The sequence below is a fragment of the Delphinapterus leucas genome, chromosome X (genome assembly GCF_059928025.1).
Source record: "Delphinapterus leucas isolate spDelLeu-1000000601 "Yukka" chromosome X, BTC_Dleu_Yukka2, whole genome shotgun sequence".
In the NCBI taxonomy this organism is placed as follows: Eukaryota; Metazoa; Chordata; class Mammalia; order Artiodactyla; family Monodontidae; genus Delphinapterus; species Delphinapterus leucas.
In genome coordinates, this window is record NC_143150.1 from 90,376,651 (window position 1) to 90,437,598 (window position 60,948).

At 40.9% G+C, this 60,948-nt stretch overlaps 2 protein-coding genes and 1 pseudogene across 4 annotated transcripts; 2 read left to right on the forward strand and 1 right to left on the reverse strand.

Annotated features, from left to right (window-relative positions):
* Positions 1–17,006: 17,006 nt before the first annotated feature.
* LOC149744329 (uncharacterized) lies at positions 17,007–18,338 on the forward strand (annotated as a pseudogene).
* Positions 18,339–19,745: 1,407 nt separating this feature from the next.
* On the reverse strand, positions 19,746–22,296 carry LOC111169533 (sperm acrosome-associated protein 5-like). The gene is given in 5 exon segments (XM_022563837.2): positions 19,746–19,784; positions 19,786–19,864; positions 19,969–20,047; positions 21,295–21,453; positions 22,113–22,296. Coding segments are annotated over 5 exon segments (534 nt in total). The 5' UTR covers positions 22,291–22,296.
* A 4,971-nt stretch (positions 22,297–27,267) lies between these two features.
* Positions 27,268–60,404, forward strand: ZNF182 (zinc finger protein 182). 3 transcript variants are annotated; one of them, XM_030764231.2, is made up of 6 exons: positions 27,268–27,440; positions 27,657–27,842; positions 28,732–28,790; positions 52,916–53,042; positions 53,354–53,449; positions 57,482–60,404. In XM_030764231.2, exons 3-6 carry the CDS (start codon positions 28,776–28,778, stop codon positions 59,110–59,112), a joined length of 1,869 nt encoding a protein of 622 aa, XP_030620091.2. In that variant the 5' UTR covers positions 27,268–27,440; positions 27,657–27,842; positions 28,732–28,775; the 3' UTR covers positions 59,113–60,404. The 3 variants fall into 3 exon arrangements, with proteins under 3 accessions (XP_030620091.2, XP_022419539.2, XP_022419540.2); XM_022563831.3 differs by lacking the exon at positions 27,268–27,440 and having other exon boundaries at positions 27,483–27,842; XM_022563832.3 differs by lacking the exon at positions 27,268–27,440 and having other exon boundaries at positions 27,483–27,842; positions 53,357–53,449.
* The last annotated feature ends 544 nt before the right edge of the window (positions 60,405–60,948 follow it).

Consider the following 60,948-nt stretch of genomic DNA (forward strand, 5'->3'; position numbering starts at 1 on the left):
AATACAGGGATAGGATTGCTCTGTGTGTGGCATAACATATGTCTTCATGTCAGCCAAAGGTGTCCTGCTGAGGCAGAACTAAAGGGATGCAACTCTTCGGGAAACAAAAGCCATGACAGCACAAGGGGCTCTCTTATGTTCTGGCTCAATTCAGGGAGAAAACTGTGATGATCAGGAAGAATCAGTAAGCCCCATGCCTTTCAAATTATTTTCCAATATATTTTTTTCTCATCTGGGACTTCAGCACAGCCTGAGCAGCCCATAGGTCTGCCCTTCTCCTTTTCAAGCTTGGAATTCATGATGCCCCTGACTATATTCAGTTCTTTCCCTTCTGCCCTTTCAAAAAAATCTTTATTGTTTTGTCACTTTTTCCCCTCTCATATATATCTCATGATATAGAAGTGGCACCATAACTTCAAATTCTTTTAGGAATGTACAACCTGAAAGGAGAAAATATCTCATGATCTCACTCATCCCAAATAACTAATTCAATGGAATATTTGATTAATTTCCATCTATATACCTCTCTCTCTCTCCCTTGTTCTTTATGTTTACATACATATATAGTTAACATACGTCTTCCTTTTGCTAAATTTTGCTCATGATATACAAACTGTCTTGCAACTCCCTGTTTTTACTTTATGTAATAATTGATAATGGTAGTAATAGTAATGATAATGATAATACAGATCATGATGAGAATGATAATATTAGTGGCAGTAACAGGGGCTAACATATAAAGAGTCTACATTGCACCAGGCGCTATACTAAGCACTTTATATGCATGACCCCCTTAATCCTCACAACCACCCTAAGAAGTGAATACTATTATTATTCACATCTTACAGATGAGGAAACTGAGTCCCAGAGTGGATAAGCAAGTGGCAGTGGGGTTGCACAGCTGGTCACTGGCATAGCTGGGATAGTCCCTACTCAATGAATACTTGTTGATAGAAGATATTTCACTTTTAGGACATAGCGATTATATTTTTATTGGAGTATAGTTGATTTACAATGTTGTGCTAATTTCTGCTGTACAACACAGTGATTCAGTTATACATATATATACATTCTTTTTCATATCTTTTCCATTCTGGCTTATCAAAGGATATTGAATATATTGTAGTTCCCTGTGCTATACAGTAGGACTTTGTTGTTTATCCATTCTATGTGTAATAGTTTGCATCTGTTAACTCCAAACTCCCAATCCATCCCTTCCTCATCCCCCATCCCTGCTTAGCAAGCACAAATCTGTTCTCTAAGGGACATCTATTTTGTTTGCTCATGTTTGAATTCACTACGTGGATCCAAAAGTCTACTTACTCCAATAAAAAAATAAAAGTCAAACCATGCCTGTAGCTACCCTTTTACTTTGACATACAAATATTAGCAGTTAATATTTACTGAAAGCTTGTTATGTGCCAGGCAGTAAGAAGAGTAAATTTTATGATTAAGCTCATTTAATTCCCCAAATAATCCAATTTGTTAGGTATTACGATTACTTTTATTTATAGGTGAAGTTATCAAAGGTTAGATAAATTAATTAATCATGACATCTAATAAATGGGAATGCCAATATCTGAATTCAGTTCTCTCTGAGAGCAGAGCCTGAGTTCTTAAATACGAAACTATTTACCTTGCATCTTTACCTGGCAGGGAAGGAAAACAATACTTATTGATATCTCATGCTAGACATTGTGACAAATTCTTACACTTAAGATATTATATTTAAACCTTGCAACACCCTGTGTGCCAGGTATCACTGTTGCAATTTTAAAAACTCTTACTGTCAAAGTAATTTGTGTTTAAACAAAAATTTGGAAGACTCAGGAGCTGAAAAGAGATTTTTAACAGCTGCATATTTTCCTCTTGTATGCGTATGACATGACTTATTAATCAGCCCCATTTTCAAGGACTTCTGTGTAATTTCTGTCACACCATGGCAGTGACCTTTCTTGTCATCTATCTTTGTATACTGTGGTGAGCATTTCTAAAATTTCTGGTTCAAAAGCTGGGTACATTTTGAGTTTTCATATACATTGCCAAATCGCCTTTTGAAAAGTTAGTGCAAGTTTATACTTTCACTAATAATGAATAAAAATACCCTTCCTAATCCTTTTATCATGTTTTTAATCCTTGCCATTGGACAGTTGAAAATATCTCATTTCTTTTGTTTGTGTTTATTTAATTATCAGTTAATGTTGAGTATCTTTTCATATTTTTTCCTTTTTATATTTATTTTGTGAGTTGTTCTTTTATATACATTGTCCTTTCTCCTGTGGGTTTTTTTTTTTTTTTTGCGGTACGCGGGCCTCTCACTGTTGTGGCCTCTCCCATTGCGGAGCACAGGCTCTGGACGCGCAGGCTCAGCGGCCATGGCTCACGGGCCCAGCCGCTCTGTGGCATGTGGGATCTTCCCGGACCGGGGCACGAACCCGTGTCCCCTGCATCAGCAGGTGGACTGTCAACCACTGCGCCACCAGGGAAGCCCTCCTGTGGGTTTTTTAATCTTTGTCTTACTATTTTAAAAACGTTTTATGGAAATATAACTTAGGTAAAAGTCTTTTGGGATAGACATTTTATTGAAGCATAGCATACAGAGAAAAGTATATAGTGTATATAGTTTCATGAATTTCTACAAATTGGAAACACCTGTGTAACCAGTGCCTGACTCAAGAAACAGTAAATGACAAGCCACCCAGAAGCCTCCTTCATGCCCCTTTCAATTGCTATCCCCTGACACATGGGTAACCACTATCTGATTTTCACCATCATAGATCAGTTTTGCTTGTTCTTGAATGTCATATAAATGGAATCATACGTTATTATTCTTTGGGTTTGGCTTTTTTTCACTTATCATGATGTTTTTGAGACTCATTCTTGTTATTTTATCAGTAGTTTGTTTTCTTTCCATTACTGTGATACTATTACATAAATATATTACAATTGTTTATCCATTCTACTGCTGCTGGATGTTTCCATTTTGGCTATTACAAATAATACTTCTGTGAATATTCTTGTTTATATCTTGGTGAACATATGTGCTCATTTCTGTTGGATATTTACCTAGGATTGGGATTGCTGGGTCCTAGGTTAGGGGTATGCTCAGCAATAGTAGATTGAGTTACAATGTTTTCCAAAGAGGCTGTACCATTCTACTCTCACCATATACGAGAGTTCCAGTTGTTTCACATCCTCACCAACATTTGGGTTTTTGGTCTTAATTTTAGCCATTCTGTTGGTATATAGTGGTATCTCATTGTGGTTTAAATTTGTAATTTCCCTGATAACTAATGATTTTGAGCACCTTTAAATATGTTAATTGGCCATTTATATATCATCTTTTGTGAAGTGTCTGTTCAAATCTTTTTCTATTGGATTGTTTATATTTATCTTACTGGGGGCTTCCCTGGTGGCACAGTGGTTAAGAATCTGCCTGCTAATGCAGGGGACACGTGTTTGAGCCCTGGTCCAGGAAAATTCCACATGCTGTGGAGAAACTAAGCCCGTGTGCCACAGCTACTGAGCCTTGCCTCTAGAGCCCTCGAGCCACAACTACTGAGCCCGCGTGCCACAACTACTGAAGCCCGCATGCCAAGAGCCCATGCTCCGCAACAAGAGAAGCCACCGCAATGAGAAGCCTGTGCACCGCAAAGAAGAGTAGCCCCCACTCGCTGCAACTAGAGAAAGCCTGCATGGAGCAACGAAGACCCAATGCAGCCAAAACTAAATAAAGAAAATAAATAAATTTATTAAAAAATATTTATCTTACTGATTTGTAGGAGTTCTTTATAGTTTCTATAGTATAAAAGTCCTTTGTTAGATACAGGTATTGCAAATATCTCAGAGAAGGCATCTTTGAAATGATTAAACAGTAGCTTTTCTCTTAAGAATATTCCCTTCTTAAAAAATATTATTTTAATTTTGGGACTTCCTTGGTGATCCAGTGGGTAAAACTCCACGCTCCCAAAGCAGAGGGCCCGGGTTCAATCCCTGGTCGGGGAACTAGATCCTATACGCCTTAATTAAGAGCTCTCATGCCACAATTAAGAAGTCCTCATGCTGCAACTAAGAAGTCAGCATGCCGCAACTAAGAAGTCCACATGCTGCAATGAAGATCCGGCATGCTGCAACTAAGACCTGGTGCAGAGAAGGGGAAGATGGCAGAAGAGTAAGACACAGAGATCACCTTCCTCCCCACAGATACATCAGAAATACATATACACGTGGAACAACTCCTGCAGAACACCTACTGAACACTGGCAGAAGACCTCAGACCTCCCAAAAGGCAAGAAACTCCCCACGTACCTGGGTAGGGCAAAAGAAAAAAGAATAAACAGAGACCAAAGATTAGGGACGGGACCTGCACCAGTGGGAGGGAGCTGTGAAGGAAGAAAGGTTTCCACACACTAGAAGCCCCTTCGCGGGTGGAGACTGCGGGTGGCGGAGGGGGGAGCTTTGGAGCCGTGGAGGAGAGCACAAAAACAGGGGTGCAGAGGGCAAAGCGGAGAGATTCCCACAGAGAGGATCGGTGCAGACTGGCACTCGCCAGCCCGAGAGGCTTGTCTGCTCACCTGCCGGGGCAGGCGGGGCTGGGAGCTGAGACTCGGGCTTCGGTGGGAGTACAGGGAGAGGACTGGGGTTGGTGGTGTGAACACAGCCTGCGGGGGGTTAGTGCACCACGGCTAGCCAGGAGGGAGTCCCGGGAAAAGTCTGCATCTGCCAAAGAGGCAAGAGACTTTTTCTCGCCTCTGTTTCCTGGTGCGCGAGGAGAGCGGATTAAGAGTGCTGCTTAAAGGAGCTCCAAAGACGGGCGCAAGCCGCGGCTAAAAGCGCGGACCCCAGAGACGGGCGGGAGATGCTAAGGCTGCTGCTGCCGCCGCCAAGAAGCCTGTGTGTGAGCACAGGTCGCTCTCCACACCCCCCTTCCGGGGAGCCTGCGCAGCCCGCCACTGCCAGGGTCCCGGGATCCAGGGACAACTTCCCTGGGAGAATGCACGGCGCGCCTCAGGCTGGCGCAATGTCACGCCAGCCTCTGCCGCCACGGGCGCGCCCCGAACCCCGTGCCCCTCCCTCCCGCTGGCCTGAGTGAGCCAGAGTCCCCGAATCAGCGGCTACTTTAACACCGTCCTGTCTGAGCGAAGAACAGACGCCCTCCAGCGACCTACACGCAGAGGCGGGGCCAGATCCAAAGCTGAGCCCCGGGAGCTGTGCGAACAAAGAAGAGAAAGGGAAATCTCTCCCAGCAGCCTCAGGAGCAGCGGATTAAATCTCCGCGATCAACTTGATGTACACTGCATCTGTGGAATACCTGAATAGACAACAAATCATCCCAAATTGAGGAGGTGGATTTTGAGAGCAAGATTTATTATTTTTCCCTTCTCCTCTTTTTCTGAGTGTGTATGCTTCTGTGTGAGATTTTGTCTGTATAGCTTTGCTTTCACCATTTGCCCTAGGCTTCTATCCATCCGCTTTTTTTTGTTGTTGTTGTTTTGTTTTACACTTAAAAATTTTTTTTCTTAATAATTATTTTTATTTTAATAACTTTATTTTATTTTATCTTACTTTATTATATTTTATTTTATCCTCTTTCTTTTTTTCTACTTTTTCTCCCTTTTATTCTGAGCCATGTGGATGAAAGGCTCTTGGTACTGCAGCCAGGAGTCAGAGCTGTGCCTCTGAGGTGTGAGAGCCAACTTCAGGACACTAGTCCACAAGAGACCTCCTAGATCCACGTAATATCAAATGGCGAAAATCTCCCAGAGATCTCCAGCGCAACACCAACACCCAGCTTCACTCAACGACCAGCAACTACAGTGCTGGACACCCGATGCCAAACAACTAGCAAGACAGGAACACAACACCACCCATTAGCAGAGAGGCTGCCTAAAATCATAAGTCCACAGACACCCCAAAACACACCATCAGACGTGGACCTGCCCACCAGAAAGACAAGATCCCGCCTCATCCACCAGAACATAGGCACTAGTCCCCTCCACCAGGAAGCATACACAACCCACTGAACCAACTTTAGCCACTGGGGACAGACACCAAAAACAAAGGGAACTACGAACCTGCAGCCTGCAAAAATGAGACCCCAAACACAGTAAGATAAGAAAAATGAGAAGACAGAAAAACACACAGTAGATGAAGGAGTAAGATAAAAACCCACCAGACCTAACAAATGAAGAGGAAATAGGCAGTCTACCTGAAAAAGAATTCAGAATAATGATAGTAAAGATGATCCAAAATCTTGGAAATACAGAGAAAATGCAAGGAACGTTTAACAAGGACGTAGAAGAACTAAAGATGAAACAAGCAATGATGAACAACACAATAAATGAAATTAAAAATACTCTAGAAGGGATCAATAGCAGAATAACTGAGGCAGAAGAACGGATAAGTGACCTGGAAGATAAAACAGTGGAAATAATTACTGCAGAGCAGAATAAAGAAAAAAGAATGAAAAGAACTGAGGACAGTCTCAGAGACCTCTGGGACAACATTAAACACACCAACAATCGAATTATAGGGGTTCCAGAAGAAGAAGAGAAAAAGAAAGGGGTTGAGAAAATATTTGAAGAGATTATAGTTGAAAACTTCCCTAATATGGGAAAGGAAATAGTTAATCAAGTCCAGGAAGCACAGAGAGTCCCATACAGGATAAATCCAAGGAGAAACACACCAAGACACAAATTAATCAAACTGTCAAAAATTAAATACAAAGAAAACATATTAAAAGAAGCAAGGGAAAAACAACAAATAACACACAAGGGAATCCCCATAAGGTTAACAGCTGATCTTTCAGCAGAAACTCTGCAAGCCAGAAGGGACTGGCAGGACATATTTAAAGTGATGAAGGAGAAAAACCTGCAACCAAGATTACTCTACCCAGCAAGGATCTCATTCAGAGTTGATGGAGAAATCAAAACCTTTACAGACAAGCAAATGCTGAGAGAGTTCAGCACCACCAAACCAGCTTTACAACAAATGCTAAAAGATCTTCTCTAGGCAAGAAACACAAGAGAAGGAAAAGACCTACAATAACAAACCCAAAACAATTAAGAAAATGGGAATAGGAACATACATCTCGATAATTACCTTAAATGTAAATGGATTAAATGCTACCACCAAAAGACACAGACTGGCTGAATGGATACAAAAACAAGACCTATATATATACTGTCTACAAGAGACCCACTTCAGACCTAGAGACACATACAGACTGAAAGAGAGGGGACGGATAAAGATATTCCATGCAAATGGAAACGAAAAGGAAGCTGGAGTAGCAATTCTCATATCTGACAAAATAGACTTTAAAATAAAGACTCTTAGAAGAGACAAAGAAGGACACTACATAATGATCAAGGGATCGATACAAGAATAAGATATAACAATTGTAAATATTTATGCACCCAACATAGGAGCACCTCAATACATAAGGCAAATACTAACAGCCATAAAAGGGGACATCGACAGTAACACATTCATAGTAGGGGACTTTAACACCCCACTTTCACCAATGGACAGATCATCCAAAATCAAAATAAATAAGGAAACACAAGCTTTAAATGATACATTAAACAAGATGGACTTAATTGATATTTATAGGACATTCCATCCAAAAACAACAGAATGCACATTTTTCTCAAGTGCTCATGGAACATTCTCCAGGATAGATCATATCTTGGGTCACAAATCAAGCCTTGGTAAACCTAAGAAAATTGAAATCGTATCAAGTATCTTTTCCGACCACAACGTTATGAGACTAGATATCAATTACAGGAAAAGATCTGTAAAAATTACAAACACATGGAGGCTAAACAATACACTACTTATTAACGAAGTGATCACTGAAGAAATCAAAGAGGAAATCAAAAAATACCTAGAAACAAATGCCAATGGAGACACGACGACCCAGAACCTATGGGATGCAGCAAAAGCAGTTCTAAGAGGGAAGTTTATACCAATACAATCCTACCTTAAGAAACAGGAAACGTCTCGAATAAACAACCTAACCTTGCACCTAAGGCAATTAGAGAAAGAAGAACAAAAAACCGCAAAGTTAGCAGAAGGAAAGAAATCATAAAAATCAGATCGGAAATAAATGAGAAAGAAATGAAGGAAATGATAGCAAAGATCAATAAAACTAAAAGCTTGTTCTTTGAGAAAATAAATAAAATTGATAAACCGTTAGCCAGACTCATCAGGAAAAAAAGGGAGAAGACTCAAATCAATAGAATTAGTAATGAAAAAGGAGAAGTAACAACTGACACTGCAGAAATACAAAAGATCATGAGAGATTACTACAAGAAACTCTATGCTAATAAAATGGACAACCTGGAAGAAATGGACAAATTCTTAGAAATGCACAACATGCGAAGACTGAATCAGGAAGAAATAGAAAATATGAACAGACCAATCACAAGCACTGAAATTGAAACTGTGATTAAAAATCTTCCAACAAACAAAAGCCCAGGACCAGATGGCTTCACAGGTGAATTCTATCAAACATTTAGAGAAGAGCTAAGACCTATCCTTCTCAAACTCTTCCAAAATATAGCAGAGGAAGGAACACTCCCAAACTCATTCTACGAGGCCACCATCACCCTGATACCAAAACCAGACAAGGATGTCACAAAGAAAGAAAACTACAGGCCAATATCACTGATGAACCTAGATGCAAAAATCCTCAACAAAATACTAGCAAACAGAATCCAACAGCACATTAAGAGGATCATACACCATGATCAAGTGGGGTTTATTCCTGGAATGCAAGGGTTCTTCAATATACGCAAATCAATCAATGTGATACACCATATTTACAAATTGAAGGAGAAAAACCATATGATCATCTCAACAGATGCAGAGAAAGCTTTCGACAAAATTCAACACCCATTTATAATAAAAACCCTGCAGAAAGTAGGCATAGAGGGAACTTTCCTCAGCATAATAAAGGCCATATATGACAAATCCACAGCCAACATCGTTTTCAATGGTGAAAATCTGAAAGCATTTCCACTAAGATCAGGAACACCACAAGGTTGCACACTCTCACCACTCTTATTCAACATAGTTTTGGAAGTTTTAGCCACGGCAATCAGAGAAGAAAAGGAAATAAAAGGAATCCAAATCGGAAAAGAAGAAGTAAAGCTGTCACTGTTTGCAGATGACATGATACTATACATAGAGAATCCTAAAGATGCTACCAGAAAACGACTAGTCAACGAATTTGAATGAATTTCAGCTAATCAATGAATTTGGTAAAGCAGCAGGATACAAAATTAATGCACAGAAATCTCTGGTATTCCTATACACTAATGACGAAAAATCTGAAAGTGAAATCAAGAAAAGACTCCCATTTATCACTGCAACAAAAAGAAGAAAATATCTAGGAATTAACCTACCTAAGGAGACAAAAGACCTATATGAAGAAAATTATAAGACACTGATGAACGAAATTAAAGATGATACAAATAGATGGACAGATATACCATGTTCTTGGATTGGAAGAATCAACACTGTGAAAATGACTCTACTACCCAAAGCAATCTAGAGATTCAATGCAATCCCTGTCAAACTATCACTGGCATTTTTCACAGAACTAGAACAAAAAATTTCACAATTTGTATGGAAACATAAAAGACCCCGAATAGCCAAAGGAGTCTTGAGAACGAAAAATGGAGCTGGAGTAATGAGGTTCCCTGACTTCAGACTATACTACAAAGCTACAGTAATCAAGACAGTAACAGAAATATAGATCAATGGAACAGGATAGAAAGCCCAGAGATAAACACAGGCACATATGGTCACCTTATCTTTGATAAAGGAGGGAGGAATGTACAGTGGAGAAAGGACAGCCTTTTCAATACGTGGTGCTGGGAAAACTCGACAGGTACATGTAAAAGTATGAGATTAGATCACTCCCTAACACCATACACAAAAATAAGCTCAAAATAGATTAAAGACCTAAATGTAAGGCCAGAAACTATCAAACTCTTAGAGGAAAACATAGGCAGAACACTCTATGACATAAATCACAGCAAGATCCTTTTTGACCCACCTCCTAGAGAAATGGAAATAAAAACAAAAGGGACCTAATGAAACTTCAAAGCTTTTGCACAGCAAAGGAAACCATAAAAAAGACCAAAAGACAACCCTCAGAATGGGAGAAAATATTTGCTAATGAAGCAACTGACAAAGGACTAATCTCCAAAATTTACAAGCAGCTCATGCAGCTCAATAACAAAAAAACAAACAACCCAATCCAAAAATGGGCAGAAGACCTAAATAGACACTTCTCCACAGAAGATATACAGACTGCCAACAAACACATGAAAGAATGCTCAACATCATTAATCATTAGAGAAATGCAAATCAAAACTACAATGAGATGTCATCTCACACCAGTCAGAATGGCCATCATCAAAAAGTCTAGAAACAGTAAATGCTGGAGAGGGTGTGGAGAAAAGGGAACACTCTTGCACTGCTGGTGGGAATGTGAATTGGTACAGCCACTATGGAGAACAGTATGGAGGTTCCTTAAAATACTACAAATAGAACTACCATATGACCCAGCAATTCCACTACTGGGCATATACCCTGAGAAAACCATAATTCAGAAGGAGTCATGTACCAAAATGTTCATTGCAGCTCTATTTACAATAGCCAGGACATGGAAACAACCTAAGTGTCCATCAACAGATGAATGGATAAAGAAGATGTGGCACATATATACAATGGAATATTACTCAGCCATAAAAAGAAACGAATCTGAGCTATTTGTAATGAGGTGGATAGACCTAGAGTCTGTCATACAGAGTGAAGTAAGTCAGAAAGAGAAAGACAAATACTGTATGCTAACACATATATATGGAATTTAAGGAAAAAAATGTCATGAAAAACCTAGGGGCAGGACGGGAATAAAGACACAGACCTACTAGAGAATGGACTTGAGGATATGGGGAGGGGGAAGGGTAAGCTGCGACAAAGCGAGAGAGTGGCATGGACATATATACACTACCAAACGTAAGGTAGATAGCTAGTGGGAAGCAGCCACATAGCACAAGGAGATCAGCTCGGTGCTTTGTGACGACCTGGAGGGGTGGGATAGGGAGGGTGGGCGGGAGGGAGACACAAGAGGTAAGAGATATGGGAACATATGTGTATGTATAACTGATTCACTTTGTTATAAACCAGAAACTAACACACCATTGTAAAGCAATTATACTCCAATAAAGATGTAAAAAATAAATAAATTAATTAAAAAATAGAAAAACTTAAAAAAAAAGATTCACCTCAGGGCTTTTTTAATATGTGGATCCCCTTGGACAGCTATTTATTTGTTTACAGGTTATTAACTATTTGGTTGAAAGATGAGAAGAGGCCAGGGTGGGCCAAAGAGCCATTGCCGCCATGAACTAGAGATCAATTAAACCCAGAAACAGAGCTTTCTGGTGGAGAATCCAACCCCTTTTTTTCTGCCCCATATCTGGGAAGGAACTGTTAGGGAGCCAAGAAAAAGAGACAGCCTAGCAAGGAAGCACATGGTTTTTGTGTACTTCTGAGAAAGCTGCCTTGGGTTCACACATGGCAGGGGAGGAGGGGCAGGGGAGGGGCTCCCACAGACCTCAGTGGGAGGCCTGGCCCTTAGGCTGTACTTGGTGGCTGGGGCTTTGTTTTCACAGGACTGTGATGGGAGGAACTGTGACTTACAGATCTCTGTCAAGGCCTGGCTCTGCTGCTGTAGCTTCAGGACAAAGGCTCTTGTTTTGCTTCCAGTACACTCCCTAAGACAAGTCTTAAGCCAGAGAAGGGTCCCAAGGAAGCCCTGCCCTGGGAGCTCTTTAACCTACTGCAATTTACAGGTCTGATTTTTGGAGAAATCTGTACCTCCATTAACTAGATGGACCTAAAGACCATTGAAAACAAAAATGAGATATAGACCCATTTCACCTCCTCTCATTTCCTCGGAATTCTATGCCAGTTCTGCTCAACAAGGTCTAGGCCTGAGTCACTCCACCTCTTATGCCCCCTGGAAAGCAGGCTGGTTTGAGGTTTAACTGTTCAAATATTGCTTTTTGTTTCATTTAATGAAAAATTTAATTTTTCTGGCAATTACTGATCTGGTGTTAGTCCTTCATTCTACAGGCAATGATTTATGGCCAGAATACATAATGTGCGTTGACCCAAGGTTTTTAATACCCCTTTACCGCATTTAATTCCCTACTAGTCTGAGAATCAGAGCTGACAGGATTCACTTTCCTACAACTATAGCATCTTTTCAGTGGCACACAACCCCTTCTGAGTTTAACTTGTACCTGGACTATTTGGTACTAGCTCCAAATCCAAGGTACCTATTTGGCCAACAGAAGAGAAGGACTCTTTTTATGCTGATCACATGGCACCACTTTCACATTCCGGGAGTGGCCTCTAAAAGCAGTTGAATCTGTTGACCAATTACTGCCTAGGAGAACAGCTAAATAGTAATTATGTCAAACCAAACTCTTGTCAGTTGCACTGTCATATGTAAATAGATAACACTAAACACTTTTAGCCAAAAGATTTCCCCATTCAGTTACACAGCGCTTCATCTGGAGGACGAATTATCTTAGAATCAAATCAGGTTGTAGTCCTTTTCAAAATTAAACATAACTCAGGAGCTAAGGTTCCTTGAGGGCAGAAATAAACGAGGTTTGGGGTAAATTTTTCCCTCAAAATACCCAGGTCAAAGTCTGTCCTTCTTGATTTTTTTAATGGGACAGAATTTGGGGAATTCAACAAAGTATTTCTTTAAATTCTGAAACAGATGAAGAGCTCAGAAATGAGGAACTCCTCTACGTTGTCCATAGATATTACTGAGTTTATTTTCCATGATTTTACTCAAGAGCATTTGCTGTGTAGGCATCCTTTTGACAAATTTCTTTAAGAGCTTAAAATTCTCCTCCCTCAAAAAAAAAAGTGCCTTTCTTTTGTGATAAACCTTGATCCTTGAGAACTTTGTAAATTGTCCTATTTCCTACCTTATCTGGGCAGCTAGAGAGTATAGTGCCTGCCTGGCGAGAGGAAGCCTGGGTGGCTAGGAGAAGGGGTGAGACGGAGGCTTTTTATTGTATGTATGTTTTAACTTTCAAATTTTGAAACTTCTCCATGTATCATCTATCTAAAAAATTAATGAACTTTAAATAAGATGGCATGATGATGGCAAAAAAAAAACTACAATGAGATATCATCTCACACCAGTCAGAATGGCCATCATCAAAAAATCTAGAAACAATAAATGCTGGAGAGGGTGTGGAGAAAAGGGAACACTCTTGCACTGCTTGTGGGAATGTGAACTGATACAGCAACTATGGAGAACAGTATGGAGGTTCCTTACAAAGCTAAAAATAGAACTACCATATGACCCAGCAATCCCACTACCAGGCATATACCCTGAGAAAACCATAATTCAAAAGGAGTCATGTACCACAATGTTCACTGCAGCTCTATTTACAATAGCCAGGACATGGAAGCAACCTAAGTGTCCATCAACAGATGAATGGATAAAGAAGATGTGGCACATATATACAATGGAATATTACTCAGCCATAAAAAGAAACGAAATTGAGTTATTTGTAGGGAGGTGGATGGACCTAGAGTCTGTCATACAGAGTGAAGTAAGTCAGAAAGAGAAATACAAATACCGTATGCTAACACATATATATGGAATCTAAGAAAAAACAATGTCATGAAGAACCTAGGGGTAAGACAGGAATAAAGACACAGACCTACTAGGGAATGGACTTGAGGATATGGGGAGGGGGAAGGGTAAGCTGTGACAAAGTGAGAGAGTGGCATGGACGTATATACACTACCAAACATAAAATAGATAGCTAGTGGGAAGCAGCCGCATAGCACAGGGAGATCAGCTGGGTGCTTTGTGACCATCTAGAGGGGTGGGAGGGAGGGAGACGCAAGAGGGAAGAGATATGGGAGCATATGTATATGTATAACTGATTCACTTTGTTATAAAGCAGAAACTAACACACTATTGTAAAGCAATTATACTCCAATAAAGATGTAAAAATAAAAGAAACATATAGCCCAACTTCAATGCTTGAAGCTATTTAGGATCCTGCCATGAACAAATAAGTTAAAAAATTATAAGACAATAGGAAAAATTTGAACTCTGGAAAAAAAAAGAAAGACCTCATGCAGCATAAATAAATAAATAAATAAATAATTTAAATAATATATTATTTTAATTTTTATCAAACTGATTGAATAGAAGTATGTAATTACAGGGATTGGTGTCATTCGAAGATGTGTCTGTGGACTTCACCCAGGAGGAGTGGAATCATCTGGACCCTACTCAGAGAACCCTGTACAAAGATGTGATGCTGGAGAACTATAGCCATTTGGTCTCTGTGGGTGAGTACAGATTCTCTGAGTAATTCATAGTGTGCCCAACAGAACAACTTTCCATCTCTGAAGTGTAGTAATACTTTGACCTCAAGTTCCAGGAACTAAAGATTCTTATTTTTATTTATTGATGTATAGTTGATTTACAATGTTGTGTTAGTTTCTGGTGTACAGCAAAGTGATTAAGTTATATATACATATATATATATATATTCTTTTTCATCTTCTTTTCCATCGTGTTTATTTTTTTTCATTTTTTTGGCTGTGCCACGTGGCATATGGGATCTTAGTTCTCTGACCAGGGATTGAACCTGCGTCCCCTGCAGTGGAAGCGTGGAGTCTTAAACATTGGACCACCAGGGAAGTCCCTCCATTATGGTTTATTACAGTATATTGACTATAGTTCCCTGTGCTATACAGTAGGTCCTTGTTGTTTATCTATTTTACATATAGTAATTTGTATCTGCTAATCCCAAACTCCTAATTTATCCCTCCCCCACTCCCTTTCCCCTTTGGTAACCATAAGATTCTTTAAAAAATTTTTTTATAGAAATATAGTTGATTTACAATATTGTATTTGTTTCAGGTGTATAGCAAGGTGATTCAGTTATATATATACATATATTTTTTGAGATTCTTTTCCATTATAGGTTATTATAAGATATTGAATATAGTTCCCTGTGTTATACAGTAAATCCTTGTTGCTTATCTATTTTATGTATCGTAGCTTGTATCTATTAATCCCATACACCTAATTTATCCCTCCTCCCCCTCTCTTTCCCCTTTGGTAACCATAAGTTTGTTTTCTATGTCTGTGAGTCTATTTCTGAGGAACTAAAGATTCTTAATTGCTCTTAGACTGAACAAGGTGTTTGTATTTTCACCTCTCATGTGAAACTTATGCTTATTAAAATGTACCTTACTAATTACTTTGAGGCCCTGAAGCCCACACAGATGTGCCCAAGTCCTGTATCATTTCCCATTACAGGGTATCCTGTTACTGAAGTAGATATGATTACCTCTTTGGAGAAGCGAGGACTTTGGATCATAGAGAGAGAAATCTCAAGTTCGAGTTGTACAGGTAAATAAGAAATGAATAGGTGGGAGATGATGAGGGTAAGACTCCAGTGTGTCAGTGAGTGCCAGACATCTCTTAAAGCTCAGAAATATCTTCCTAAAGCATATGAACTTTTTTTTTCTAACTCCAAATTGTTAGTTTTGTGAGTTACTGTCTCATGGTAATCTTGGAATGAGATGGAGAGGAACTTGACTATAATTGGCCTTGTCCTTCTGCTTCTTCCCTTGGTCACCTCAGTTATTTTCAGCCTTCCTGAAAGGCTCTTTCCATCCTGTTTTGAGTCCCCTCCCTCCAAATCCTAGATCTGATACCATTTCAAAAAATCCTTTTTTCCTACTCAGTGGCTACCTAAACCTATTTTCACTTTCTCTCCTCAATTTTAAGGTACTTTTCTTAAACAATCAAAGTCACTTATATTCATTGTTACTCTCCTGTTCCAATATCTATTAGAGCAATTTGAGCTTTTTTCCCCTTAAGCTCAGCATATGGGAGAGACATGTGCTTCGAATTTCTTTCTGACTGGTATCTAGTAAAAAGAAAATAAAAGTCAACCCTACAAAGGTCTGCTTCTGACAAAAGGTGTATTCACACGGTATGGTTTATTATTCTTCTTTCTAGAAGTCTGGCAAGTTGACCAGCTGGAGAGGTACCAGAAAAACCAAAACAGACACCTGAGGAAAGCTATATCCATTAATGAGAAAAATTTGACTAAGGATAGAGGTCACGAATATAATGGATTTGTAAACCCACTTCCTCAGAGCACAGGGGTGGTTTCTTCATTACACACTCCCTATATATATGACTCAGAAAAGTTTTCAAGATAATTAGGGTTTACTCGGTCATGATAGAGGCTTTGCAGCTCAGAATGTTATGAATGTAATGGATGTGGAAAATTATTAATTCATGGCAGGCTTGAGAAAAATAATGGAATGAAATCCCATGACCATAATGTGGGTGGGAAAGGTCATAAGCATAACCCATTCTTTGTTCAGCATAATATAACTCAAGCTGGAGAGAAAATCTGTTAATTTCCTGAGTGTAGAAAAACTTTCAGCAAGAATTCACTCCTTATTGCTCATCAGATCACTCATGTAGGAGAAAAACCCTACAGATGTACAGAATACAGAAAAGCCTTCAACAAGAAGGCACACTTCAGTGTATATCAGAAGTACAACGCACAAAAGAGAGAAACTCTTTGAATGTAATGAATGTGGCAAATCCTTCAGAGAGAAATCAGCACTGCATATACATCAGAGAACGCACACAGGTGATAAACCATATACATGCAACGAATGTGGCAAAGCCTTCCAAGAAAAGACAAAGCTCATTATATATCAGAGAACTCACACAGAAGAGAAATCCTGTGAATGTAATGAATGTGCGAGAACCTTCAATCAAAAGGTACATATCAGGGCTTCCCTGGTGGCGCAGTGGTTGAGAGTCTGTCTGCCGATGCAGGGGACACGGGTTCGTGCCCCGGTCCGGGAAGATCCCACATGCCGTGGAGCGGCTGGGCCCGTGAGCCATGGCGGCTGAGCCTGCCTGTCCGGAGCCTGTGCTCCGCAACAGGAGAGGCCGCAACAGTAAGAGGCCCGCGTACTGCAAAAAAACCCAAAAAAACAAAAAAAAAACAGGTACATATCAGAGAACACACACAGGAGAGAAACCCTATGAATGTAATGAATGTGGCAAATCCTTCAGAGAGAAATCAAAATCGCGTAGACATCAAAGAACTCATACAGGAGAGAAACCTTATGTGTGTTTAGACTGTGGAGGATCCTTCACCCTTAAGCTGAATCTCAGTGCTCATCAAAGAATTCATACAGTAGAAAAAAACTATGGATGTACTGTATGTGGGAAAGTCTTCTCCCTGAAGTACTATCTTATGTTACATTGGAGAGCTCATACAGGAGAAAAATTTGAGAAATCCTATGAATGCAATGAATGTGATAAAGTTTTCTTCCAGTAGTCATATCTCATTATTCATTTGAGAGTTCACACAGGGGAGAAACCCTATGAGTGTAATGTATGTGAGAAAGCTTTCTCCCTGAAATCATATCTCGTTATACATCAAAGAACTCACACACGAGAGAAACCCTATAAATGTGATAAGTGTAGTAGAGCCTTCAGAGAGAAGTCAAAACTCACTCTACATCGAAGAACCCACATAGGCGAGAAACCCTATGGCTTTCCTGAATATAAGAAAAACCTTCCAGAAGTTAAAGTTCATCATGGATTAAAGAACTCAGAGAAAAGAGAAACTTTGCAAAAGGACTGAAAATGGAAAATCCTTCATAAAAAAGTGAAAGGAAAAGAAAAAGGTGAGGTGAAAGGATCATGCCTTAGCTAAGGCGGTCAGGGAAGGTCTTTCTAAAAATAAGGAGCCAGCCATACTGGGGGTAAGAACATTCCAGGCATAAGGAATAGCAAGAGCCAAGATACTGGTGCAAAATACTTGGCCTCTGTAGTTGTTATCATGGGTGTATAGTGAATGACTATTTTACATCAGAGAGGTTGTTCAAGACTGCAGTCCTTTGAAGCCTTGAATATATGAGAGCCAAACCTCATGGTAAATCTGGGCACAGGTATCAAGAGAAACCCAATTTAATTGATTTCGATAAACATAGTCCCATGGCAATGATATTAAGGGAAATATTCCAGATTTAATATCAAACTCTCATAGAAAAAAACCTAATACAGTCTATTATGAAGAACAGCTGCTTTCACATCTTCCATAATGGGGAATAAGTGCTATCTACCGAAAAAAGAGTTTATCAAATGATATAAAATTAGAGATTTAAAGATAACCACTAAAGGAATAACAATGATAAATATACTATAAATGTTGTAAATTATTAGAAAGGATGCATAATCGGAAAAATGTAAAGGAAACACTAGGGCATCAAATCCAGTTTTCAGAAGTAGCAACAGTTGATAATGCCAATATTCTTGCCCCAACCTATTCTACGTTCAAGATTTTGGCTTCTTCTTTGTGTGGACCTTCCCCCTGTCTGAGCTAGATCATGCAGTCTTCCCAGAAATACTATGAGCTACCTGATAGGCTTTTAGGAGATCTGCTTTTTACTTAAATTCACCAGAGTTTATTTATGCTGCTTTTGATAAATAACTATCTCATTCAGAAATTGGTATCCAGAGTGATGGTACCTTTATCGGACCCCAGGGAAATGCGAGATTTGGTTATCTAGGCTGGTTGGGGCTGAAGGCAGGGGAAATCCACGTGGCATTAAGGAAGGGGGCTCTGGTATCCCTTGGCATGCAGTGGCAGATAACTGCTTTAATGATCATCTGTGCTTATCTGGATGAAGTCAACACTGAAAACAAGGCTTTGGGTAGTTGAATATCCACCCCAACCAAAGAGTACAAAGGACGTGAGGGACTGCTTCCTCACGGGGGTGGCTGCTTCCAATGGGGCTGGTCAGCACAAAGAGAAAGAATGGCAAGTTCAAATTCCTAAATTCTCTGCTCAAGACATAGACCGAAACCCGGGGATTCTGTAAAGATAATTATTACCTTGTGCATCCATTGAATTCCTGGCCTAAATTTCCAGTTTGTCATTTGAAACTTTGGTTACAGATCATGAAAGAAGGAGTTGGGGGCTGAGAGTTAGAATGGTAATAATGTGGGAGGATGTGGGAGAATGTGAATGCTTTAAAATCCTAATTCCCACTGAGCTTTCTCTGTCAGCTGAAACCAATTCCATTTTCCCCTGAAGAGACTGTATCTACCTTAATTAAAGCCCCTGTAGTTACTTCAACTGAGAGTGATACTTTTTAAGGGAAGCCAATTTTCATACCTCCCCACCCCACCCTTCTATTTCCAGACCTAGAATTGTCTTGTGCACTAAACACTTTATGTGCTTTACAAACATTAATTCATTTAATTCTCTCAACAACCCATGAGATAGTTACTACCACTATCATCCTCATTTTGCAGGTGAGGAAACTGAGGCACAAAGAAATTAAGTGCCTTACCCAAGGCAACTTGGGGACAGTAAGTGGTAGAGATTATTTCTGAACCCAGGAGAACCTATGCTCTTAATCACACATTATCCTCCACCCCCACCCTGAGTGAGCTTGTGTCCCCTGATTACAGCTTTGAATATATGGAGGGAGTGATTGAATAGGGGTACCTTCAGGCATTGGAAAAATGAAGAGAGTCAGACATCAGGGATCTCTTGAATTGTTTATAGATATCATCCTTTATTAAATCCACAAAAGAAAGGACAGAAGGGAAAATGGAATCTCTATCTCTGGGAAGCTGAGTCATGAATTAATTTCTGTTGTGTAAGGTTTTGCATACATATGACACCCCTTGAGCCATTCAGATAAATCATGGCCAGAATAGTGCTGGCTCCAAGAATCCCTGGGAAATGAAGGGAGAGAGGGAGGATGAAGTGGACAGGCTGATGGGGTGGTAGTGCCACTATCCCCGCTGCCCAGAGTCCAAGACATCCCCATGAGACTTACCAGGTATTCATACCATTTTGTGAGGACACTATCTGCTTGGCACACATGATGTCATCCAGAATATGGCGGTTGAACAGTTCTAGGAGGAAGAGAGGGATATAGTAATCCGGTGTACTGGGGACAGGGTGACAGTGTATGAAGGGACAAGGGGTTCTGGGTTTCTTGGGGCCTGAATAACTTCAACCACTATACTGCCTGATTTTAGATGACCTTGATTCACTTATTAGCTGGCTATGAATTACATCAACTGCCATGTTGACTGGTTCTGTGCAACCTTAACTCATTGACTGATCCTGAGTGATCTTGACTGTCATGTTTGTTGGTTATGAATAACCTCAACCACCATATTGGCTGGTCCTGGACAACCTCAGACTCCATGTTGGCCAGTTCCAGATGACTTCAACTGTCATTTTGTGTGGTTATGAATGATCTCAACTGCAATGGCTGTTGGCTGGCTGGAAAGCCACTCCTCTGCAAGGTTGGTCAGTCCTGGGGACTCTTCAAACACTATGTTGTCAGGTCCTGGATAACATCAACACCCATTTTTACTAGTTACAAGTGACCTCAGTCTCTATGTTGGCTAGTCCTGTTCAACTTCAGCTACCATGGTGCCTGGTCCTAGATGACATCAACTGCTATGGTGGCTAGACGAGGATGACCTTAACTGCCATTCTGACTAGTTAATGATCTCAACCACTATGTTGACTAGTCCTGGATAACCTCAGCCTTCAAGCTGGCAAGTCCTGGGTGATCTCTTCTGTCACTGTGGCAGGACTTGGACAACTTCAACCTCCACTTGGGCTGGTCCCAAATAACCACAGTCTCCATTTTGGCCTATCTTGGACAACCTCAAACACCATTTTGGCCAACCCTGAACAACTTCTACTGCTATTCAATTTTGTCCTCAACAATACCACACTCTCGTCTGGAAAATTCTCTCCTTTCTGCACAGAGGTACCTTGTTTCTGTTCCTACAGACAGATATCTGCTTCTTCCTTCAGGGCCTGGACAACCCCAACCCCAAATCAGGACAGTTTCCCCCTCCATTCCACTTGGAGCTAAGTGTATTGTTTCCTGAGTCCTAGAAGATGGCAGCCTCCATTCTAGGTGAGGTTTGGGAGCTCTGAGTCCTCCTTACCTAGACAACATCTCAGTGCAGTCTGGGTAAGGATACAGGCTGGTGTCTGTAACAGCCCAGGCAAGTCTGCTCCTTTCCCTATCATTTTTCTGCTTGTTACTCAAGGCTATGGCTTAGACAGTCTTGCCCTCTGCGTGTTGGGGAGTGAGGCCAGGCAGGGCTTCAAGGTGTCCTCAATGCTGCCTCACCATGACACTCCATGTGACAGAGGTTCTGGGTAGGTGTAACACCACTGTCACACCGCCAGGTGGAGTTCAGCTGGAAAATGCCATATGCACTGCTGCCATCAGGATTGCGGTCCACGAAGGAGGTGTCAAAGCCACTTTCATAGTGTGCCATGCACAGCACTGGGGCAGGGAGGGGGAAGGTAGCAGATGGGCATGGGTCTTGGGAATAGGGGAGAGGGTAGGATGAGGGAATGGGGCAGGGATGGGTTTTTTCGTTTGTTTGTTTGCTTTTTTGTTTTTTGGGTTTTTTTGCGGTACGCGGGCCTCTCACTGTTGTGGCCTCTCCCGTTGCAGAGCACAGGCTCCGGACGCGCAGGCTCAGCGGCCATGGCTCACGGGCCCAGCCACTCTGTGGCATGTGGGAGCCTCCCGGACCAGGGCACGAACCCGCATCCCCTGCATCGGTAGGTGGACTCTCAACCACTGCGCCACCAGGGAAGCCCCCAGGGATGGTTTTCATCTTAGTTGTTGGGGGTGAATTCTTGGTTTGGGGTTGATGTTGGTGATTCTGGTGAGATACCAGTAATGGTGGTGGTGATGGTATCCATGGTGATAACAGCAGTGATGACATTGATGGTAGGGATGGTGGTGTTAGTAGAGATGAGGGTAAATGGTTGTGAAGGCAATGATGATGAAACTAGAGTTAGTTAAAGTACTCATCATAGTCAGAGGGTGACTGAGAGGATCATTCCCTAGCCTGGGAGGTAACAAATGGCAATGGGGGAGGGCTTGGGTCTGAGTGTGGTGGGCGGCTCGTGGCATGGGGTGACGAGTCTCACAGCCTCCAATGGTGTAGCCCTTGAAGCCGTTGAGGCCCGCCTCCTCCAGCTTCATTGCCAGGTCGCAGCGTTGGAAGATCTTGGCATCCACAGTGGCAGGCATCAGCATGGCCAGGGTCACCACCATAGTGTCCCAGGCCTGCATTATGACATGCACAAGCCCTCCTAACTGACCCATTGCTTCAGACTCACCCTTCAGTGCTCAGAACTAAGGGTATGCTGGAATTTTGGGCTCTGTGAAGATCTAAGTGACAGATTCTGGAACAGAGAAGCCAGAGGGTTGGGCACATCACCATCTTCCCCTGTGCTAGCTCTGTTAAAGACAGAAACAAAGAAAAAGAAAGATACTAATGTATACACAGAGGTGGAAGGAGACAAGGACAGGGAGAAACCCAGAGATATCAGAAAGGGATGCAGGGAGAGAGGGGCTTGGGACACAAAAAGGACAGACAGGTCCCAGGTACTAGACCTCACACTCAGCCCACATTCCCCTACATTCCTTAACACTGTCCCACTCTACTCCCGTTAATCATGCTCTACCACTTGGTTACCTCCATTTCCACTCATTCTGCCCCTCATCACCTCCATTTCCCCCACTCTGCTGAGCAGTCAGCTCTGGTCACTACACCATGCCTACTACCACCTCGGATTCCTCATGCTTTATAAAATATGACCGCTGTGCTCTCCCCTTTGTTCCACATTACCTCTACTTACTCGTTCTCAGCACCTCCTTCACCTCTCTTCACTCAGTGTGCTTGTCCCACCCTCATTTACTGGAATCTGCCCCATGTTACACCCATTTAATCAGACTCTGTCCCACATTACATATTACATATACATGTTCACTCTACTGCTTTTTCACCCCCGTTCTCATTCTACATTTTATTCCCTCGTCCACTTACACTGCCTCTTATCCACCTATATTCATTCACACTGGGCCTCGTGTTACTGCAATTCCCTAACCCTCTACTTACTCTTACCCAAGCTCTCTCACATCCTATTCCTTCTTCACCTCCATTCACTCCCACTCAGACTCTCATTTCCCACTTTCACCTTCACTGCCTGACACCGCATCAAATGACTCCCATCCGCTCTCACGTGGCCCATCCTTCATCTTTGTTCATTGACTCTGGGCCTCATTCCCTCCCTCATTCACTCTATTTCTGCCCCCTTCTTCACTTCTATTCTCTCAAGTGCTTCTCCCATATTACCTGCATTTCCTGAAACTGTATTACTCCCAAACACTAGCCCAAGTTATCCACACATACTCACTCTACACTTGGTCACCTCCATTCTTTCTCAATCTTCACTGCCTCCCATTATCTCATTCATTTAAAGTCACTCCCGATGTAACCCCTGTTTCCACTCATCACTCTTGTTCTGCTCCCGATTCATTTTGAGTTGCTCCCACTCTGCCTCGCGGTACCCTCGTTCAGTCACACTCTGCCTCGGATTTACCACTTTTTGCTCACATTGGGCTCCATTTCCCCCACTTTACTCACCTTGGGCTATGTGACCTTCATCCCCTCTCCCCTTGCCTCACAATACCCAATTACTCACCTTCTTCTGCTCTTTACTTCCATCCCCTCTCACTGTGCCCAACATTACCTCCATTCACGCACATGCTTTTGCTCATTCACCTGGGCTGATTCCCACTGGGATCTCTGCACATTACTGGAACGCTGCCCCGCATACCTACCCCATCTAATCCCAGTCTGCCTCTTATTCACCTCTGGTCGCTCTCCTCCCTCGTAGTATCCCCACTCAAACAAACTCGACTCGATTCACTTATTCACATTCTACCATGTATTCATTTCTGTTTCCTCTTATTCTGCCCCTTGTGTCCCCCATTCTTCCCTCTGTGCCTCACATGACTTCCATTCACTGCTACTTTCTCCCTAAATTCACCTCTCCTTACTCATATTGTGCCCCATAAACCATCATTCATTTACACTTCAATCCTTAGTACTCATATCAACTTGCACTCTCGTGCTTTATCAACCCCATTCACATTCACCACCTTTCATTGCCCCATTCACTCACAGTCCACTCCCTCTTTCACTTTTTGCCACTTAGACGGTGCCTCATTTTCCCATCACTTACTCAGTCTCATCCATAAGCTTAAATTGAATGCGTAGGGCTTCCCTGGTGGTGCAGTGGTTGAGAGTCCGCCTGCCGATGCAGGGGACATGGGTTCGTGCCTTGGTCCAGGAAGATCCCACATGCTGCGGAGCGGCTCGGCCCGTGAGCCATGGCCGCTGAGCCTGCGCATCCGGAGCCTGTGCTCTGCAACGAGAGAGGCCACAACAGTGAGAGGCCCGCGTACCGAAAAAAAAAAAAAAAAAGAATGCGTAGTCATTTCCTCACTCTGCCCCACACTACCCACATTCACTCCACTCTACTGCTCATTCACCTCCCTGCCATCCCCCTTTGTCTCTTCTTGCCCCATTCATTCCCAATTTGTCCTTCATTCACCATTATTCACCGCCCCCTGCCCTCACTGGTCCCACATGTCTCTGTTTAGTGACACGCCAAGACAGAAAAGTCTGATGTATTGTTCAGGATTCAGTTTGGCAGCACATACCAATACCACCCTAAATACCAATAGCTTCAAGAGGATGGAAGGGGATTCCTCTCTTGGAGGCAGGGATTCCTCTCTTGGAGGGCTAGAGTGGCAGCTCCAAGCTCACCAGAGAGCTGGCTGCTCGTATGCTGTAGCTCTGCCAAACTCACCTGCTACCTCATGGTCCAAAATGATTGCTCACAATTGGCAACACTTCCACAGTTTTGAGAAAATGTATCTTAAGAGCAGTTTTAATGACTCACCAGCGAGGTGGGGGTGGCCTTTGGGTTGGAATGTCACATCGTGCAGATTCTGTGGTGGGACCAGCTACCTGTCAGCTTTCCACACCCCTTCACCTAGCTACCTGCTGCTTAGGCCACTGAATGAGTTTGTACCTGTAGGGACTGATGGTAGAGGATGCCCAGGACAGAGAGTGGGCATCCTAGCTCCACAGCAGAAAATCTGGTTTCACATAGCTTGTGGATATGCACTGTGAACCCTGGGACAGTTTCTGCAGGGCTGTATCACTGGCTCAGAATATTTTTGGAGCTGGAAATCACTGTACCCCAACACCCACCAACCCTATAGGATTTCCCCCTCCACACAGGGGTGTGTGTATATATGTGTGTGTACAAGGTGGTGGAGAAGTTATGTTTACAGGGTGGAAGAGGCCAGACTGACAGGGGCCCTAAAGGTCCAGCCCCTCCTATTTTCCACATCCTAATTCATTAAGAGAGTTGACAAGTTTTGTACCCAGGAGGTACAGATCCTTAAGAGAGCAAGAGACCTGAGTTACTTCCCTGCTTTCTCTCTTTGCTTTGTCTGCTAGGAAGCTCCATCTATATTCCTGCCCCCCCCCACAAAAAAATTCCTTGCCTGGTTTTAATGGTTCTGGAATGAACACCCTCAGATATTTTCTGGAAGTTCTGTGGGATACTGAATAAACAAAAGAAGAGTATTATTGGGTAGAAGTTAAGGATCCGATCTTGGGAACCTGTGTGACTTTGGGCAAGTTACTTAGTCTCTCTGGGACTCAGTTTCCTCACCTAACAAGATGGGTGGAACCACGGGATTGTTCACAGAAAGTGGGGACTATCTGAGGCAGGTCATGTCATGTGCTTCACACAGTGCCTGGCACACAGGAGATACTGAGCTAGGTCTGAGCCTCCATTATCACTTGCTGGGCCTGTTGGCAGGAGCCTCCTTACTGTTCTTCCTGTTTTCGCCCTTGCCCTCTGCAATCTGTCATCCACAAAGCAGCCTGCAGGTCATCTTTTTATTTTTTTCTTCTTATTAAAAAAAGTTTTATACATACACACGCCTAATTTTATTTTAATCATCATCATCAGTACACAGCCCTTGCTGTGTTCCAGGCATTGCTCTAAGCCATTTACAGTTATCAGCTCATTTGTCACCACAGTCCTAACGAGGTAGGTGCTGTCATTATCCCCCATTTTATAGATGAGGAAATTCAGCACAGAGGAGTTGAGTTCTGCCCTAGATTACACAGCTGGTAGGTGGGAGTTTGCAACCAGGCTGTCTCCATCACGTTTGTTTGTTTGTTTGGTTCTGTTTTCTCTCCTGCAGTATTCCCAATATCTAGAACACTACCTGGCATATGGGAGGTGCTTAAGCAAATTCCTGTGGAGCTCATGTCCTAGCGGTTCAAGACAGGCAATAAACAAGAGTCTAATCTACGTGTATTTTTAAAGTTAATATATAATGCTAGACTGCTTCAGACTGGTGTTTTAAAAATCTGATCCCCCTTAATGGCATCCCATTATGTCAGAATGAGACATGAGCTCTGTCCCTGGCAGAGGAGGCCCTACAGCATCTGGCACCCACTCACTTCTCCCTTGCCCACACCTTCTATATTCCCAACACACTGACACTGTTTCTGTTCCTCCAACGTGCCAAACCAGGTCCTACTTCAGGGCCTTTGTAACAGCCGCGCCCTCCACCACAAAGCTCTTTGCTTCAAATATTTGTGCAGCCGGCTCCTTTTGACCAGCGTAACTGTCACCCCCGACAGAAGGAGACCGTCCCTGCCCATCCTGAGACAACAACATTGTCAGTCACTACTTAACACATCCCCTTCATCCCGGTGTGTGTGTGTACTAGGTGGCCATTTATTTATTCTTCAGCTTCTTGTTTGTCTGCACACCGTCCTTCAAACGCTAGGCTGTAAACTCCCAGCCTTAGCCACTGGATGGAGCCAGTGACCTCTCCCTACCTCCTAGCCTTTGTGCATGCTGAGCAATTCCGCCACGCATCCCGACTTCCTATTCAATTACACCTGCAAACCCGATACTGCCCTCCAGGTTCAAGACATGAAATTCCTGCCTGCTAGCATTCTCCTTAATTGGGCCCTTCCCCTCCCTCCATAAGGAAACCGATCTTTGGAGTCTTAGGAATGACGGCCTCCGCAAATCAAAGTAAGCACCTGTTCTACACTGCCGCCCTCGAAGGGAAGAGACGCAGTGGGCGCGGCCATCGTTTCAGAGCAGTGACGTCACCGGAGCGGCCATCTCCCCTCTGCGCCTGCGCTGCAGCCCCGTCGCATTCGCGTCCGGCAGGCGGGAGGGGTCCCCATGTTGACTATTGGTGTACGCGGACTCAAAGCCCCCACTGAGCGTGCGCACACCGGCCGCTACAGCCCTCTGGGCTGCGGAGCCGGAGTTGGTCCCAAAGCGGAAGTGCTTCTCGGGGCCAGTTTTCGTAACGGTCTCCTCTGCAGCGAGCACAAAATCTGTGTCGAGAGAGAGGTTGAGGGGGCGAGTAGTAGGGGTGATGGGCTGAGTGATGGGGAGTTCTGGGGGACGAATGAAGCGGGTTTTGGGGGGGGTCACTGATGTGGGAGGTTGTGGGGTGGACCGAGAGGTCAGCGAATGAGGGTTTGTGGGCTCAATGGTAGACAAAGTTATGGGGCTAGTCGGGGTTGAATGGGGCATATTAAACGTTGACTTTTACACATTTTCCAGCACAGTGACCTGCGCTAAGGGTTCATACGCACCCCTCAAGCTCCTCCTTAGGCGCCCCCGCCTCTCCCTCTGTTCCTCTCCCCTTGCCCGAGCCCCGAGGTAGGGGCCTTGTGTGAATGCTCCAGCTGAAGTGAATCTGCACCCGAAGGCTTCCTTTTGGCTCCTGGGCAAGACGTCCCCAGTGAGGTGAGGAGAAGCAAGAAGAGGCACCAGAGAGAACTCACCTGATTAGGGGCCTCGCGCAGAGCCTGGGGCTTGGGAGGCGTGGGCAGGGTCTGGTGTTGTGGGGTCTGGCGGGGTGGGGGTGGGGATGGGGCTTAAAACGCCTGGGAATAAGTGTTAAAGTTCAGTGGGGTTTTTTGGCATTTAACACGTAAGTAACACATTTGCATTATAGATTGATTAGAAAATAGAGAAGAAAATAAAAAAGAACTAATTTTAGCCCCCTCTGTTTAAATGTTCATTCTTTAGACACTTTTTAGTGTGTATAAGGGATATGCATTTTTAAACATTTAACATATGGTTTTAAAATGGGTTCCTGAAGTTTGATAACCTGCCTTTGTTTTCATTTAGAAGTTACTGCGATTCAGCTTAAAGATTTATTCTGTAACATTTAAAAAACTTGTAATTTAGATATATGTACAGAAAATACACAGATAATAAGTGTACAGTACCATACAACATTATTTTCAGTAGCTACATAGAATTTAATCCCTTGTATTTCCTTATTAATCCCATATCATGGGTCATAGAGGATCGTTTAAGTTTGGCATTGTTAAAGTCAATGCTGAGATGAAGGTACTTAAAGAGAAATTATGATACATTATTTCATTAAGGAAAATACCTAGAAATACAATTTCTGAGTCAGTACACAAGTATGTATAGAAGAAAACCTTTTGTGTTAGATGTTCACATGAGGAAAAGACTCAAGAATACACAAGTGGTTGTTAAAACCACATGGTCGCCCAAACTGCCACAGAGCAGCTTCATGTGAGGGGATTTTTAGGCCGATAATTCTGGGCACTGGAAGCCTGATGGGGTCTCTCATATGCTCTCCACTTCTCCACTCTTTTAGCTCAGGCTTCACACATCTCTGTCTTTTCCCAAGAAGAGCAGGAAATGGCCAAAGCCCAGGTAAGGATATTGTGTGTTCCTTCTTTTATTTTACCATGAATGTGATGAGCGATGTAGGAATCTCAGACATAAAAGAAAATTATTTATAAATAAGCATTAGAATCAGGGAAAATGAGACAGCAGCAAGGCCAGGTTAGAATGTAGACAAATGACTTAGGGCAGCAGACAGTTACGCAGTACAATATTAGTTGAGTTGCAAATTTCTCTTTGAGCCTCTGGCAGCCAGAGGTAGTCTGGCTCACTTTACTCTTCAAGGAGAGAACACATCAAGCCCTCAGGGAAGATTTCCTGCAATTGCCTTTCAAGGCATTTCTTTGCTGAATCTTCGTGTGGATGGTGGAATTGTCGTCAATCACAACCTAATGATAAATGCAGTCTCTGGTTTCCTGCAGATATTCCTTATAGCATTCTTCAGTGAGCTGGAGACATAATATCTAGATGTAATTTGGGAATGAGATATCTTAGGGAATTTGTTTGTCTTCCAAATGATTTTGCTGAAGTAATTTTCTCAGTTGGACTTTTGATTCTCATTTGGCCAGGGACAAAGTCCTGTAGGCACCCACAGCCCACCATCTTTTTTCTTTCACTTAAATCTTTTTTATTTTTAAAATTAGTGTACTGTAAAATTGATTTTGTTGTTCGGGTCGATAAATGTTAACACCTATGTAGATTGTTATAACTAATCTATGGGATAGAGAATAGTTTCATCCCGCCAAAGAGCTGCCTCATGCAACCCCTTTTAGTCATATCCTCCCCTCCCTGTAACCTCAGGCAACCACAGACCTGTTCTGTGTCACTAGAGTTTTATCTCTTCAGGAATGTCATATAAATGGTATCATACAGTATATAACTTTCCTTTTTTCAAATTAAACTTTCTTTTGCAACAATTGATTGACATGCGGTTGTAAAAATAATACAGAGAGATCTCATGTATCCTTTACCAAGTTTGCATCAATGGTAGCATCTTGCAAAATTATAGCACAATGTCACAACCAGGATATTCACATTGATATGGTTAAGACACAGTTCCATCACCACAAGGATTCCTTATGTTACCCTTTTATAGCCACATCCATCCCTTTCCCCCCCTCACCCTATGCCTAGACTTCTAGCAATTACTGATCTGTTCTCCATTTCTAGAATTTTGTCATTTCAAGAATGTGATATAAATCAAATCACATAGTCTGTAACCTTTTGAGATTGGATTTTTTTTCACTCAGTATGATTCCCTGGAGATTCAGCCAAGTTGTGTGTGTCCATAGTTCTTTGCTTTTTAGTGCTGAGTGGCATTCCATGATGTAGATGTACCACAGCTTAATTATCCATTCTCCTTTTGAAAGACATTTGAATTATTTTCAGTTTTTGGCAGTTGTGAGTAGAGCTACTTTAAACATTCATATACAGGTTTTTGTGTGAACATATGTTTTCATTTCTCTAGAGTAAATATTGGATTGCTGGGTCATGTGGTAAGTGTATGGCTTAACTTTTTAGGAATCTGCCAAATTGTTTTCTAGGATGGTTGATTTATTTTTCATTTCCACCAGTAATGTTTAAGAATTCCAATTGCTTCACATTTTTGCCAGCACTTGGTATTGTCAGTACAGTTGACATTTGAATAACGCTGGGGTTAGGGGCACTGACTCCCCCAGTAGTTGAAAATCCACCTACAATCGGCCCTCTGTATGTGTGTTTCCAACTAACTTGCAGATCATGTAGTACTGTAGTATGCATTTATTGAAAAAAATCCACATATAAGTGGACCCATGCAGCTCAAACCCATGTTGTTCAAGGGTCAACTGCGTTTTTAATTTTACTCATTCTAGTGTGTAGTGTTATCTCATAATGGCTTTAATTTGCATTGCCCTAATGGCCAATGATGTTGAATATCTTTATATATACTTATTTACTTTTTACATATCCTCTTTGGCAAAGTGTCCAATCAGGTCTTCTGCCCATTTTTAAATTGGATTGTTTGTTTTATCACTATTGAGGTTTTTAAAAATTAATTAATTAATTTATTTTTGGCTGTGTTGGGTCTTCGTTGCTGTGGGCGGGCTTTCTCTAGTTGTGGAGAGCGGGGGCTACTCTTTGTTGCAGTGTGCGGGCTTCTCATTGCAGTGGTTCTCTTGTTGCAGAGCACAGGCTCTAGGTGCGTGGGCTTCAGTAGTTGTGGCACGTGGGCTCAGTAGCTGTGGCTCGAGGGCTGTAGAGTGCAGGCTCAGTAGTTGTGGCACACGGGCTTAGTTGCTCTGAGGCATGTGGGATCTTCCTGGACCAGGGCTCGAACCCGTGTCCCCTGCATTGGCAGGCGGATTCTTAACCTCTGCGCCACCAGGGAAGACCAATCACTACTGAGTTTTGAGAGTTCTTTATATATTCTGTGTACAAGTCCTGTGTCAGATCCATGGTTTGTAAATATTTTCTCCAAGTGTGTAGCTTGTCTTTTCATTTAATAGTGTTGTTCACAGAGCAAGAATTTTTAACTTTGAAAATGTCCAGTTTATAAACCATTTCCTTTATGGGTTGTGCTTTTGGTGTCAGTTCTAAGAACTCTTTGCCTAACACTAGGTGAAATGGAAAACCTCTAGTCTTCTACCTCCTATGTAGAGAAAAACCCAGTTCTTTCGTACTGTGTCACTCCTGTGAATCTTCCTTTACTCTCACACAGAACGCTTCACTTCTGATACTTCTGGTCACCAAATGTGTGGAGGTTTCCGCCCAGAACAAGCAATTCTCTGTGACACCAGCTGGGTGTTCTACAACTTAATTCTGACACTATCTACCTGGAGGTTGTGTCAGATCCCACAGGTTAAGGGCTCAGTTCCACAAGACTGCCCCCACCTCCCAACTTAAGATGCCAGTCAAAAGCCCAGTGCTTATCACTTGTGCTTCTGACCAACCAGCTATTGATTGGAGCTTCCAACGACCCCCTCTTTGAGTTCGACTAATTTGCTAGAGTGTCTCACAGAACTCAGGGAAACACGTTTCCCAGTTTATTAAAGGATATGATAAAGGATACAGATGAACATGCAGATGGAAGAGATGTGTAAGGGCAAAGTATATGGGAAGAGGCGTGGAGCTTCCATACCCTCTCTAGGTCCAGGTGTGTCACTCTCCTAGTACCTCCATGTGTCTACCAATTCAGAAGCTCTCTGAACCCAGTCCTTTTGGGTTTTTATGGAGACTTCATTACATAGGCATGATTGATTAACTCATTGGCGTTGTTGTTATTTATTTATTTATTTGGCAATTGGCTTTTGATTCAACTTCCGGCCCCTCTCCCCTTCCCTGAGGTTGGGGGTCGGGACTAAAAGTTCCAACCTTCTAATCACGTGGTTGATTCTCCTGTCAACCAGCTCCCCCTCCTTAGGTGGGGGTCCCAAAGTCATCTCATTAACATAACAAAAGACACCTTCATTGCTTTCCTCACTTAAGAAACTCCAAGGGTTTCAGGAGCTCTTTCTGCCAGAAATTGGGAGCTAAGACCAAAAATATGTTTCTTATTATAAATCACAATATCACCCTAGGTCATGAAGATTTTCTCCTATTCTATAAGTTTTACAGTTTTAGGTTTACATTTAGACCTAAGATCAATTTTGCATTAATTTTTATGTAAGGTGTAAGGATTAGGTCGTGGTTCATAATTTTGCAAATGGATTTCTATTTGTTCTAACCCCATTTGTTGAAAGGACCACCTTTTCTCCGTTGAATTGATTTTATGGTTTGTCAAAAATCAGTTGGCCATATTTGTGGGGTCTATTTCTCCACTCTCTACTGTTCTATTGATCTGTGTATCTAACCCTCTGCCAGTACCACACCGTCTTCATTACTGCAGCTTTATGGTAAGTCTTGAAATCAGGTAGTATGACTTCTCCAACTTTATTCTACTTTTTCAAAAATTTTTGGCTATTCTTGTTCCTTTGCCTTTGTCATTATATATCAATTTTAGAATAATTTAATTAATTTTTTTTGGCTGCGTTGTGTCTTCGTTGCACGGGCTTTCTCTAGTTGCGGCGAGCAGGGGTTACTCTGTTGTGTGCGGGCTTCTCATTGTCGTGGCTTCTCTTGTTCCGGAGCACAGGCTCTAGGCGTGTGGGCTTCAGTAGTTGCAGCACGTGGGCTCAGTAGTTGCGGTGCACGGGCTCTAGGGTGTGCGGGCTTCAGTAGTTGTGGTACGTGGGCTCAGTAGTTGTGGCACACAGGCTTAGTTGCTCCGCGGCATGTGGGATCTTCCTGGACCAGGGCTTGAACCCGTGTCCCCTGCATTGGCAGGTGGATTCTTAACCTCTGCGCCATCAGGGAAGTCCCCTTGCTAGGATTTTGATAGGAATTGAGTTAAACCTATAGATCAATTTGGGGAGAATTGACATCTTTATTATGTTGTGTCTTCCAGTCCAACACAGTATGTCTCTCCATTTATTTTGATCTTTTATTCATTTCATCATCATTTTGTAATTTTCAACATACAGAGCGTATACATTGTGTATTAGTCTGCTCAGGCTGCCATAAAACGCCACAGACTGAGTAGCTTAAACAACAGAAATTTATTTTCTCACAGTTCTGGAGGCTGGAAGTCCCAGATCAGGGTTGGTTTCTGGTGAGAACTTTCTTCCTTGTAGACGGCTGCCTTCTCACTGTCCTCACACAGTCTCTCCTTTGTGCATCTGCAGAGTGAGAGGGAGCTCTGGTGTTTCTTCCTATTTTTAGAAGGACACCAGTCCTGTTGGATTAGACCCCACTCTTATGGCTTCATATAACCTTAATTACCTTCTTAAAGGCCCCATCTCCAAATACAGTCACATTGGGGGTTTGGGCATCAACTTAAGAATTTTAGGGGGGGAAACAGTTCACTCCATAACAACATGGCATGTTTCATTTTTTAAGCCATTGTAAATGGTTTTGTTTTTAAAATTTCATTTGCGAGTATTCATTGCCAGTATATAGAAATATGATTGATTTTTGTTTGTTGACCTTTGCTATGGTCTAGATGTTTGTGTGCCCCCAAAATTCACATGTTGGTATCCTAATGCCCAAGGTAAGTGATGGTGTTAGCAGGTGGGGCTTCCTCTTCTTATTTATTTATTTATATCAGTAATACAGAATTTTTATTTTTATGGATTTTAATTTTTTTCAGTGGATTATAATCCATTACTGTCACTGTTTAGTTTGCTGCTCACTTGTCCCTGAGTTATCCAGTGGGAGTCCCTTTAAGCTGGCTTTTGTGTCCTTTTGTCACATCCTGATAATTTTCTGAGCACTTCCTTAGTTTCGACGTAATAAGATGTTCCAGCCTCCATCTTTTACTTTCCCTACCCCAGGCCTAGAATCAGCCATTTCTTCAAGGAGCACTGGTTCCTGTTAGTAAATAATTATTTATAGAAATCAAAATCTGGGTGCTGGGTGTGCTCATTGCTGCTGGGCGTCATTACTTCTAGGCCCTTTCAGTGAACTCTGTGTGTGTGTGTCTCTATTTATATGTCTGTGTATGTATGTGTGTGTCTGTATATACACACACACACACCTTGAATTCATACAATATCCCAGGAATCTTCTTAGACCTCTCTCATTCCATATTTGCATCTGCCTTCACCAACAGTGAGAGCACTGGATCCTAGCATCAATATATTGACTCATTTGCTCAGTCTTACAATATACAGAAAGTAGAATCAGAATTCATGCACCCACATCTGTGAAAAATAAACCTATTGAGTACAGTACATGATTTGTTTGCATGCCTTTTTTATACTGAGGATATGTAATCAAAGTACTCTGTTTAGAAGTTACTTGAATTAATTTTTCCTTTTCCAATCTAGTGTGCTTATGTTATTTATTTGGTATACAGTTAAGTTCATTTTTTTCTGTTTGTATTCCATTTTAGATTTTCTTTCTTTCCATTTTTGTTGATTTAATTTTATTCTTTATATGTAAAATGTTAATATGATTTGAAGAGACAAAACCATACAGAAATATACACACATAGTTGTCACCTCTCCCCTGTACCTTCTACCCCATTCTCACTCTACCTTGGAGATAACCAATCTTGTTAGCCTCTGATTTATGCTTATAGTGTTTCTTTTCAAAAGAAGCAAATAAAGGTATATTTTAAAAATTTCCCCTTCCTTCAAAAAGGTAGTATACTTTATTTATAGAGTCTTTTGCACTTTGCTTTTATCCCTTAACAATATAACCTAGAAATTGCTCCATGTATGTTTATAAATATTGTCCTCATTCATTTTATTTTAATTGAGATATAATTGACATATGACATATTAGCTTCAGGTGTACAACACAATGATTTGATATTCCTGTATATTGCAAAATGATCACCACAATAAGTCTAGTTAACATCCATCATCACACAGTTACACGTTTTTTTCTTATGATGAGAAATTTTAAGATTTATTCTGTTAGCAACTTTTATATATACGATACAGTATTATTAACTATAGTCACCAGCTGTGCATTACATCCCCAGGACTTATTTATTTTATAACTGGAAGTTTGTACCTTTTGACCCCCTTTACCTATTTTGTCTACCCCCCCTCCCTACCACCTGGCTCTGGTAACCACCAATCTGTTCTTTGTATTTATGAGGGTTCTTTTGTTTGTTTGTTTAGATTTCACATATAGTGAGAACATATGGTGTTTATCTTTCTCTGACTTTCTTCACTTAGCATAATGCTCTAAAGGTCCATCCATGTTGTCACAAATGTAAAGATTTCCTTCTTTTTTATGACTGAATAATATTTCATTGTGTGTGTGTGTGTGTGTATGTGTGTTTCTATGTATCACATTTTCTTTTGTTTTTGTTTTTTTTTTTTGGTGGTACGTGGGCTGCTCACTGTTGTGGTCTCTCCCATTGCGGAGCACAGGCTCTGGATGCACAGGCTCAGCGGCCATGGCTCACGGGCCCAGCCGCTCCGTGGCATGTGGGATCTTCCCAGACCGGGGCAGGAACCCGTGTCCCCTGCATCAGCAGGTGGACTCTCAACCACTGCACCACCAGGGAAGCCCTATTTTTAATTTTTTCAAGAACCTCTATACTGTTTTCCCTAATGGCTGCACCAATTTACATTCTCACTAACAGTGCACAAGGATTCCCTTTTCTCCACATCCTTGCTGACACTTGCTATTGCTTGTCTCTTTGATAATGGCCATTCTGACAGGTGTGAGATGATAGCTCATTGTAGTTTTGATTTGCATTTCTCTGATGATTAATGATGTTGAGCATTCTTTCATGTGTTTGTTGGCAATCTGTATATCTTCTTTGGAGAAATGTCTATTTAGGTATTCTGCCCAATTTTGGATTCGGTTGTTTGTTTTTTTGATATTGAGCTGCATGAGCTGCTTGTAAATTTTGGAGATTAATCTTTTGTCAGTTGCTTCATTTGCAAATATTTTCTTCCATTCTGAGGGTTGTCTTTTGGGCTTGTTTATGGTTTCCTTTGCTGTGCAAAAGCTTTGAAGTTTCATTAGGTCCCATTTGTTTATTTTTGTTTTTATTTCCGTTTCTCTAAGAGGTGGGTCAAAAAGGATCTTGCTGTGATTTATGTCATAAGAGTGTTCTGCCTTTGTTTTCTTCTAAGACTTTGATAGTTTCTGGCCTTACATTTAGGTCTTTAATCCATTTTGAGCTTATTTTTGTGTACACTGTTAGGGAGTGTTCTAACCTCATACTTTTACAGGTACCTGTCCAGTTTTCCCAGCACCACTTATTGAAGAGGCTCTCTTTTCTCCACTGTATATTCTTGCCTCCTTTATCAAAGATAAGGTGACCATATGTGCGTGGGTTTATCTCTGGGCTTTCTATCCTGTTTCGTTGATCTATATTTCTGTTTTTGTGCGAGGACCATACTGTCTTGATTACTGTAGCTTTCTAGTATAGTCTGAAGTCAGGGAGCCTGATTCCTCCAGCTCCATTTATCGTTCTCAAGATTCCTTTGGCTATTCGGGGTCTTTTGTGTTTCCATACAAATTGTGAAATTTTTTGTTCTAGTTCTGTGAAAAATGCCAGTGGTAGTTTGACAGGGATTGCATTGAATCTCTAGATTGCTTTGGGTAGTAGAGTCATTTTCACAGTGTTGATTCTTCCAATCCAAGAACATGGTATATCTGTCCATCTATTTGTATCATCTTTAATTTCCTTCATCAGTGTCTTATAATTTTCTGCATACAGGTCTTTTGTCTCCTTAGGTAGGTTTATTCCTAGATACTTTATTCTTTTTGTTGCAATGGTAAATGGGAATGTTTTCTTAATTTCAATTTCAGATTTTTCATCATTAGTGTATAGGAATGCCAGAGATTTCTGTGCATTAATTTTGTATCTGCTACTTTACCAGATTCATTGATTAGCTCTAGTAGTTTTCTGGTAGCATCTTTAGGATTCTCTATGTATAGTATCATGTCATCTGCAAACAGTGACAGCTTTACTTCTTCTTTTCTGATTTGGATTCCTTTTATTTCTTTCTCTTCTCTGATTGCTGTGGCTAAAACTTCCAAAATTATGTTGAATAAGTGGTAAGAGTGGGCAACCTTGTCTTGTTCCTCATCTTAGTGGAAATGGTTTGAGCTTTTCACCATTGAGGATGATGTTGTTTGTGGGTTTGTCATATATGGCCTTTATTATGTTGAGGAAAGTTCCCTCTATGCCTACTTTCTGCAGTGTTTTTATCATAAATGGGTGTTGAATTTTGTTGAAAGCTTTGTCTGTATCTGTTGAGATGATCATATGGTTTTTCTCCTTCAATTTGTTAATATGGTGTATCACATTGATTGATTTGCGTATATTGAAGAATCCTTGCATTCCTGGAATAAACCCCACTTGATCATGGTGTATGATCCTCTTAATGTGCTGTTGGATTCTGTTTGCTAGTATTTTGTTGAGGATATTTGCATCTATGTTCATCAGTGTTATTGGCCTGTAGTTTTCTTTCTTTGCGACATCCTTGTCTGGTTTTGGTATCAGGGTGATGGTGGCCTCGTAGAATGAGTTTGGGAGTGTTCCTCCCTCTGCTATATTTCGGAAGAGCTTGAGAAGGATAGGTGTTAGCTTTTCTCTAAATGTTTGATAGAATTCGCCCGTGAAGCCATCTGGTCCTGGGCTTTTGTTTGTTGGAAGATTTTTAATCACAGTTTCAATTTCAGTGCTTGTGACTGGTCTGTTCATATTTTCTATTTCTTCCTGATTCAGTCTTGGCATGTTGTGCATTTCTAAGAATTTGTCCATTTCGTCCGGGTTGTCCATTTTATTGGCATAGAGTTGCTTGTAGTAATCTCTCACGATCTTTTTTATTTCTGCAGTGTCAGTTGTTACTTCTCCTTTTTCATTTCTAATTCTATTGATTTGAGTCTTCTCCCTTTTTTTCTTGATGAGTCTGGCTAACGGTTTATCAATTTTGTTTATCTTCTCAAAGAACCAGCTTTTAGTTTTATTGATCTTTGCTATTGTTTCCTTCATTTCTTTTTCATTTATTTCTGATCTGACCTTTATGATTTCTTTCCTTCTGCTAACTTTGGGGTTTTTTTGTTCTTCTTTCTCTAATTGCTTTAGGTGCAAGGTTAGGTTGTTTATTCGAGATGTTTCCTGTTTCTTAAGGTAGGATTGTATTGGTATAAACTTCCCTCTTAGAACTGCTTTTGCTGCATCCCATAGGTTTCGGGTCGTCGTGTCTCCATTGTCATTTGTTTCTAGGTATTTTTTGATTTCCTCTTTGATTTCTTCAGTGATCGCTTCGTTACTAAGTAGTGTATTGTTTAGCCTCCATGTGTTTATATTTTTTACAGATCTTTTCCTGTAATTGATATCTAGTCTCATAACGTTGTGGTCGGAAAAGATACTTGATACAATTTCAATTTTCTTAAGTTTACCAAGGCTTGATTTGTGACCCAAGATATGATCTATCCTGGAGAATGTTCCATGAGCACTTGAGAAAAATGTGTATTCTGTTGTTTTTGGATGGAATGTCTTATAAATATCAATTAAGTCCATCTTGTTTAATGTATCACTTAAAGCTTGTGTTTCCTTATTTATTTTCATTTTGGATGATCTGTCCATTGGTGAAAGTTGGGTGTTAATGTCCCCTACTATGAATGTGTTACTGTCAATTTCCCCTTTTATGGCTGTTAGTATTTGCCTTATGTATTGAGGTGCTCCTATGCTGGGTGCATAAATATTTACAATTGTTATATCTTCTTTGTGGATCGACCCCTTGATCATTATGTAGTGTCCTCCTTTGTCTCTTGTAATATTCTTTATTTTAAAGTCTATTTTGTCTGATATGAGAATTGCTACTCCAGCTTTCTTTTGATTTCCATTTGCATGGAATATCTTTTTCCATCCCCTCACTTTCAGTCTGTATGTGTTTCTAGGTCTGAAGTCGGTCTCTTGTAGACAGCATATATATGGGTCTTGTTTTTGTATCCATCAGCCAATCTGTGTCTTTTGGTGGGAGCATTTAATCCATTTAAATTTAAAGTAATTATCAGTATGTATGTTCCTATTCCCATTTTCTTAATTGTTTTGGGTTTGTTATTGTAGGTCTTTTCCTTCTCTTGTGTTTCCTGCCTAGAGAAGTTCCTTTAGCATTTGTTGTAAAGCTGGTTTGGTGGTGCTGTACTCCCTTAGCTTTTGCTTGTCTGTAAAGGTTTTGATTTCTCCATCAAATCTGAATGAGATCCTTGCTGGGTAGAGTAATCTTGGTTGTAGGTTTTTCTCCTTCATCACTTTAAATATGTCCTGCCAGTCCCTTCTGGCTTGCAGAGTTTCTGCTGAAAGATCAGCTGTTAACCTTATGGGGATTCCCTTGTGTGTTATTTGTTGTATTTCCCTTGCTGCTTTTAATATGTTTTCTTCATATTTAATTTTTGACAGTTTGATTAATATGTGTCTTGGTGTATTTCTCCTTGGATTTATCCTGTATGGGACTCTCTGTGCTTCCTGGACTTGATTAACTATTTCCTTTCCCATATTAGGGAAGTTTTCAACTATAATCTCTTCAAATATTTTCTCAGTCCCTTTCTTTTTCTCTTCTTCTTCTGGGACCCCTATAATTCGAATGTTGGTGCATTCAGTGTTGTCCCAGAGGTCTCTGAGACTGTCCTCAGTTCTTTTCATTGTTTTTTCTTTATTCTGCTCTGCAGTAGTTATTTCCACTGTTTTATCTTCCAGGTCACTTATCCGTTCTTCTGCCTCAGTTATTCTGCTATTGATCCCATCTAGAGTATTTTTTTTTTGCGGTATGCAGGCCTCTCACTGTTGTGGCCTCTCCTGTTGCAGAGCACAGGCTCCAGACGTGAAGGCTCAGCGTCCATGGCTCATGGGCCCAGCCGCTCTGCGGCATGTGGGATCTTCCCAGACCGGGGCACAAACCCGTGTCCCCTGCATCAGCAGGCGGACTCTCAACCACTGCGCCACCAGGGAAGCCCTAGAGTATTTTTAATTTCATTTATTGTTTTGTTCATCGTTGCTTGTTTCCTCTTTAGTTCTTCTAGGGCCTTGTTAAATGTTTCTTGTATTTTCTCTATTCTATTTCCAAGATTTTGGATCATCTTTACTATTGTTATTCTGAATTCTTTTTCAGGTAGACTGCCTATTTCCTCTTCATTTTTTAAGTCATGTGGGTTTTTATCTTGCTCCTTCATGTGCTGTGTGTTTTTCTGTCTTCTCATTTTGCTTATCTTACTGTGTTTGGGGTCTCCTTTTTGCAGGCTGCAGGTTCGTAGTTCCCTTTGTTTTTGGTGTCTGTCCCCAGTGGCTAAGGTTGGTTCAGTGGGTTGTGTAGGCTTCCTGGTGGAGGGGACTAGTGCCTGTGTTCTGGTGGATGAGGCGGGATCTTGTCTTTCTGGTGGGTAGGTCCACGTCTGGTGGTGTGTTTTGGGGTGTCTGTGGCCTTATTATGATTTTAGGCAGCCTTCCTGCTAATGGGTGGGGTTGTGTTCCTGTCTTGCTAGTTGTTTGGAATAGGGTGTCCAGCACTGTAGCTTGCTGGTCGTTGAGTGAAGCTGGGTGTTGGTGTTGAGATGGAGATCTCTGGGAGATTTTCACTGTTTGATATTACATGGAGCTGGGAGGTCTCCTGTGGACCAGTGTCCTGAAGTTGGCTCTCCCACCTCAGAGGCAGAGCACTGACTCCTGGTTGCAGCATCAAGAGCCATTCATACACACGGCTCAGAATAAAAGGGAGAAAAAGTAGAAAGAAAGAAAAAAAAGAAAGAAAAGAAAGAAAGAAAGGAAGGAAGAAAAAAAGAGAAAGAGGATAAAATAAAATAAAGTAAGATAAAATAAAATAAAGTTATTAAAATAAAAGATAATTATTAAGAAAAAAAATTTTTAGGTAAAAAAAAAAACAGAAAACGGATGGACAGAACCCTAGGACAAATGGTGAAAGCAAAGCTATACAGACGAAATCTCACACAGAAGCATACACATACAGACTCACAAAAAGAGGAAAAGGGGAAAAAATAATATATCTTGCTCTCAAAGTCCACCTCCTCAATTTGGGATGATTCATTGTCTATTCATGTATTCCACAGACGCAGGGTACATCAAGTTGATTGTGGAGATTTAATCCACTGCTCCTGAGGCTGCTGGGAGAAATTTCCCTTTCTCTTCTTTGTTCGCTCAGCTCCCGGGGCTCTGCTTTGGATTTGGCCCTGCCTCTGCATATAGGTCGCCGGAGGGCGTCTGTTCTTCGCTCAGACAGGACGGGGTTAAAGGTGCCGCTGATTCGGAGGCTCTGGCTCACTCAGGCCGGGGGGAGGGAGGGGCACGGATGCAGGGCAACCCTGTGACGGCAGAGGCCGGCCTGACGTTGCACCAGCCTGAGGCGCGCCATGCATTCTCCCGGGGACGTTGTCCCTGGATCACGGGACCCTGGCAGTGGCGGGCTGCACAGGCTCCCGTGTGGGGAGGTGGGGATAGTGACCTGTGCGCGCACACAGGCTTCTTGGTGGCAGCAGCAGTGGCCTTAGCGTCTCATGCCCGTCTCTGGGGTCTGTGCTGATAGCCGCGGCCTGCGCCCGTCTCTGGAGGTCCTTTAAACGGCGCTCTTTATCCCCTCTTCTCGCGCACCAGGAAACAAAGAGGGAAGAAAAAAGTTTCTTGCCTCTTCGGCAGGTCCAGACCTTTTCCCGGACTCCCTCCCGGCTAGCCGTGGTGCACTAACCCCTTCAGGCTGTATTCGCGCCACCAACCCCAGTCCTCTCCCTGGGATCCGACCTCCGAAGCCCAAGCCTCAGCTCCCAGCCCCCGCCCGCCCCAGCGGGTGAGCAGAGATGGCTCTCGGGCTGGTGAGTGCCAGTTGGCACCGCTCCTCTGTGTGGGAATCTCTCCGCTTTGCCCTCCGCACCCCTGTGGCTGCAATCTCGTCCGTGGCTCCGAAGCTCCCCACTTCGCCACCCGCAGTCTGCCTGTGAAGGGCCTTCCTAGTGTGTGGAAACCTCTCCTCCTTCATAGCTCCCTCCCACTGGTGTGGGCCCTGTCCCTATTCTTTTGTCTCTGTTTATTCTTTTTTCTTTTGCCCTACCCAGGTACGTGGGGAGTTTCTTGCCTTTTGGGAGGTCTGAGGTCTTCTGCCAGCGTTCAGTAGGTGTACTGTAGGAGTTGTTCCACGTGTAGATGTATTTCTGGTGTATCTGTGGGGAGGAAGGTGATCTCCGCATCTTACTCTTCCGCCATCTTCCTAGCCTCCTTATCACATTTTCTTAATCCATTGATCCATCCATGGACACTTAGGTTGAGTCCTTGTCTTGGCTATTGGAAATAATGCTGCAGTGAACCTGAGGGTGCAAATATCTTTTCCAGTCAGTGTTTTTGTTTCCTTTTGAATAAATACCCAGAAGTGGAATTGCTGGATCATATGGTATTTCTATTTTTAATTTTTTTTTTTTTGCGGTACGCGGGCCTCTCACTGTTGTGGCCTCTCCCGTTGCGGAGCACAGGCTCCGGACACACAGGCTTAGTGGCCATGGCTCACGGGCCTAGCCGCTCCGTGGCATGTGGTATCCTTCCGGGCCGGGGCACGAACCCGTGTCCCCTGCATCGGCAGGCAGACTCTCAACCACTGCGCCAGCAGGGAAGCCCTATTTTTAATTTTTTGAAGGACCTCTATACTGTTTTCCCTAATGGCTGCACCAGTTTACATTCTCACTAACAGTGCACAAGGATTCTCTTTTCTCCACATCCTTGCTGACACTTGCTATTGCTTGTCTCTTTGATAATGGCTATTCTGACAGGTGTGAGATGATAGGTCATCGTAGTTTTGATTTGCATTTCTCTGATGATTAGTGCATCTTCTAATGTGCCTGTTGGCCATCTGTATGTATTCTTTGGAAAAATGTCTATTCGGGTCCTCTGCTTTTTTTTATTTTTTTGCAGTACGCGGGCATCTCACTGTTGTGGCCTCTCCTGTTGTGGAGCACAGGCTCCAGACGTGCAGGCTCAGCGGCCATGGCTCACGGGCCCAGCCGCTCTGCGGCATGTGGGATCTTCCCAGACCGGGGCCCGAACCCATGTCCCCTGCATCGGCAGGCGGACTCTCAACCACTGCGCCACCAGGGAAACCCCCTCTGCTTATTTTTTAATTGGGTTGTTTGTTTTTTTGATACTGAGTTGTGTGAGTTCTTTATATATTTTGGATATTAACCCCTTATCGATTATATGATTTGCAGATGTTTTCTCCTATCTGGTAGGTTGCCTTTTCATTTTGTTGATGGATTCCTTTGGTGTACTGAAGCTCTTTTTTTTTAATGTAGTCCTATTTGTTGAGTTTTGCTTTTGTTGCCTTGCTTTTGGTGTCAAATCCAAAAAAAATCATTACCGAGACCAGTGTCAAGGAGCTTACTACCTGTTTTATTCTAGGAATTTTATGGTTTGGGGTCTTATGTTCAAGTCTTTAATCCATTTTGAGTTAATTTTTGCACATAGTATAAGATAGTGCTCCAGTTTCATTCTTTTGCATGTGGCTGTCCAGTTTTCCCAACACAGTTTATTTTAGAATTTATTGAAGAGGCTGTCTTTTCCCCATTGTATAGTCTTGGCTCCTTTGTCATAAATTAATTGACCATTTATGCATGGGATTATTTCTGGGCCTTCTATTCTGTTCCATTGATCTATGTTCTGTTTTTATGCAAGTACCATACTATTTTGATTACTATAGCTTTGTAATATAGTTTGAAATTAGGGTGTGTGATGCTGCCAGCTTTGTTGTCCTTTCTCAAGATTGCTTTGTCTATTCAGGGTCTTTTGTGATTTCATACGAACTTTGGATTGTTCTGTTTATGTGACTCGTTCATTTTTATAGCTGTATAGTATTCTATTAGTGGATGTACCAGTTTGTTCAGCCATTCTCCTATGTACCTGTGAATTTTGGTTGTTTCAGTATTTTGTAATTAAGAATAATGCTGGGGCTTCCCCGGTGGCGCAGTGGTTGAGAGTCTGCCTGCCGATGCAGGGAACATGGGTTCATGCCCCGGTCCGGGAAGATCCCACATGCCGCGGAGTGGCTGGGCCCGTGAGCTATGGCCGCTGAGCCTGTGCGTCTGGAGCCTGTGCTCTGCAATGGGAGAGGGCCACAACAGTGAGAGGCCTGCGTACCGCAAAAAAAAAAAAAAAAAAGAATAATGCTGAAATGAAATATATTGTGCATATGTTGTTTCCTTTTTGTGCAAGTATATCTTCTATGTAAATTCCTACAAGTGGCATTGATGGGTCAAAGGGTAAACACAATTTATTAGATATTGCTAAATTCCCTTCCATAAGGGTTGTACTGTTTAACATTCCCACCAACAATGTGTGATAGTACCTGTTTCTCTATGGCTGTACCAACAGAGTATATTGTCTGGCTTTTAAGTTTTTCTAATCTGCTAGGTAAGAAATGGTATGTCTGTATAGTTTTAATTAGCATTACTATTATTATGAGTAAAGTTGAATGTAATTTCATATATTTAAGAGCCATTTACAGGAGTTCCCTGGCGATCCAGTGGTTAGGACTCAGCGCTTTCACTGCCATGACCCCAGGTTCAGTTCCTAGTTGGGGAACTAAGATCCTGCAAGCTCATAGTGCAGCCAAAAAATAAATAAAATATCTATAAGAGCCATTTTTATATCTCTTGTTAATTGTCTTATGTTTTTTGTCTCATTTTCTATCACATATTTGTTCTTCTTTTCCCTTTGATTTTTAAGAGTTCTTTATATATTAAGGATATTAATCTTTATCTGTGATATATGTTACAGCAATCTTTATTTGTGATATATGTTGCAACAGATTTCCCCCACTGGTTTGTCATTTGTCTTTGGACTTACCAAAGTGTTTTTATATTTTTGTGGTTGTATTTATTAATCTTTTATTACATCTGAATTTTTATTCATAGTTAGAAAGTCTTTCCCTCCATTCAGGTTATAGGGACATTCACCCATGCTTTCTTCTAGTACTTTGTTTGGTTTCCGTTTTTTACATTTAGCCCCCGATCCATTTGGTGTTTATACTTGTGTATGTAATGAGGTATGGATCCAATTTAGCCTTTCCCAAATTGCTTTCCAGTTGACCCAGCACCATTTATTAAAAAGTGGGTCTTTCACCTTGTGCTTTAAGAGAATGCCTGTATCAGAGTATCTTCTGGTATTTGGTAGGGCTACTCCCTTCCTCACAGTTTTTCTTTTCCAGACTTTTCTAGTTATTGTTGCACATTTATTTTTTGATATGATCTTTAGTACTACCTTGTTTAGTACCATTAAAAGGCTTGTTTTTTAAATTGGGATCACATTAAATTTATAAAATAACTTAGGGATAGCTACATGTTTGTGACTTTCTATCATTCTATCTATGAAGAGTTGGACAACTCTGAAGTTAGAGGGAACTGTCCCAATAAGAGACCACCCTCACTTCTGACACCAATTACAAGTTTGGGGGTCCCCAAGGTCACCCTTAGGTTTGACAATTCACTGGAGGGACTCACAGAACTCACTGAAAACTGTTATACTCATGGTTATGGCTTTTTACAGGGGAAGGATACAGATTGGAACCTGCCAAGGGAAGAAGTACATAGGGCAGAGCCCCAGAAAGTACCAAACATGGAGCTTCCATTTTTCTCTCCCCATGGAGTCAGGGTGCATGACTTTGTGTGGTTGGCATTGATGTGTGATAGTACACATGGAGTTCTGTCAACCAGGGAAGCTCTTGTGATCTTTGGTGTTCAGAGTTTTTTGTTTGTTTGTTTGTAAACATTTACTTATTTATTTATTTTGGCTGCACCAGGTCTTAGTTGTGGCACTCGGGATCTTCACTGCCGCATGCAGGATCTTTTAGTTGCAGCCTGCAGGATCTTTAGTTGCGGCATGTGGGATCTAGTTCCAAGACCAGGGATCAAACCTGGGTCCCCTGCATTGGGAGCGTGGAGTCTTAGCCATTGGACCACCAGGGAAGTCCCCCAGAGTTTTTAATTAGGGCTTCATTTTATAGGCATGATTGTCCATGTGGCTGCTGTCTGTCTCCAGCCCCTCTGGGAGTGACCCAAAGCCCCCACCCTAAATCATGTGGTTGATCTTTCTGGTGTGGCCAGCCCCCACCTAAACTTACATCGTTATGCTATTCATGGTGACTCAAGGCCCCTATGTAAAACTAACTTCCTTCCTTCCTTCCTTCCTTCCTTCCTTCCTTCCTTCCTTCCTTCCTTCCTTCCTTCCTTCCTTCCTTCCCTCCCTCCCTCCCTCCCTCCCTCCCTCCCTCCCTCCCTCTCTCCCTCTCTCTCTCCCTCCCTCTCTCCCTCCCTCCCTCCCTCCCTCCTCCCTTCCTATCTGGTTATTTTAAGGAAATTACCATTTATTCTAATCTTTACTGTTTTTTTTTTAAGTGGGATTGGGTATTGAATTCTGTTTCAATATTTTTGTATCAGCATTTCTTATATTAATTATATTAATCATGTAAGTTTTCTCTTTAGGTCTGTTTAATGGTGATTTATGTTAATGAATCTTCTAATATTGAACTATCATTGTATGCCTGGAATAAATTTTAATTGGTCATGTGGATCTATTCCTTTTGCTTATACAGTTGACCCTTGGACAACATGGGTTTGAACTGTTTGAGTCCACTTATATGTGGATGTTTTTCAATAGTAAATACTTCAGTACTACACAGTCCATGTTTGGTGAATCCACAGATGTGGAAAACCACTGATATGGAGGGCTGACTATAAGTTATACGTAGATTAACCCCATGTTGTTCAAGGGTTAACTGTATTTTATTTAGGATTTTTTGCACTGTTGTTCATAAGTGAGATTAGTCTGCATTTTCCTATTTTGTACAACCTTAAATGAGTTTATGTGTCAAATTTATACTCAGTTCTTGTACAAATTTGGAAGCTTTTCATTTTTCTATGCTCAGGAAGAATTAGAGCAGTTAGAGTCTTCTAAGTTCTCTTGTGAGCATGAGTCTTATCCTGGGCATATGTGTGGCTTTCTACATTCCCCTGTACATGGGTGCTTTTGAATGTCCTAATTTCCCAAAGAATCCCCCCCAGTATTTCCTCTCAGGCCTTAGGCAGTCTGTTGTCTGTCTGGACTGTAATCTTTTGCCCCAGGCATCTCTGGGTTGTTAGTTTGCCTTGCAGCCTTTAAGAGTAATGCCTACTGCTTTCTGGCCTGAGTTCAGAGTTAGGTGAAACAGAGAGGAGCACCTTGCATCAGTCTTTCTGGTAGCCCCAGACAGGTTAGAACAGACACACACTAATTTGTGAATAATGTCTGCTCTGCTTCCTTTAGAATTAGGGGTTGGGGGTCCCACATGGGGAACATTGGCTGCTGCTGCTTCAAGACTGCTGTCTCTTAGGAGAGGGGCAAGTAAAGATGCCATGAAGTCTTCCTGATGTCTTTTTTTTTTTTTTTTTTTTTTTTTTTTGGCGGTACGCGGGCCTCTTACTGCTGTGGCCTCTCCCGTTGCGGAGCACAGGCTCAGCGGCCATGGCTCACAGGCCCAGCTGCTCTGCGGCATGTGGGATCCTCCCGGACTGGGGCACGAACCTGCGTCCCCTGCATCGGCAGGCGGACTTTCAACCACTGCGCCACCAGGGAAGCCCTCCTGATGTCTTTTAAGTTGCCTTTTTCTTGATTCCATGTGGTTACTGCAAACCTTTGTTTTCCAGAGTTTTGACAAAGTTGGTTCTGACACTTTTTTGCTTGTTTTTTAATTTTCATTTTTGGGGTGGTAGTGTGAGAGAAGCTAAGGGCTGGGAGCTGCCCACCCTGTCATTTCGCTAATGCCATTGTGGGGTGAATTTCTTATCACCTGAAATATTTTCTTATTTTCTGTTGTTCTCAAAGAAGCTTTGAATGGATCCACACTGTTTTCATCTTTTTAAGGACTGTTGGAGGTTGTGGTGACTTGCACGATTCTTGGCTCAAGAGCCCCCTCTTTTGCCAGTGAGGCAAACTGCAGTTCCCTTAATGGAGACTTTCTTTTGGCACTGTGGAGGGGCCCCTTGTGTGTGCTCTGACTTGTTTTAGTTTGTTTAGGTCATTTTTTGTCTCACATGACCTTCAGTTTCCCCCTCTAGCTTTTCCCCTTTACAACCCAATCTCCACATGGTTCTTCCTCATTCCTTTTTATCATCTGCTCCCTTGGAGGTGATGCTTTTTTGTGACTGCCACCTTGGGTCCCATATACCGTTCTTATAGCTGGTGCTGTGATTGATCTAGCCCACTTTTCAGTGTTTTTATACTTATGGTAGATTTTCTCTTTCTAAGCTTTGATTTCAGCTCATTCTTAGGTTCTCTGCTCCCCTCTCTGTTCTCTTGACTGTTTTCTTCATACCCTTCTCATACTCCAGAAAGGTTTGTGGCAGTAATTTGAAAGCCAGCTGAGCTGGAATTTGGTATTTGCTTTTCAGTTATAGGTAATTAGAAATGTGTATAGTACTCTCTATTTTCTATTATAAATTATACTGAAGGTATAGGTTATGTGTAGTTTTATTTGTTCTTCATATTGATCTGTATAGTTGTTTGGAGGATATGTGAAGAGATTTGGATTTAACTACTTCACCTTTAACAGGTGAAGTTATTCTAAATTACCTGGACGATCCTTAATTTTTTTAATAAAAAATTAAGGTATAATCTGTATACAGTAAAATAGGCCTTCAGTGTACAGTTCTGCATCTTTTGGCAAACTCTGCAAGTTTTGACACTGCCACAATGAAGATGTAGAACAGTTCTATCGCCTCCCAATACAGTTGACCCTTGGACAACTCGGGGGTTAGTTGTTCCAGCTCCCTGCACAGTTGAAAATTTACGTATAACTTTGGACTCCGTCAAAATTTAACTGCTAATAGCCTAGTGTTGACCAAAAGCTTTACCAATAACATAAACAGTCTATTAACACATATTTTGTATGTTATATGTATTAAATACTGTATTCTTACAATAAAGTAAGCTAGAGATAAGGAAATGTCATTAAGAAAATCATAAGGAAGAGAAAATACATGTTCAGTACTGCACTGTATTTGTCGATACTTAAGTTTGTGTCGTCTGTTTACAAGATGAATCACGTCTGTCAGTACCTACATTAATATTGTCTTATATGATACAAAATACTGTAGATGTTATACAGATTATTAACACGATATCAACAATGAAAAGATAATATGAAAAATAAATTCATATTTATTTACAGTTATAACGATTTATACATTGATAACGAAGCAGCAATATGATTGCTTTATGGTAGCATAGTGTAGTCGATATGATTGCTTCATGGTAGCTTAGCCTATACACTAATGAATGGTTATATAATTTTATGGCATACAGTATTATAGTCATATTCATAATACAGTATTGGAAACATTGTTATATTTTTTAAAAACCCACTTACCTGTGATGATAGGCTGATAAGCAGTTTCTCCAATTATGAGAGAGAAGGGCATACTGTACAGTAATAAAATTCTTTGAAAGCAAAGTTATAAAATAGTAGGAAAACTAACACATTATTAATTTTATATAAATATCACCATATGCCTATGTAAGGACAGAATAGTATCTACGTATATTTTATGCTTTCATGACATTCCTAAATTTTTCCTAATATTTTCAATATTTCTAGGCTATGCAATTCATCTGTGAGTTTTTTCAAATTGTTGCAAGTCTCCAAAAATTTTTCCAATATATTTACTGAAAGAAATCTGCATATAAGTGGACCCATGTAGTTCAAATCTGTGTTGTCAGATTGTCAATCTGTGTTGTCAAGGGTCAACTGTATTTCCCCTTTGTAGTCAACCCCTGGCCGCACCCTGGCCCCTTGTAATCACTGATATATTTTTGGTCTCTATAGTTTTGCCTTTCCCATGTTATATAAATGGAATAATACAGTGTGTAGCTTGTTGAGTCTGGCTTCTTTCACTTAGGGTAATACATTTGAGGTTCACCCATGTTGTTGCATGTATCATTAGTTCTTTCAGTTTTCTTGTTGAGTAGTATTACATTGTATAGATTACAGTTTGTTTTTCACTCACTGGTTGAAAAACATTTGGGTTGTTTCCATATTTTGGTGATTACAAATATACCTGCTATATAAATGTTCATGTAAAGGTTTTTGGGTTTACATAAGTTTTCTTTCCACTTGGGTAAATATACCTGTGAGTGGGATTGCAGGTCCTATGGGAGTATATGCTTAACTTCATAAGAAACCAGAAAACTGTTCCAAAGTGGCTGTTCCATTTGCATCCCTATCTATGATAAATGAGACTTCCAGTTGTTCCACATCACCAGCACTTGGCATTGTCAGTTTCTTTTCCCATTCTGATACGTATGTAGTGGTAGCTCATTGTGGTTTTGATTTGTAGTTTCCTCATGGCTAATGATGTTGAGCATCTTTGTATGTGCTTATTTCCCATTTATATATCTTTGGTAAAGTATGTCTCTTTTGCTTTTTTTTTTTTTTTCAGTTTTGAGAGTTCTAGTTCTTATGTATTCTCAATACAGCTTCTTTGTCGGGTATATGATTTGTAAATATTTTCTCCTGTTCCATGGCTTTTTATTCTTTTAACAGTGTCTTTTGAATTTTGGTGTCACATCAAAGAAATACTTGGTAAACCTAAGGTTAAAAAGATTTTCTCTTATATTTTCTTCTAAAAATTTTATAGGTTTAGATTTTACATGTAGGTCTGTGATCCATTTTGAGTTAATTTTTATATATGTTGGAGGTATGGATTGAAGTTCTTTTTTTATTTTTATTTTTTGGCATCTGGATATCCAATTGTTCCAACACCATTTGTTGAAATGGGAACTCCCATTTTCCATCAAAGTGCCTTTGCATTTGTCAAAAATAATTTTAAGCATAAAGATATAAAGTACCTTTAATTATAACATACATGAAGTACAGTTTATAAGTGTACAGCTTGATGAATTATCACAAAGTGGACACACTGTGGAGCCACCCCCAGGTCAAGGTGAAGATTATAACATAAATCACGACCTAAATCCCCCTTCATGCCCTCTTTCAATCAATATCAGCCTCAAAGGTAATCACTCTCCTAACTTCTGACATCATGGATTAGGCTTGCCTGTTCTCTTACTGTATATAAATAGAATTATGCAGTATGTGCTCTTTTGTGGCTGGATTCTTTTGCTCATTAGTACAATTGTGACATTCATCTATGTTGGATATGCAGCTGTAGTTCATTCCTTTTCATTACCACATAGTATTCCTTTGAAAGATTGTGCCACAATTTACCTACTGTATTTTTGAGGGACATTTGGATTTTTCCTACAACTTAGTATTAGAAATAGTGCTTCTGTGAACATCCTTGTACTTGTTTTCTAGAGCACATGTGCATGATTTTCTCTAAAGTGTGCACCTAAGAGTAGAATTTCTGGGTCATAGTGTTTGCAAATCATTAACTTTAGTAAATAATGCCAAACTGTTTTCCCAAGCAGTTATACCAGTTTTTAACATTCCTACTAACAGCGTGTGCGAGTTCCCATTTCAACACAATCTTATGGCATTTTATTTATCTATCTATCTATTTATTTATTTATTTTTGCGGTGCGCGGGCCTCTCACTGTTGTGGCCTCTCCCGTTGCGGAGCACAGGCTCCAGACGCGCAGGCTCAGCGGCCATGGCTCACGGGCCCAGCCGCTCCGCGGCATGTGGCATCTTCCCGGACCAGGGCACGAACCCATGTCCCCTGCATCGGCAGGCGGACTCTCAACCACTGCACCACCAGGGAAGCCACATCTTACGGCATTTTAGTTATATAATTATAATGTTTCTGGTGGGTGCCAAGTGGTGTCTCAATGTGGCTTAAATTTTCATTTCCCTGAGTGCTAACAGGGTTGGGTATATTTTCTTATGTTCATAGAACATATGTCCATATGTTTATTTTTTCTTTTTAGTGAAGTATCTATTCACATCTCTTGTCTATTTTTCTGCATTGTTTGTATGTGTCTTTTGATTTGTAGGGGTTATTTTATATGTTCCAGATCAGAACGCTTTATCACTTATGAAAGCTGCCGATAATCTCCCCATCTATAGGTTGCCTTTACTGCTGTATTTTTAATCTTGTAACATGTATGTCTTTTCCTTTATGAGTAGTGCTTTTCATGTCTTGTTTTTGAATGTTTTACCTACACCAAGCTTATGAAAACATTTTCCTATATTATTTTCCAGACACTTCATCGTGTTACCTTTCACATTAGATTTACAAATTACCTGTAGCAGATTTTTGTATATAGTGAGAGTTAGGGGGTTAAATGTCATTTTTGTCCCCATATAGATATCTGATAACCCATCCACATTTACTTGAAAATATCATCCTGTCACCACTGTTTTGCAGTTTCAACTTTATCATAACTCAGGTGTCCGTACATATTTGGATTATCTTTTTAGTTCTACTGGACTATATGTCTATCCATCTATCCTTGTGCTAATGCCACATTGTCATAAATATTCTGTTATTTAATGTAATAGTTTCTCTACCATGACTTGTGATTTTTTTTTTCCCGCACAGTAGGTCACTAACTTGATAGGCATCCTGTATTAAATTATCATCATGAACTGGGAACCCAGTCAGAAGTTCCCCTACATTCATTCCATCCTTATCACCCAGTGGTAAGCATATTAGAATAAAAGAATGTGCAATTATAGGGACTCATGACATTTGAGGATGTGGCTGTGGATTTCACCCAGGAGGAGTGGCAATACCTGAACCCTCCACAGAGGAACCTGTACAGAGATGTGATGCTGGAGACCTACAGCAACCTGGTCTCTGTGGGTAAGAATGGCTTCCTCAGGTAATTTTGCTGTTTATGATTATTCTGTCCGATAGAACGCCTTTCCTTTCTCAAGTTTGGAAACTTCCAAGGCCTCTGAACTGATTGAAGAGTTTGTCATTAAATTCCATGGATCAGAGTTCCTTTTCCCCCTTTGCTTTCCTGACAAGGTGTTTGTGAACTCAAAACTCAGGTGAATTGGCTTGACGACCATTGTGTCAAGTGATATATCGCTTGTACTGCCCCAAACTCCACCTTCCTTTTTCTCAGAGGCTCTGAAGACCAAGGAGGTATTGCTGTCATTTCTCATTAGCAGGGCAGCAGGTTACCAAACCAGATCTCATCCTTAAATTGGAGGTAGAAGAGCCATGCCTGCCAGAAGGAAAAATCCCAATTTGGAGCTTTCCAGGTAAGTGGGATTGACTCAGGCTATGGGGACAGGAGGTCCCAGCTTGTCAGTCAGGGGTGAGGACCTGTGAAAGGACTTTCAGGAATATCTCAGGAATGGCTGTTGGAGGACAGGGACATGAACACCTAAGACACCCCCTCCCCTATCCTACACCCACCAGACCACTCTCCTTAGGTTGGTGCTCACCAATAAGTTTCTGCACAGCTCCATTGCCCTGTATAAAGTTGTCTTGTAAATGACAGTCCCCTGGCCCCACGCCCTGCCACTTCTATTGTTCTTACCTCCCACTGCTCATCTGAAGCCAGGCCCAAATGAGTCACAGGCCTAGGCACTAATGCTCTAATTCCAGATTGGGTTACCTGATTCCATCCAGTTTAGACATTCCTATGAGATTTGTTCTCCTAAAGCATCTTGATTCTCTCTTTAACAACAGCTTTATTAAGATATAATTAACATACAATAAAATTCACTCTTTTGAAGTGAAACTCAAAAACTCAGGATGTTTATTATATTCACAGAATATACTGTCTAACCATCACCACTATCTAATTCTAGAACATTATCATCACCCTCCAAAGAAACTCCTATCCTTTATCAGTCACTCTCCATTCCCCAACCCCCATCCCCCGGCAAGCACTAATCTACTTTCTATCTCTATAGTTTTGCCTATTCTGGACATTTCTTATAAATGGAACCATACAAAATGTGGAATTTTATGTCTGGTTTCTTTCGTTTGGCATGTTTTCAAGGTTTGTCCATATTGTAGCATGTGTCATCACTTTTTATGGTGGAATGATATTTCATTGTATGGATATTCCACATTTTGTTTATCCATTCATCTGTTGATGGACATTTAGGTTATTTCCACTTTTTGGGTATTATAGATAATGCTGCTATGAACATTCATGTAGAAGTTTTGAAATGTACATTTTCATTTCTTTTGAGAACATACATAGGAGTGGAGTTGTTAGACCATGTGATAGCTGTTTGTGTTAACATTTTGTGGAACTGCCAAACTGTGTGAATATCCTGTTCCTCCAAAATTTTTACCCGGTGGTTTTAACGTTCACTGATGATTCTTGCCTGAATCAATTACTACTAAGATGGTTAGAAAAATGGTGCATTTTCTATCATTCCTTCTACATTTGTAAGTTGGCATTTTTCTGTAAAGAACTTTCCTTTTGTTGATTAGCTGGAATACTTCAATAAAGAGGGATTGCCCTCCATCTATTACAGTTGACCCTTGAACAACACAGGTTTGAACTGTGCAAGTCCACTTATATGCGTTTTTCAATGGTAATGGTACAGTGCTAGATGATCTGCGGTTGGTTAAATCCACGGATGTGGGACCGCAGACTAGGAGGAGAAACTACCTATATGGAGGGCCAACTATAAGTTACAATTGGATTTTCAACTGTGCAGAAGGTCAGTGCCCCTAACCCCTGCATTGTTCAAGGGTCAACTGTATTTGGTTATATATGAGTTACATGTATTTTTCCATTTCTTTATCAGTTTTCAAAATGAGTTGTTTTTGTAGCATCATTCAAAGCCTAGTATGTCTTTTTGGAGTATCATTTATGGACTTATGGATTTAAACACTTTTATGTTTTGATCCATTGCCTTATCCTTATTATAAATCAAACTGCTCTATCTCTGGCCAGTGGAAACCCCTTCAAGTTGGGTCCCTAGGCTTTGGTAGCTTCCTTGCTTTCTGTTGTTACAAGATGTTCCAGGCTCATATTATACAGTTCCTTTCTCTGTCCTGGAATCAGCCATTTCTCCAAGGAGTCTTGGTTCTTTTTAGTGGTAAATAATGTTTTGTGACCACAATTTGGATGTTAGGGAATTGTTTCTAGGCCTTTTCATTGACATAGCTAGGAACTACGTAAACAAAGATTTTTAAGAGAAAGACATGTATTCAAATGTATATTTCCAAATCAAATTCTGGACTTAAAGGTTTTTAATTTATTAATCTTACATCTGATGGTAATATTGTTAATATTATTCTGAGATTGCTGAATGTGTATAGTGGGTTGAATCAATTGAGGTAACCATGTTGGTGCCATTGAGAATCAAGACTTTTTAGCATGGTTGTTAGGAAATACAGATGAGGGGCTATTTATTACTATTAGGGAATCCTTTTATTTTCAATTTTGCTTTATGAGTATATAAAATATTTGCAAAATATTAACTTGGTTCCAAAATCAAACCTAGAAAATAAAATCAAACCTAGAAAACAAGGTATATTCAAAGAAGTCCAGCCTCTTTCCCTCTCCATCCTCCTCTCTCTCTTCCTTCCCCCATAGGTAACCATTTGTTAAAATTTAAAGATTTATCCTTCCATTGTTTTTTATAGTATGAGCCTATATTATTTTAAATATATACTTATATATTTGTTTCCTCCTTAGAAAAATGTTAGCCTACTGTGCTTATTTTTATACACCTTCTTTTTTCAGTTAATTCAAGAACATGTTAAATATACTGAGATAGTCCTTACTTCTTTTTATAGTAATGTAATGACTCAATCATAATAGTAGTAGCTGTATTGTAATAGTGGTAGTTGTTATTCTAGTAAACATTTGAAGTGCTGTACATAAACATTACATTTCGGTGGGCACTGTTATAATTCCTGTTTTCCAGGTGTGAAAGTAAGATGCAAATAGATTAGCTAATATGCCTAAGGTCACAGAACATGTAAAAGTCTGATCCAGGATTTGATCCTGGCCTAGAGAACTTATGACCCTAGCCACATGTGCTATGTTGCTTCTTAACCACCTAAGGAGGTCCAGATTCAGTAGATCCTTGGTGGAGCTTGGGTCCCATCGAATGTATTTTGTAAAAGCTTTTCTTATGATTATGATATTCACTCTCAGTTAAGAACTAGTGCTTTACTATGGAAAGAAAGGAAGTCATAGGAAGAGAAGCCACAGCTGCATGATCCCTTTTAAAATTCAGTATTACTCTCAAATGTTGTTATTAAATCTAAGTGGTAATATGAGTAGTTATTGTACTCTTCTTACAACTTTTCTGTATGTTTGAAATTTTTCATATAAAATTTTAGGAAAAGGTGAGAAGAAAATTAAACTACAAAAAATAAAAATTCAGTGTATGTGCAAAAAGTACTGTCCAGGATACCATTGGTTTTAAGACACACCACTGAGAAATAAAATTTTCCAGCAATTTATGACATGTCATTGATTGTAAGGTGAACCTGGATTCAGAGGTTTTAAAATGTGGAATAATATGCATCTTATAATTGATGAAGTATGGTATATTAAAGGCAAGGCCTTGCAATTTTAACTGTCTAAATGAGTGGTACAGATAACTGACTACTTTAGAAGTTAATGAAAGTTAAAGTTATTGAGGAAGGTCAGATTAAGCTTTTTTGAAAAGACTGAACTGCTTCTTGAAAGTTATCTAGATTCTGAATATAGCAAAATATGGAGGACGGGGCTATGTGAGTGACGGAACACGAGGAAGCGTTTGGAGTTAATAATAGATGGAGTTTTTAGTGGAATTAGTGTAGACAGAAGCAGAAGGTGGTGTTGAAGAACCGTGAATGCAAACTTGGATGAATACAAAGGTGAATCCAAATTGGGCAAGGATATTTAGGTTTCTTTGTTTTTGTAAGGCTAATTATTCTAGATATTTCTCTCATTTACTGAGAATGTGGGTTTCAGGATTGTTGTAAGATTTGAGTCCACAAGTCACAGTGTTGTATTTCTGTCTAGGTGGAAATAATGTAAGTCAGGAACAGTTAAGAGTTCATATGATAAATAAAGGGTGATAATATCTCCAGAGTGATGTAGAAGTAGAGGTAAGAAAGACTGAGATGTTAGGGTAAGATTGTTTTTGGTAACAAAAAGGCTAGCAGGTGGGAGTTTAGTAAAAGAACAGGATTTGATGGCTGTGATTCTCCAGGAACTCATAAAATGAGATATCAGTATCAGCTTTCATATGGCAGGGCATTTCTAAAGAAGGTCCATTCCATAATGTCAAAGTATAAAGACGGTTTATTGTACTCCTTTCTAGAAGAAGCCTGCCAGGTTGATGAACACTTTGAGAGACAGCATCAGGATGACCAAGATAAATATCTGATGCAAGTTGGATTCCCTGACAGGAAAACAATTACCACCAAGAGTGGCCTTGACTATAATGAATTCGGAAACATACTTCATCTGAATACAAACCTTGTTGCTTCAATACAAAGGCCCCATAAATTTGAGTCCTTTGGATATAATATGGTAGATAATTTAGACTTATTTAGTAGAAGCTCTGCAGGAAAGAAGCATGGTAATGAATGTGCAAAGTTATTCTTCCATACTGAGTATGAGAAAACAACTCCTGGAGTAAAACCCTATGGATATAAAGAGTGTGGGAAGACCCTCAGGCAAAAGAAAGGTCTTAGTCTACATCAGAGAATTAAAAATGGAGAGAAACCCTTTGAATGTACTGCATGTAGGAAAACCTTCAGCAAGAAGTCACACCTCATTGTGCATTGGAGGACTCATACAGGAGAGAAACCCTTTGGATGTACAGAATGTGGAAAAGCCTTTAGCCAAAAATCTCAGCTCATTATACACCTGAGAACTCATACAGGAGAGAGACCCTTTGAGTGTCCAGAATGTGGAAAAGCCTTCAGAGAAAAGTCAACTGTCATTATACATTACAGGACTCATACAGGAGAGAAACCTTATGAATGTAATGAATGTGGAAAAGCCTTCACTCAGAAGTCAAACCTCATTGTCCATCAGAAAACCCACACAGGAGAAAAAACTTATGAATGCACCAAATGTGGGGAATCTTTCATACAGAAGCTTGATCTAATTATACATCATAGTACTCATACAGGAAAGAAACCCCATGAATGTAATGAGTGTAAGAAAACTTTCAGTGATAAGTCAACTCTCATTATACATCAAAGAACTCATACGGGAGAGAAACCTCATAAATGTACGGAATGTGGGAAGTCTTTCAACGAGAAGTCAACCCTCATTGTGCATCAGCGAACTCATACAGGAGAGAAACCCTATGAATGTGATGTGTGTGGGAAAACCTTCACCCAAAAGTCAAACCTTGGTGTACATCAAAGAACTCATTCAGGAGAGAAACCCTTTGAATGTAATGAATGTGAGAAAGCATTCTCTCAGAAATCCTATCTCATGCTACACCAGAGAGGTCATACAGGAGAGAAGCCCTATGAATGCAATGAATGTGAAAAAGCATTTTCCCAGAAGTCATATCTCATTATACATCAAAGAACGCATACAGAAGAAAAACCCTATAAATGTAATGAATGTGGCAAAGCCTTCAGAGAAAAGTCGAAGCTCATTATACATCAGAGAATCCATACAGGAGAGAAGCCCTATGAATGTCCTGTATGTTGGAAAGCTTTCAGCCAGAAGTCACAGCTCATAATACATCAGCGAACACACACAGGAGAGAAACCCTATGCGTGCACTGAGTGTGGCAAAGCTTTCAGAGAAAAATCAACATTCACTGTACATCAGAGAACTCATACTGGAGAGAAACCCTATAAGTGTACAGAATGTGGGAAAGCCTTTACTCAAAAGTCAAATCTTATTGTACATCAGAGAACACATACAGGAAAGAAAGCCCATGGGAAAGGCCATACCCGGAAGTCTAAGCTCATTGCACATTAGAGAGTCAACAATGCAGTTATCTTCACTGAAGGAAAGTTTTGTCAGTTTAAGTAAACATTTTAAAAGTATGTTCTGACTTCTGGTTTAAATATGGGGAGTAAAGTCAGCCTTTTTTTCTTTCCATCTCAGTCTTCGCCCAAAACTACTAGGAGAAAAAGAAGTGGACGTGTAATCTCTGTATCTGACAAAATTAGGAGATCGCTGAAACCCTGATGAGAGGGCTGCCAGAGGCAGAGGAAATCAAGCACCAGTGCAAGGAGATTTCAAAGGCTAGAGAGGAGTGGTCAAGGCTGCAGATGTGAGATAGCACTGGTAAGGACTGTTAGCCAAGTTTTAGGCTGAGTGCAAGACCAAATAGATACATAACAATGGTAACAGAGAGCATGGGCAGGTGGGACGTTTCCTAGACCCATTTGGAGTCTCAGGAGAGACAGGCAGGGGCCTCAACAAGGAATTGCTCAGACAAGCCATATTTGCAGAAAGTAGTCTATACTCATGAGAGGAGCAGTTGGCAGGGGCTGGGGAAAGAGAAGGGAGTGTTCTTGTGAAGAACCCAACAGCTGCCCCTATTTACTGACTCTGGAAAGTCAAGTCTGAAAAACCTACCAAATGCAAAAGTAATTCCAGTTAGAAAATCTCTGATCTGCCTAGAATGTGGCCCCATTTCTTCCCTTACATGAACTTCCAGCAAACAACAAGTCCAGGAAAAACTCTTATTCAATGAGGAATGATTCCAAGGCAATCAAAACCATAAATGTACATGGCTTTTGAGCCAGCAATTCCACTTCTAGGAATGTATATACTCATGCATGTACAAAATGATGAACACACAGAGGTATTCAGTGATGCACTGTTTGTGAAAACAAAAGATTGGAAGCTTTCCACATGGCTCCTGAAATCATGGAATGTTCGCACAGCAACCTTTTAGGTAGACAAAAAAAAAAAAAAATGGATAAAGAGAACTTGGACAACATTTGTGTAGTGATGTGAGATGACCTCCAATATACATTATTAGAAAAGCAAGGTGCAGGATACTGAGGATAATATGCTACCATTTGTAAGTAAAAAGGAGAACGAATGGTGAATACATAATTGAGCGTATATGCATAAACTATCTCTGGAAAGATATACGAGAAGCTGGGAACCCTGATTACCTCTGGGAAAGGGAAGGGGAAGTGGGTGGCTGGAGGGAAGGAATGGGAGGGAGACAACTGTATATCCTTTCAGAACTTTTGAAAATTGTACTACGTGGATGTACTACCTTTTCAAAAAATAAAACTTTTTAAAAAGCATATTTTCTATTACTATTCTAATGAAGTCAGATTCTAGATGCAGGATTTCATAACATTTAGTATAGATATGCTCAATGTGGAGTTTAATTTTTTTAGAGTGAGTAAATTGAATTATCAGTCAGACGAAACAGATATCCAGCCAGTTCCAAAGGCACACAAGCATTGCTTTCTTGAGGTTGCCAAATAAAGTGATTCTAAGGTCAGCTGGGACTGCATTATGTAAATCTACAATAATTGAGACTGGAACACATTTCTTATTTAGTATGCACAGTGACATCTGTGAAAATATCCTGTACTAAAGCCTGCCAATGCCTTTCTATATCTTAAAATGATTTAAATTACTTCATTCATGCATGTGTATGTATTCTTTTTACAAGAGATATAAAGCATAAATCCACAGAGAGGTTGAATAACTTGCCCCCCAAATCACACCTCTGCTGGTGACAACATTTTCCAAGGTGAGAGACAGATTGAAAGCCATGATCTTAATGGATACAGCCAAAGTCCATGTAATAGCACTTTTGCTCCAGAAGGAGAGGTCCCA

What these genes read in the sequence shown, in the direction of transcription:
- ZNF182 (XM_030764231.2), top strand. An exon ending in CAGCAACCTGGTCTCTGTGG is followed by an intron (nt 53,043 to 53,353) that starts GTAAGAATGGCT and finishes ATTTCTCATTAG; the next exon opens with CAGGGCAGCAGGTTACCAAA. An exon ending in CCCAATTTGGAGCTTTCCAG is followed by an intron (nt 53,450 to 57,481) that starts GTAAGTGGGATT and finishes ACTCCTTTCTAG; the next exon opens with AAGAAGCCTGCCAGGTTGAT.